The sequence below is a fragment of the Hyperolius riggenbachi genome, chromosome 4 (assembly GCF_040937935.1).
Source record: "Hyperolius riggenbachi isolate aHypRig1 chromosome 4, aHypRig1.pri, whole genome shotgun sequence".
In the NCBI taxonomy this organism is placed as follows: Eukaryota; Metazoa; Chordata; class Amphibia; order Anura; family Hyperoliidae; genus Hyperolius; species Hyperolius riggenbachi.
Genome location: NC_090649.1, coordinates 283,526,813 through 283,598,901, shown reverse-complemented (window position 1 = coordinate 283,598,901; position 72,089 = coordinate 283,526,813). Strand labels below are relative to the sequence as shown.

The 72,089-nt window shown below is 43.6% G+C and overlaps 1 protein-coding gene across 4 annotated transcripts; it reads right to left on the bottom strand.

Moving 5' to 3' along the window:
* Positions 1–18,927: 18,927 nt before the first annotated feature.
* VGLL2 (vestigial like family member 2) lies at positions 18,928–50,582 on the bottom strand. 4 transcript variants are annotated; one of them, XM_068279472.1, is made up of 4 exons: positions 50,188–50,582; positions 47,997–48,309; positions 24,813–25,334; positions 18,928–19,979 (listed from the first exon to the last, which is right to left on the bottom strand). In XM_068279472.1, exons 1-4 carry the CDS (start codon positions 50,266–50,268, stop codon positions 19,936–19,938), a joined length of 960 nt encoding a protein of 319 aa, XP_068135573.1. In that variant the 5' UTR covers positions 50,269–50,582; the 3' UTR covers positions 18,928–19,935. The 4 variants fall into 4 exon arrangements, with proteins under 4 accessions (XP_068135573.1, XP_068135574.1, XP_068135570.1 ...); XM_068279473.1 differs by having other exon boundaries at positions 18,928–19,816; XM_068279469.1 differs by lacking the exon at positions 50,188–50,582 and adding an exon at positions 49,587–49,937.
* Positions 50,583–72,089: the final 21,507 nt, after the last annotated feature.

Sequence of the window (72,089 nt, the reverse complement as noted above, 5' to 3'; positions counted from 1 at the left end):
TACATGTAGTGCTTCTGTCAGTGGCAAGCAAACGGAACGCCCCAATGAGAACTATCTCGTTGGAATGCATAGTGTAAGCGCTTTTAGGGCGATTTGTACAAATCGCCTACGCTTGAAAATGCAAAAAAACGCCTCTAGTGTGAAAGAGCCGGGAATCCACGCTTTTGTGAGCGCTTGTGATTGCTGAGCACTTGCTGAGCGCTTGCTGAGTGCTTTTCCCCATTCACGGTAAAAATCACATAAAATACACAAAACACATAAAATAAAGATTTTACGTGAATGTTACCTTGATTTTAATGAAAGTGAATGGGGAAAAGCACTCAGCAAGCGCTCAGCAATCACAAGCACTGAGAAAATCGCTTATAGGATCAGTCGGTATTTCACCTGTCTGGGAAATTGCTGATGTTGCTAAAACCCAAGAGAAGCTGAAGACGTATCAGACACTTCCACTGCCCGGCGGATCAACTGTATTCACATCACCATGGCAACAGGGATGTGAACCCTCTGCTGCACATTCGCACTGTCCCAGTCTGAAACATATTGTACAGCTCTCACGGAATTACATTTTAAAATATGTGGCATTTATGGCTCTCAGCCAAAACGGTTCCTGACCACTAGTTTAAAGGATCAGTGTCGTGGAAAAAAAATACGTTTACATATACATACCTTATAAGAAGTGCATATCTCCCAGAGTAAAAGTTATTTTTGCTAGAAGTCTCTTATGCAGACATAATCATACAACTCTGAGCTAAAACATTAAACAAGCACTACATTTTTCATGGTTTACTCATAAATCTAGTGATGTATTTTAAACCTACTGCTGCAACTGTTCACACTTCTTTGGTTTTTAGTTAACAGCTTTCAAGACCAGGAGCCTCGGCATACTGAAAATGTTCCACATACTGGCACATATAAATTAAGACATTCCTTCATCAAAATTACCTGGACAAGGCAGGCAAAGGTATCAGGTATCAAAGTAGTAAATCAAACTGCTGTCTCGAAATATCTCTGAGCACACACATCTCACCCAGACAGATACTTGAATGTACTCACAGCATTTATCCATCCTGTGGTGACTATATGACCTGCCAGGGGATATCAAATAGTTACTAAATAAATATTTTTATTATATATATATATATATATATATATATATATATATATATATATATATATATATATATATATGTATATATATATATATATATATATATATATATATATATATATATATATATATATATAATGAAGCAGTAATGAAAATGAACTAATTTTTATAAGATATAGTTACAATGTTACAATGGATAGTTAGCATGATCTGTTATAATTTTTGAAAGAAAATAACGTTACATAATGTGTTTACAGGTGCCCATTAACAGTACAATTTTTAGCTTATCATCATACTTTCAATAGTATCATTCAGATCATATTTAATTGATCCACACCAATAAGGAATCCAGCTTGCTATCGTATCTCCACCAATTATAATCATATCTATAAACCCATTAGTAGCTTCAAATGAATTATCTTGTTTGAGATAGTGCACTGCTATTGAACTCAGTCAGCAGAGCTTGTTGTGCTGTAAATTCTTGGAATGCTTTAATGTCCCTCTGCTATTATTGTCTCACACTGCCTCCTAGTGACAGGTGGCCATAAATACACAATACAGCAGTACTAATTTGTAGCAAGGACATGTATCAAATAAGAAATAAAAAAAATGTGCTAAAATAAATTGACCTGGAGCACTTGCATTAATTGGCTGCTAAAGGGTTAAAAAAATGCCCAGCTGACTGATCACTTCTTTAAGGAAACAATTGATAATGCAATCAGTCAGGATTGATTTGGCCCATTAGCTTCTATGTTTTCATGCAATACGACCTGTATAATCTGAACAAAAATATGATCATTTACTAAAAATGGTACTGTTAATTTTTTTATATGTTTCTGTTGTAGGCACTTTGTTATTGACCTGAGGAAGCGGGCCAGTATCCGTGAAATGTGTTGTCTTTTTTGTGCATCATTAAAAACTTTTACTTATATGGTTTGTCCGTTTATTGGGGTAAGACCGAATTACTCCTATACTTTATCATTTAAGATAATTATACACTGGGCACCTACAACACGTTTTCTTAGTTGTAGTCCAACCCTCCAGGGTAGAATATGGCACACCACGTGTCCAAATACCTAAGGAGAGCGACCAACTAGCACCTGCCAAGCAGATCTGGGATAACGGTTAATTTCCCATAAGCTCTGTCGGTAGTTGCAGGAGTGCAACCCACCCTTTTGAGTATATCTTACTATCCTACTCATACCAATTTTACCTAACGACATTGCACAATTGTTCTCCTGGTCTCTCTCATTGCAGAGCTTTGGCAGTTGGTGTCTCAATCACCAGGAATCATCCCATTGTACTGTTAATGGGCACCTTTAGGAGGCAGCCCACATCCTTAAAAGATAAGTGTATTTACCTTAATAAACAGGAGTTCACTTACTCATCTGTTGTAACGATTGTGGAATTCTCTCCGTCACCAGCGCACAAGACGTGCGCTGACAGTGCGGAAATCCTCCACAAGCGTGTAATTTGAGGGAACCCAGCAAAAGGTGCAATGCACCTGTAGAGGGAAATTCCTGTCGACAGATGGAGCTGTGGAGTGCAGAGGAACAGCTCCTCTGCCCTGCCACACACGCCAGACAGGAATTGCACGAAGGGAAGAAACGCAGGGCAAGATAGCCCTGAAAGAGAGAGACCAAAGCGACAGAGGGTATGTGTGTCCACCAAACTAGTCGCCACCCTGCGATGATGAACACATAACCTTGAAGAACAGGTGAAAAGGCAATCGCCAGAGATGGCGATTGCTAACAGCGACACAAGACTGAATAAGCACAGATGAGGAATGTATGTATGTCCACCAATCTAGACGCCACCTGCGACGGCGGACACACAACAAAGGAAACCGAGTGAGAACGCAATCGCCTGAGAAGCGATTGCGAATGAGATTGAGCAAAGGGACAGATTGTATGTGTGTGCACCAAACTAGTCGCCAACCCGCGACGGTGCATACACAACAGCAGATATGAAGTAGGAACGCAATCGCGAGAGAGGCGATTGCCAGAGGTAACACAAGGCTACAGCAAGGCAGAGCACAAGAGTAGCAAAAGCACAGCAAATATACAATGAGAAGATAAGGAAAATAACATACGCTAACTAAACGCGAACACCGCACTCATTCGCAACAGTGCACGCGTTTATGCGCGGTCTCCACGTGTTAAGCACAACAGAGACAAGCACGCCTAACTAACCACCGACAGACAAACATGAAACAGAGGACGCGAGCGCTTGCTTAACGGTTACCTCACCGAGCCTCCAGCAAGCGTTCGTAGCAGACAAGACAGATACACGAAAACAGGAATACGTGAGAGATAGGATCCACAGCACTAGCGCAAGAGGCTAGTGCGATCCAGGAAGACAGAACAGAAGGATCCACAGCACTAGCGCAAGGCGAGTGCGATCCAGGCAAGACAGAACAGATGAGATAGCTGGTAGCAACCGCTGCTCCAGCTATACTCCAAGAACAAAGATCAGAACGATCTCCTGTCGACCACCGCAGGGACCGGACAATCGCAACAGACAAACAAAACAGATATGCAATCCTAACTGCACTAGGGAACCTGCCTAGTGCAGTCCCAGGAATTACTCTAAGCTACTCTTCAAACAATGAGCAAGGCTGACACTACAGGAGTGTTTCACAGGACTAACCCTTATGACCAGCCCAGATCTTGATATCACATGGTATATATAGAGCAAGCCTACAAAGGATGGGGCTAGGCAATCTGCATGACAAACGTATGCAAATTCCTCAGCAGCAAGCTGCCAAACTGACAAAAGGTCTCTCTTCCAGAGACCTGCAGAATGCAGACCTGAACAGTGGTAAAAAAACTGCCTGCCTGCGCAGGCAGCCGAGCGGATACTCACAGTACCCCCCCCCCCCCTCTCTAGGGTCGGATTCCAGACGAGCCTCTAACCTGATATTTTCAAAAGACTCTAACTGAAGACTCATGAAGGTCAGGACAGCCCGACAAGGCCCAATTCCAGAGTCAGCCCACCAGAAACCGACCTCTTCGGAAGGAGAAGCCACTGAAACATGCCCATCAGCACCACGAGTCTCAGTGTAACACCCATCAGGACTGTGAATGCCAGAGAAGAAGCCATCGACACCCACCGAGCCATGCCCACCACCTTCCAAGGACCGTTCAAAAATACCAAACCTGCCACAATACCCATTTGAAGTGTCCCTTTCCACAAAGCACCCACTGCTGATCTCATCCAAGGTACCAGGAAATATTTCTCCCAGGATCTCCCAGAACACTTTGAAGCTCCGCAGAGATCCCAGGAGGGCAGAACGATCACCAGGCTCACATGGAGAACTATCAAGAACCCCTATGGAACCAACGACAATTCCGGATTCAGAATTACCAGGACAAGCATCAAGAACAGGGCCTTCAGGGACCACCTCTGGGCATGCAGGCAGGCAGGCAACATCAGAACAGGTATCCACCGAGGAAGCATCTGAGCAGGCTGGCAACCGAGACACACTTGGGCTTTCTGGGTCACAGAACACATCGGGGTACACTAGCCCAAGGGGAACCTCAGGACACGTCGAGGAACTGCCAACCTCAGAGTCTGTCACGACAAGACCAAAACTAGAACCGGGCAGAGAATCATCACGAGCAGTGGTCACAAGCACTGGACTTTCAAAAGAAGGCTTGGACTCAAACCTAGAAATCTCTGTGACAATAATATCATCATTGACTACATATGAGTGAAGCTCCACCAGAGCTGCAAAGGTAGTCAGCACAACAGCAATGACTACTGAAGTGGGCAACACCTCAGAAGGACTTGGGGGGCAGGAGACATCTCCTACAAGTTCTGCACCCTTTGGGAGGAACTCGGAGGTCTCCAGGACATCAGACAAGACCTTAGGAACATCATTTTTCAAGTTTTCTGAGAAGGATTCTGAACTATCCATGTTACAGGGCAAAACTGAACCTTTACTTTGTGGACAGGGCAGATGTCCCAGGGAAGATTCCACCATAAACTGAGACTGAATTTCATCATCATGAGCGGAATGTACAGGAATATTTACTGGGACACACACTGACTCCCTAACTTTAATCTCACTGCACCCAGAATTCTGCGTAGCAGTCAAACTAGCTTGCAACACCAAAACTGCAGAAAAACAGGTGAGTATAGTAGCAATACCTAGACGAGTCTCTAGGGACACTGCAGGAGACTCTAAACAAGGCCATATTAACTCATCCAGAGTACAGGGTGCAGAATCAGCATTTTCCTCAGAACAAGAAAGGGACTCACAAATGTCAGTGTGAGTGGAGATCATATTTTTATTCATGGTACAGGGCAGATTCAGAGAAAGCTTCCCTGGGCAAAGCAAAGAAGCTTCAGCATCAGATTCTCAAAACCGAAGCGCTGTCTCACTCTTAGATTCGGCTAACCATGTCAAAACTGAGGAGTCAGAACGCAAACCTTGCGAATCAAAAATCGCTTTAGGTTGTGAAACTGATGCTTCCATAGCGCAAACCTCCGCGATCTGCGGGGCAGACTGTAAGGCGTTCAGGACAGAAACACTGGAGCAACTGTCACCAGGCAACGGGCCCTTACAGGTGTGAACAGGGTGAGACAAAGACGCATTTGCAGTACAAATAGCGACAACATCAGGAAAAATTGTATTAGACATATTAATTTTACTTTTGATGCTGCATAATTTAGGAATTTTCCCCATAGCAGGATCACAGATGGAAGATCTTAAAGATTTGTCTCTAAATGACAAGAGGTCCCACACATCCTTGAGAAAACTGGCACATCCATGCCGATCACAATCTGCAGGAACATCCGAGAAGCAGGCATCAGATCACACAGATTCAAACTGCACGCAGTCAGGAGAGAATCCTCCAGGATTCGCACAGGAATCAACCACAGTGGCACACCCACTCATTTCAGATCGCACAATGTCAATACTCACATGCTTTACCCCAGAAAGGCAGGAACAATCATCCGACAACGATGTCTCTTTATTGGAATCAATTGATTGGTGTGTGTGCAACTCATCCAAAATCGTCTGCCACACATAAATCATCAGATCCACATCACCCTCGTCACATTCATCGGAATCAATCAAAAGGTACATAGAATCGAGACAATCATTCAAGACATCTTCGCTTTTTGCGATGTAAAAATCGCAAAAGGCTTTCCAATCAAAATCAAATTCCTCCATCAAGGCCCCAATGTCCCATGAGGCAAATGGAGGTTCAAATAAGCCAGTATCCAGATAATCTCCATATGGGTGGAGTTCAGGAACAAGAACAGATTTTTTAACTGCTTTAATATAGTGTGCGATCCTACCTATAATAGGATCCCCATAAGCTTTGGATTGGGGCAAAAAATCCGGAGACGGAGCAACATCATTGTAAACATCATTATCATACTGAATGGTTTTGCACATTTCAGACTTGACAGAAATAACCTCTTTATTTGTGGTTGCTATGGGCAACGAATCTTTTGGCTGACAAGCCAAATCAGCAGACTGGCCTGCAAGCACCAACTCATTAACATATGGAAATGACAGAGAAATGTTGCATGACCTGATCTGATCAGCATCATGCACTGCAGGAAAAAAACAGTGTCTTAAACCTCTTAAAGACACCGGACCCATATTTGACCAAATCGTACAAATCGGAAATTCCCTCTACACTGGGAATTTCGGTTTGGCTGGTCATACTGTAACGATTGTGGAATTCTCTCCGTGATCAGCGCACAAGACGTGCGCTGACACTGCGGAAATCCTCCACAAGCGTGTAATTTGAGGGAACCCAGCAAAAGGTGCAATGCACCTGTAGAGGGAAATTCCTGTCGACAGATGGAGCTGTGGAGTGCAGAGGAACAGCTCCTCTGCCCTGCCACACACGCCAGACAGGAATTGCACAAAGGGAAGAAACGCAGGGCAAGATAGCCCTGAAAGAGAGAGATCAAAGCGACAGAGGGTATGTGTGTCCACCAAACTAGTCGCCACCCTGCGATGATGAACACATAACCATGAAGAACAGGTGAGAAGGCAATCGCCAGAGATGGCGATTGCTAACAGCGACACAAGACTGAATAAGCACAGATGAGGAATGTATGCATGTCCACCAATCTAGCTGCCTCCTGCGATGGCGGACACACAACAAAGGAAACCGAGTGAGAACGCAATCGCCTGAGAAGCGATTGCGAATGAGATTGAGCAAAGGGACAGATTGTATGTGTGTGCACCAAACTAGTCGCCAACCCGTGACGGTGCATACACAACAGCAGATATGAAGTAGGAACGCAATCGCGAGAGAGGCGATTGCCAGAGGTGAAACAAGGCTACAGCAAGGCAGAGCACGAGAGTAGCAAAGGCACAGCAAATATACAATGAGAAGATAAGGAAAATAACAAATGCTAACTAAACGCGAACATCGCACTCATTCGCAACAGTTCACACTCTTATGCGCGGTCTCCGCGTGTTAAGCACAACAGAGACAAGCACGCCTAACTAACCACCGACAGACAAACTTGAAACAGAGGACGCGAGCGCTTGCTTAACGGTTACCTCACCGAGCCTCCAACAAGTGTTCGTAGCAGACAAGACAGATACACGAAAACAGGAATAAGTGAGAGATAGGATCCACAGCACTAGCGCAAGAGGCTAGTGCGATCCAGGAAGACAGAACAGAAGGATCCACAGCACTAGCGCAAGGCGAGTGCGATCCAGGCAAGACAGAACAGATGAGATAGCTGGTAGCAACCGCTGCTCCAGCTATACTCCAAAAACAAAGATCAGAACGATCTCCTGTCCACCACCGCAGGGACAGGACAATCGCAACAGACAAACAAAACAGATATGCAATCCTAACTGCATTAGGGAACCTGCCTAGTGCAGTCCCAGGAATTACTCTAAGCTAATCTTCAAACAATGAGCAAGGCTGACACTACAGGAGTGTTTCACAGGACTAACCCTTATGACCAGCCCAGATCTGTGATATCACATGGTATATATAGAGCAAGCCTACAAAGGATGTGGCTAGGCAATCTGCATGACAAACATATGCAAATTCCTCAGCAGCAAGCTGCCAACCTGACAAAAGGTCTCTCTTCCAGAGACCTGCAGAATGCAGACCTGAACAGTGGTCAAAAAACTGCCTGCCTGCGCAGGCAGCCGAGCGGATCCTCACATCTGTTTTCTAAGAAGTGAAAAAAGATTTAATGGGTAGTGGTCTACTGCCCAGTGCCCACTTCCCACATTAGGCACTGCTGCAGGCAGTAGTTTAAGACCACCTTCCTCCATACTCTGGGAGCTGATCTGACATAGACCTCTTGCCACAGTGATGGAATGACATGTGAAGCTCTGCTTTCTCACTTACTTTAGATTGGACTTCCATATAATTTTTGTGACTCTCAAGGGTTAGAAGGATAGGTAATCTTAGTTATGCTCAAAGTTCACTTATCCTCTACTTTTATTTATTTGAAGAATATGTGTATTTACAACCTACAAATACTCCCTAATCAATATTACAGTTATAATGCTTTGTTGGCTTTGCTGCTTTTAACATTTTTGAGGACTTTGTGAATCGCTATTGTTTACCTGTAATCCATAGCACTTATGTATATACTACATACGTACACTATATATCAATTTTAATATCTCTGCATCCCTGGGTGAAAGCTTTACTCACATTTTTCCTGCCACCTCCTCCTGGATGTCAGCCAGGTTCCTGAAGCTTAAAGGGATACTGTAGGGGGGTCAGGGGAAAATGAGTTGAACTTACCCGGGGCTTCTAACGGTCCCCCGCAGACATCCTGTGTTGGCGCAGCCACTCACCGATGCTCCAGCCCCGCCTCCGGTTCACTTCTGGAATTTCAGACTTTAAAGTCTGAAAACCACTGCGCCTGCGTTGCCGTGTCCTCGATCCCGCTGATGTCACCAAGAGCGCACAGCGCAGGCCCAGTATGGTCTGCGCAGTACACTCCTGGTGACATCAGTGGGAGTGAGGACATGGCAACGCAGGCGCAGTGGTTTTCTGACTTTAAGTCAGAAATTCCAGAAGTGAACTAGAGGCGGGGCCGGAGCATTGGAGAGTGGCTGCGCCAACACAGGATGTCTGCGGGGGACCATTAGAAGCCCCGGTAAGTTCAACTCATTTTCCCCCGACCCCCCTACAGTATCCCTTTAACTTGGATAAAACTGAGCTCCTGAATTGCCTGCCCCACACTGCACCCACTGGATATTCACATCACGATCAACAGCATGACCATCCACCCTACCTCCCATTCCTGTTGTCTTGGCATCACCCAGCACTCTGCTCTCTCCTTCAGTCCCCACATCCAAAATGTTACCTGCAATTTCCATCTCTACAAAATCTACACGATCTGCCCCTTCTTGCAACCACACACCAAACAACAAGCTTCTCATCCATACCCTTATCCTCTCCCACCTTGACTACTGCTACTGCAATGCACACATATTAAAGCAAGCTCTCAAAACACACTTCTTTAAAATGGCTTACTCCCCATCTACCACAAGATTAGAGAGAGATTTGTCTCTTGGTCGAATCTGCCCATCATTGCTAGATGTATGGGTACCTTTTAGGCTGTGTTCCCACTTGAGCTCTGAATGGACATTTCTCGTCCGTTCTCTGCTCATCGCAAAATTGACAGTGAACGGCTCCTGTTTTTTTATATATGGGAGCTGTTCACACCTGTCAGGGTGCAACAGATCCATTGGATCTGACGCGGTAAGCAGGCCGCACTTCTGTGCTGTCCGCGATCATCCTGGGCAGATGGATGTGTTCCCCACATTTCCCATTGAGATAATGCATCTGCCCTGGGCTACAATCGGACCACAGCAGACCATCGGAGTGGACTCTACACTGACTGCTCCCACTGGCCGCATGTGGTCAGATGGCAGATGGGAACCAAGCCTGATGCCTGGTACACACCATGCAATTTCCTGTCAGATAGAAGAGTCGAATTGATAATTTCCAACAGGTCCGATCTGATTTCCATTCGTTTTTCTGATCGTTTTTTCTGATCACTTCTGTACAAAATTGATCAGAAACACAATCGGAAATCAGATTGGACTTGTCAAATAATCAAGATGACCCGTCTATCTGATGGGAAATTGCATGGTGTGTATCAGGCAGTACACTTGCTGATTACTTGCTGCTATCAACTAATTACACTGGCTGATCTCTCTAAACACACGTGGCCCTTCTCCTTCATTTTTTTCTATTTTCACACCTTATCAAGTTATTTTAAACAGAAGATAATAAATTATCTCCTAGGAGAAAACTCGTGAGGAAAAATGAATTGAATGAGGGCCATAGGGACTGATTCATGAAGCTGTGCTGCTATAGCAGTGCGAACTCCATGACCGCACCGCGAGCTAAATTTAAGGCTGCATGCTACGCTCGGTCTTGCAGCATACCGTGCCTTCCTTAGTTATGCACACTGCTTACATAGCAACGCATCGTTACTATAAATGCCGACCGCTGCTGTTAAGTATTGCAAGTATTGCAAAGATCTGCAGATCCTCATACACACCTTGTTTAACAGACTTCATCTGCATATCTGGCAATCATCTGCAGATCTGAAAATCCATCCTGGTGGATCTGATCTGCAGATGATCTGCAGATGATCTGCAGATGATTGCCTGTTAAACAAGGTGTGTATGGTGATCTGCAGATCTCATAGACTATGAATGCATTTTGCAGGAATGGATCTTTTGCAGGAACAGATCTTTTGCAGATAATGATCTTTTGAATGTGTACGGGCATCTTTGTGTGCAGCATCTTGCAAAGATTTTATCTGATGGGGAGTGCAGCTCCATAGAATAGACTGTGTAGAGTATGGCTCTCATACTACATGGAAGGGGGTAAAATTGGTCTGTGATCTTGACTTTTCCAAAGACTTTTATCTCAAGTGTGTATAAAGCATAAGTCTCGCCCCACTGCATAGTTAATACACAGAGTGGAGGTGAGAAGAGAACTGCAGCAGCGTGTATGCTCAGAAATCCCCTTCTGCTATATGTGATTTCCACAATGGCAAGGTCCACCTCCTCTGCCATATAAATATTGGCTGCAGTTACTTTGTTCTCCCTCCCTCTGGCTCCCTCCCTGGCCTTCTGCTGTTAGCACATTCTACAGGCAGTCCTGCCACCCTCTCCTTTGTGCACACTCTTCTTATCTCAGCACTTGGACTAATGGCCCATACTCACGGGCTACATTTGTGGCCTGTCGCTAGCACACGGGAGCGTGTGTGTGACAGGCCAGCGACAGCTCATCGCCAGGTCCCTCCGCATACACACGGCGGAGGGAACTGGCAACTGTTGCGGCGGAAGCTGTCGCTGTTGTTCCTCCCCCCCGCCGGAAGCTCAAGGTATTCCCTGCTTGTTGCTGTTGCTAGTCTGCATACCCACGCGGACTAGCGACAGTTGCGACGGAGTTGCGGCCGTGCCAATCGCCTGGCGACAGCAGCAACGAGCAACGGTTCGGGGTGTGCGCCCGTGTTGCGCCTCATACTCACGGGCGACCTGTCGCCGCAACATGTGCGCACAATTGTAGCCTGTGAGTATGGGCCATAAGTCTCCATGAACTGCCAGGTCTCTCCTGCAGACATGCTCGAGTCTGGTGCTATCAGCACCCTGACCAAGAGAGGACTGGCCAGGGGGGAAGGGGGAAGATTTTCCCCCATGCTGCCTCTGATTAATGATTTAGGGCAGTTGCTGGGCCTGCAGCATTCAGGTTTTGTATATGGCAATGTGAAGCACTAGGCTGGCTGAGGAAAGTAAATGCCCAATTAAAGAGCAATTAGCGAGCGGGTAAAGCTGGTAAATGTACACAGCAAGATGCAGAGCAGAGGCTTGCCTGGAGTGTCCAAAAAAAAACCAATCAATGAACACGACAGAAACACCTGGCTGTCGTCTCTCCAAATATGGTATGTTACCCCGGTGCCTTTGCATTTATACTGTCACGCTGTCCCTCAAGTGTACTTGCTGTATTTCTGTATGGGCGCCCCAAATGACTACCAGCAAATAGCAAGTGGGGTGCATGTGTGATGCCATTTGTGCTGAGGCTGCCATGAACATGGGCTTCTAGTTTGTGTTTTCCCCCAGACCAAAGGTTCCAGTCCTCCCCTGACCCTGTCCTCTGCTTCTCTCACCAAAACCCCATCTGTGTCTCGCTGCCTGGTATCCTGTCTCCTTGTGCATTGTCAGTGGATTCCACAGGATTGTATAAACTAGGATATGCTGGTGGCAAGATGCATTCAACTTGCGCTAGTTGCAGCAGAAGCCTGCATTGTTGCAAACTATACTGTATAGTCATAATGCATTACATTACTAAATGTTTTCTAGTTGCTTTGTGCTTGGCAGTGTTGATTATATAGTGTAAGGATTAAGAAAATTAAATTAGGTAGACTTACTTTACAAGTCTGATCATGCTGTATTTTAACCACTTGAGGGCCGCAGTGTTAACCCCCTCTAATGACCAAGGCATTTTTAATTAAATAGGCCACTGCAGCTTTAAGGGCTCGCTGCAGGGCCGCAGCAACTCAGCACACAAGTGATTCCCCCCCCCTTTTCTCCCCACCAACATAGCTCTCTGTTGGTGGGGTCTGATCGCTCCCCCCCATGTTTATTTTTTTTATACATATATTTTTATTATTATTTTTTTAAAATAAAAAACAGTACTTCTTTAAATATTTTCCCTCCCTCCCCCAGTCAGCCAATCACTGCGATCGGCTGTGATAGGCTTCAGCCTATCACCGCCGATTGCTTTTGTGTCCCCCAGGGGGACAGCCCTGACACACGGCTGTCCTCAGTACAGCGCTGCCTTAGATCGCAGCGCTGTACTACCCTATTAGATGGCAGTTTCGCCATCTAACAGTCTCCGAGCAGCGATCGCCTTCCAAGCAGGAGATGCGTGCGCAGCCTGCGCGCGCTCTCCTGCTAGCTCCATAGAAGGCCTTTCATGCCAATCGGCGTGGATTGGTCCTGGGGCTGCCACCGCGTTCACGCCAAACATTTTAATCGGATGCATACATTATGTAGTCTAAAAATGTAAAATGTGTGGCCACGCCCACAATTTAGTCACACCCACAAAACCCCTAAAAGTGCACATCTGACTCCTCCCCCTCATCCATCCAAAATTTTGGATGTCCAGGAGTTTGAGTGTTTTTGTCCCTAAAAAATTAGAAATTAGGTTTTCATCCCTGGTCTAGGCAGTAATGAAAGGTTGAGAGCTCCTTGTCTGGAACTGTTATAAATAACTTTAAACCTACATGAACTCATGGGATGGACCATTCTTCTAGCAACCATTTCCACCATTATTTAGAAACCAGCAAATACCCACCACAAGCCTGGGCTCCCTGACCAATTCTACCTGTTATAAGATGTTAGTTAGCTCTTTTCCATCTATTGATAGACATCAACTTTCAACCGTTACTGTGTAGACTGTGCACTTACCTCTCATACAAACTTCAGATATGATTAATCTTTCCAGGACTTGGGGGTCGACGGAGCAGTGTGGGTGTGTCATCAAGAGGGGGCCAGGTGAGTGGGGAGAACAATGATCACACCCATTACTTAGTGAAATGAATCCACCAGGCTGATTGACATTTCTCCTCTGTTGTTGTCTGTTTTTGTTCTCATTTTTGTCATCCTTTGCCAACCTCTGTGTTTCTAATTTCCTAACAAAGGCCTAGTGCACACCAGAGCGGTTCGGTTGCGTTTTTAGGTACGCTTGCGGCTGAGGAAACGCTTGGGTACTGTATTTTAATGGGCTGGTGCACACCAGAGCGGGTCGGTTTTAGCTGAAACACAAACTCCCGGGCTGCAGCATTTTTTGGATTTCGGAGGCGTTTCTGCCTCCAATGTTAAGTATTGGAAAAACGCAAAACGCTTGATAAAACGCCAGATCAGAGTGGTTTTCCAGGCGTTTTTGTTACAGTAGCTTCAGTAACAGCTTAACTGTAATAATATCTGTAGTCTGCTACTCAAAAACGCTACCAAAAACGCTTCACTTTAAAGGGAAGGTCCAAGCAAAAAAAAAAAAATGAGTTTCACTTACCTGGGGCTTCTACCAGCCCCATGTAGCCATCCTGTGCCCTCGTAGTCACTCACTGCTGCTCCAGTCGCCCGCTGGCAGCTTTCTGACCTCGGAGGTCAGGGCCGCATTGCGTACATTTTTACGCATTCCCGCTAGTGCAGGAACATTAACATATACATTTTTACGCGTTAGTGGTGCAACGCATACATTTTTGTTCCTGCACTAGCTGGAATGCGTAAAAATGTACGCAATGCGGCCCTGACCTCCGAGGTCAGAAAGCTGCCAGCGGGGGACTGGAGCAGCAGTGAGTGACTACGAGGGCACAGGATGGCTACATGGGGCTGGTAGAAGCCCCAGGTAAGTGAAACTCATTTTTTTTTTTTGCTTGGACCTTCCCTTTAAGTAAAAAACGCTACACAAAACCGCAAAATGCTAGCAAAATGCTTCATCATAATAAGAAAAAAAATGCTTCAAAAAACGCTAGCGTTTTGCGGATCTGCTAGCGGTTTTTGGTGTGCACTAGGCCTAAAAGGCCTTTTTCACACTGTATGCCTTTACTTGTGTTTTCTGTAAGGTATGTGTTTGGCAAAATGCATTTACATGTGACTTGCTTTTGAACTTTTTTTGTAATGTTTGTACTACACATGGTGTTGCCAGTGGCATAGCAACAGGGGATGCAGAGGTTTTCGGCCACACCAGGGCCCTTGGACCCAATGGCAGTAGTAGCTCTTGATTAGTCCTGTGCTAGTAATGATCATTTCTATAGAGGCTTTGAATAATAGTAATCATTAACAAACTGTTCCCCTCCTCTGATTGCACCTCTTATACTGTGGAGGCGCTTGGTAGGTTTTGGTGTGTTAAAGAGAATCTGTATTGTTAAAATAGCACAAAAGTAAACATACCAGTGCGTTAGGGGACATCTCCTATTACCCTCTGTCACAATTTCGCCGTTCCCCGCCGCATTAAAAGTAGTCAAAAACTGTTTTAAAAAGTTTGTTTATAAACAAACAAAATGGCCACCAAAACAGGAAGTAGGTTGATGTACAGTATGTCCACACATAGAAAATACATCCATACACAAGCAGGCTGTATACAGCCTTACTTCTGAATCTCAAGAGATCACTTGTGTGTGTTTACCTTCTGTCCCCAGCTTCTCTCATGCACTGAACATTACAGGCTTCCTGCAGACAGCTCTGCCTATGTCCTTAATTCCTTAGTATGTGACAGACCAGCTCCTTTCACAGCCTTCAGAGGAGGATTTTTATCCAGCTCTCTTCTATCACTGATAAGATAGCAGAGAAGCTGCTGGCTTATGTAAATAAAACACACACTGGAGTGTGCATAGAGGAACAGTTCAACACTGAAGAACTTGGCAGCCTTCCAGACACAGGCCGACAAGTCTGACAGGGGAAAGATACATTGATTTATTACAGAGATGGTTATAGTAGAAAGAGCTGCAGCAAGCCAGATCACATTAGAATAGGTTTAGGAACTTGTAGGATGGTAGAAAAAAATGTTGTAATTTTTGTTACAGAGTCACTTTAAGTATAGTGTGCTTGGGGGGGCTCATGTAAAACTTTCACTGGGGCACAAAGCTCCTTATCTACGCCACTGGGTGTTGTGTTCATGCTTGCTGCATCCATTTGCTTGTTTTTGATAAATGGATGCTCTTAGGGATAGTTTCCCACTGGGGTGTTGCATTACAATGTAACGTACACATAATGAGATATGTAGCTGGCAAAAAAAAAAAAATGTGATGGCTAAGCTAGTGTGCATCAACATGGAGGAATGAACATGTATTGCGATTACCATAGGACCCACCCTTTACCCCCCCCCCTTAAGGACCAGCGCTGTGTTGAGTGATCTGTGCTGGGTGGGCTCTGCAGCCCCCAGCACAGATCATGTAGCAGGCAGAGAGATCAGATCACCCCCCTTTTTTCCCCACTAGGGGGATGATGTGCTGGGGGGGTCCGATCTCTCCTGCTTGCATGTGGCTGGCGGGGGGGGGCACCTCAAAGCCCCCCTCCGCAGCGAAATTCCCCCCTCCCTCTCCTACCTGCTCCCCCCCGGAGATCAGGGCTGCACAGGACGCTATCCGTCCTGTGCAGCCAGTGACAGGACGTCCCCTGTCACATGGCGGCGATCCCCGGCCGCTGATTGGCCGGGGATCGCCGATCTGCCTTACGGCGCTGCTGCGCAGCAGCGCCGTAAAATGTAAACAAAGCGGATTATTTCCGCTTGTGTTTACATTTAGCCTGCGAGCCGCCATCGGCGGCCCGCAGGCTATTCACGGAGCCCCCCGCCGTGAATTGACAGGAAGCAGCCGCTCGCGCGAGCGGCTGCTTCCTGATTAATCAGCCTGCAGCTGGCGACGCAATACTGCGTCGCTGGTCCTGCAGCTGCCACTTTGCCGACGCGCGGTATGAGTGCGCGGTCGGCAAGTGGTTAAGAGTGATTGATAAATAAGAGTGGTGACATGCAGGGCCGGCCTTTGATATGAGCAACCGGAGCGGTCGCTCAGGGCGCCAGCTCTCAAGGGCGCATGCGTTGCCCTTTGCCGCCCCGCTGTCTCTCTCCGTCTGTAATTAGAGCAGGACTACAAGTGCAGACAATCAGCGGCCATTTTCTTGTAGCCCTGCTCTAACTACAGATGGAGCGGAGGCGGGGAGAGAAGAGTGATATCGGCGCTGGAGCGTGGAAGTCAGGTGAGTCGGTCTTTGCTCGGCCTGCTACCGCAGAAGGGAGGATTTACTGGGGGCATACTACCTACACTGGGGGCATACTACCTACACTGGGGGCATTCTACCTATACTGGGGGCATACTATCTACACTTGGGGCATACTATCTACACTGGGGGCATACTACCTACACTGGGGGCATACTACCTACACTGGGGGCATACTACCGTCACTGGGGGCATACTACCTACACTGGGGGCATACTATCTACACTGGGGGCATACTACCTACATTGGGGCATACTACCTACATTGGGGACATACTACCTACACTGGGGCATACTAGTACCTACACTTGAGGCATACTACCTAAACTGGTGGCATACTACCTACACTGGGGGCATACTACCTACATTGGGGGCATACTACCTATACTGGGGGCATACTACCTACACTGGGAGCATACTACCTACATTGGGGGCATACTACCTACATTGGGGGCATACTACCTACACTGGGGGCATTCTACCTATACTGGGGGCATACTACCTACAATGGGGGCAGCTATGCTACTACACTGGGGGCATACTACCTACACTGCGGGCATACTACCTACACTGGGGGCAACAATGCTACTACACTGGGGGCAACTATGCTACTACACTGGGGGCAACTATACTACCTACACTGGGGGCAGCTATGCTACCTAAATGGGACAACTACACTACCTACACTGGGGGCAACTATGCTACCTATATGGGGACAACTATGCTACTTACACTGGGGGCAACTATACTAGCTACCTATACTGGGGCAACTATACTACCTATACTATACTACCTATACTGAGGGCTACTATACTAGCTACCTTTACTGTGGCAACTATACTACCTATGCTTGGCTACCTACACTGAGGGCACCTACACATGAGATCCTATACTGAGGGCACCTATACCTGGCTACCTACCTACCTATACTGAGGGCATTTTATGGGGAGGGACGCACCACAGCTATAACGAGCGTTGCAAATTGTTGGTGCTATATATGGGCCTGTGTGTATGCATGCGTATGTGTGTACGCGCGCAAAGAGGATGGGGGGGGGGGCACCAAAATCCGGTTTCGCTCAGGGTGCAGTGAAACCTAAGACCGGCCTAGTGACATGAATGGTGAAATGTATTGAAAATCTGTGTGCAGTATAAGGGGAGGGGGGTGTAAACCTCTCTAATCAGATTCTGGTCAGAGAAAGATTGATCTGTTTGCTGCATTAAGCAGAAGTTTACATCTAGCAATTCTGATTCCATCGACAAAGCAATGGACTTTATTAAGAATTAGACTTCAGTATGGTTGATTGAAAGTTGATCGACTAGTGGCCCACATACTACCCATACTACAAGTGATATCCTATGCTATTCACCTTCACATTCAATGTTGTGTCTCCATGCTCTGAATGCAAAGATCGATTCAGAGTTGATCAAATGACATGTGAACAGTAGCCAATTCCTGTGTGATCGACCGATATCTTGCATCCTGCTCGACATGAAATCAGACACTTTTCTTTGATTGGGAATTCTGGAACACTCTCGATTCTATAAAATGATTGAATTGAATGGTCGATCGTACAGGCAAATCGCTAGATGTATGGCTACCTTAAATGTGTATTCGCACCTTAATTCACTTTAATGCTAGTAAGCCTCAGCTCTTAACAGCACATGCTATTTAAACCCTGACTGGGTCAGATCCATCATAAATGCCAAAAGTTAAAGTGATTTCCATTCTTTTACAGCACATCATAATTGTTCAGAATATTCCAAACACCGTGATGTGACACAAGACAGAACTGTAATAAATATATTGCATGATGTGCAATAAAACCTGAAAATAGATAATACTTCAAACTTTTTCCGAGTGACATGGATATATTTGAGTTCAAAGCTGAAATCTAATTGGCTGTTACCGACAGCAGCTGCAAGTTCATCTAGTTTTCTACTGTCCCATTTCTTTAATCTCAGGCCGTTAAGTTCTGTAATAATAGCGTCTCTGCAGTCCTTGAATTTTTTTTCCAACCCATCCCAGTAGAAAAGCAAAATAATTGTTAGTTTTTCAATGCATCTACGGACATGAAAATATTTTAATACAGAATCCTTACAATTAAATACATCTCTCACAGTTTCCCAAACAAATTAAAGTGACAGAATGACAGCAACATATACACACGCTGAGGAGATCAATTGTCCACTCTGAAATGTGTTTCTGCACAGTATCCCCTTTCACCTGCTGCAGTTGTTCCATCCATGCAGAGGCCATCAGTGCTCAAAAGCGTTTCTTCTTTCATCATAAAAATCTCCTTGTAGAAAAAAAAAGAAGGAAAAAAAATTCAGATGCAATTGTTGGGCTAAACCCTGAGAAGTGCCACCTTGCTTGTCATATTTCTGGAGTTTGAACAGTTGTCCATCTAACAGCTGCATTTCTATAAGCTTTGGGCAGGTGGCCCTGGAAAGATTCTTGCTGCTCACAACAGACTGGATTGTGTGTCCACATATGGGCTTTTAGTCCACCGACCTTTAGTCCTTTTCACTTGTGTGTGTGTGTTTGGCGTGTTACGAATACATTAGGTCTTTGTTCGCAGGCAGCTTGGTTGGAAAGTACATTTGCACTTAGGCATAAAAAATATTCACAACAAAAATAGTCTTTTTCCTCATAAGAAAACAACTGGATTTATATTAATATATAATTATATTTATATATATATATATTTTGCTGACACCATCAAACATTTGTTAAGCGCTTCTTAAATAAAAAATAGGAGTCTTTGAGCAGGAGGAAATAAGCATGTCTCCTCTCGCTTGGCCGGTTGAGTGGAGTCCTGTTCCCATCCTTCTTGCTCTCGGTTGTAGAGCTGGGGTATGTGTTTTTCCTCAACCTTGACGTGAATGGTTTGGTTCAGAGTCTTTGAGAAGATCAGCTCAGTAGAGGTCCTCCACAAAAGGTGTAACGTCGAGCTGAAAACCAAGATTACAAGCTGTTACCACCAAACCAATGCAACTCCATGCCAGCTCAGAAAGCCACCAAATTCTACAAGGTGAAGAGGACCTGCAGGGGAGGGGGCAACGTTTTTTTTTTAAAACCAGTACAGATCCTTGCTTTTATCCTGAGGCTGTAAACCTGGGAATGGAGGAGGCAGAGAAGGAGAGTGAGGAAGGAAGAGGTGGATGAGAATAGGAGAGTAGTAAAAGTATAAGCTAATTTAAGGGGACTTCCAGAAATTCAGAAAGCTACATGCAGACCCTTCACACATTATTATTATTAGTTCTATATCTCCACATCTAATTCTAGCCACCCACATGGCAGTTTTTCAACTTTTGATTCGGTTTGATAATTCCTCAAAGAAGACCACATACAAATAGGGCAATTCAGATAAATCAGTCTAGGCATTTCCAGAAAGGATTGAAATGTTCATAGGACTGAACAGAAGCAAATGTTAGGAAAACTTGCTGTTGCCAGTTGTTCAATAAAGTAATATTTTTATTTATGTGTGCATGTGGCAATGTAAGGCTTCTGATGCAAGCAGCGACAAAGCCTTATGGGAGGGGGCATGTACTAAGCTGCCAGGGTGCAGACCATGCACGGCAATCTGAAGGCAAAAGGAGAGAAGTGCAATGTGACCACTAATTATTCCTTTACTGGCAGAAGAAATGTTTGCCTTCTTAAAACAGAGGGAATTTGCAATTATTCAGGGTGGTGTGAGCTCTGAGGTGTTCCACAGTTCATCACTGCTGAATATGCAAACTTCTGTTTTGCATAACATTTTATTAAGGAATATTTTTGGCCTCTCAGCCCCTTACACACTCCTATAAGTTCTGCTTCACCAGGAGCTTGCTGGGCAATCTGTTTTTCGGCAGAGTGAGGGTAGCTGCAAGCAGTTCTTTGGTATTCCTGGAATTCACCCTTTAAAGGACAGGGTGATATAAAGGCAAGCACCAGCACTGTTTTAAGAAACAGCTATGTTGTGGCAGTTAGAATGCTTAGCTTGAATGATTAGAAATGCTTTGGTAAAGGCAGCTGAAAAGGCAGGTTATGGCAAAATGTATTCACGATTATGCACTGAACAATGTATTCTGTTAAATACTGCCTGTATACCATGTAGTGTCAACTCTGTGGGCTGAACCATAGGTTCCGAGGATATAGTCCATGAATGGACTGAGAGATTATCACAGCAAACATAGCCTATGCTGTCACTTATATCTAGGGTTTGGTTTCATCACACAAATCAACTTGATCAAAGTAAACTTCCTTGATCCTTCATTCAGTTCAGCAGAGACTAACAAAATGTTAACTCTTTAAAGTGGATCCAAGATGAAAAACTAACTATAACATATACTATGTTATCTGAAGTGTAGATAGTTTACACAGCAAATCTAGCCATAAACAGCTTCAACAGTTTATGATTATTTATTCCTGTGATACAATGATAGCGGCCATGTTCTCTTTGTCACATTACACACAGGCAAGCTGATCTATTTCTCCAGCCTTTAGCTTGTGAAAACGTTACTCCCCTCTCCTCCTCCCTCCTCCCCTCTGCCTCTGAAATCTCAGGCTAGTGACCTCCTCCAGAGAAGCTGTGGGTGAGGCTTGTTTAGTTTATAGGGAATTAGAGTATTAAAACAAAACAAAAAAAGTATTTGGCTTGAGGAATGCCCTATAAACTATATAAAAGGAACACAATTATGCAATGAGTAAAAGTTTATCTCAGATCCACTTTAAACATAAAACCATAGCATGGGCCATGGAAATAAAATCTCACTTATGAAAGAAAAGTTAACACTGCAGTTTTTTCAAAATAATACACATTCTACACCAATTGAAGGGCCCTCCCTCAACTGCAGTATTAGCTCTATGTTGGTCCTGTACTCATAATAATAACTTCTATAGATACTTTGAATAGTGGTAATCATTAACAAACTGTTCCCCATCCCCTTTTTGGACCTGTGACACTGTAGTTGCCATTGGCAGGTTTTGGTGCGCCGTATCAATGTAATGTATAGAGTGCTTGGGGGACCCCAATGTATAACTTGCATCGGGGCCTGCAGCTCCTTAGCTACACCACTGTCTACTACTGTTATCCTTTTAGGTAAAACTTGTTTGAATGATAAATAATAAAAAACTTACAATATTCCATTGTAAGGTTGCATCCTATGCTTTAAAAAAGGTTCTACAATTTTCTGCTACTCTAGGACCACGTCCAGTCTAAACGCGCGTACACACGCCTGATTTCTTCAAACTACGGGTCGTCAGACTAGCCCGCGGGGTGGCTGTTCTGACGACAGTTTGCCGGTGTGTACAGTCTGTCGTCAGTCTTATCAGCCTGATGACAGACTGTACACACCGGCAAACTGTCGTCAGAACGACCGCCCCGTGGGCAGGTCTGTCGACTCTTAGTTTGTAAAAATCATACATGTGTACGTAGCTTAACTTGTACATAGCTTAGCACATTGATCAAATGCAAACCACTGAGTGACTGAGATCAGATGTGGGTAATGCAAATTTACAGTGAGATGCTGTCTGTAAGAATCCAAGGTACAGGCAGATGTTTTAGTAGGTTCAATAGGCATGTGCCTGTAGGAAATAATTTTGGAGTCTCCTGACTGTGGGCTGGTTCACATGGCTGACTGCCGGCGTTTTAGGATGTTGTTTACCATCGGGATCGACTGACAGCTGTATTGAGGTGAATGGAATTGCTTATCTCTAGCCATTTGCCGTTGCATGCCGGTGACTATGTGAACGTCTCGGTCGATCAAAATCCCTGGGGCGCTGCATGTAGCATGCAGTGGCAGTTTTGTTTGGCCATTGTTTGCCCCTCAAAGCGATTAGATGATGGAATGACAGGGACAGATGTCAAGCGCTTTTCTGCTCGTTTGCAGAAAAAACGTTTAGCACTGGCTAAACGTTCTGTTTCCAGAAGCCTGTGTGAAATGGCCTTAAAGAGAACCCGAGGTGGGAATTTATTATGCTAGTGGGGCACAGAGGCTGGTTGTGCACACTAACACCAGCCTCTGTTGCCCCATGGTGTGCCTCAAAGACCCCCCTGCGCGCCGCTATACCCCCGCAGTGCTGGCGACAATGCCGCTCCCCCGCCTCCTCCTTATCGGCGCTACCCGCTTGTGTCCCTTCCCTCCCGCTGATTGGAGGGAAGTGACACGGGCGGGTAGCGCCGATACGGAGGAGGCAGGGGAGCGGCGCTGACAGACAGCGCTTAGATAAACATTACAGCGTGTCGCCAGCACTGCGGGGGTATAGCGGCGCGCAGGGGGGGTCTTTGAGTCACACCATGGGGCAACAGAGGCTGGTGTTAGTGTGTACAACCAGCCTCTGTGCCCCACTAGCATAATAAATTCCCACCTTGGGTTCTCTTTAAAGGTACAATTACTTGATGACCATCTATTCGAAGGTGCTGCAAAGCCCAGTCACACGTGTTTACTATTGACACTATGGCTATTACCTTGCTGATAGCTATGCAGTTAGAGTTATTTGCCCCTGTCTATGTATGCCACTTATCTCACTATATACTATATCCTCTTTAGCTTCTTGTGCCATGAACTTTTACTATCTCTGCATCTAAAGAGGGAGTTAGACCTCATTCACACTAGTGCGCTTACGTCCGCTTTTGTCCGCTTTTCAGCAACATGTATCAATCTGTAACATTGGTGTGCTGAAAAAAAAGTGGACAGAAGCATGCGAAGTAGGAATGAGGCCTTATTCAAGTAAATACTCACACCCTCTTTGGGCACCCAATTTCTTGGCACAGCCTAAAAATGTATACACACATCCAGTTTTTATTGTCTAGTCCAGTGGTCCTCAAAGTAAGGCCCGCGGGCCGAATGCGGCCCCCTGAGGCTTTTTTACCGGCCTCCCACACACAAACTGTATTACTTATAGATGCGATCAGCTACATCTTTAAATATTGGTGGTCCGCATATAGAATAGCAATGCACATGGAAGCCAGAAACCCATCAACCCATCCACATGGAAGCCAGAAAGCAGTCATTCGCTGGTTTCCAATCAAATTCCACATCAGGTGACACTGCTGTCCAATTGGACTTCAGGTTGTCACCTGGGTATGCTTCACTGTCTGGCCCGCAAAGACATCATTTTATGCATATTCCGGCCCCCCAGCAGTCTGAAGTATGTTGACTCGGCCCTCGACACAAAACGTTTGGGGACCCCTGGTCTAGTCACTGAACAATCTTACCACCTTTATGTAGTATGAGAGCTTACCTACACAATGTTTTGATAGTAATCAAAATCTGTTGGCCCTCATACTACATGGAAGTGGTAAATTTGGCCAGTGATTGGCCAATCAAAATCGGATGTGTATATGCATCCTTAAACTCAGTTGGGTTTATCAGTTCAGTGCTACCAGGTAAATAATTTGGTTGTGCAATTAGATGAACAGCCAGCTGATTGCTGAATTTTTGACCACAGTGTTTGATTAAGATACTACTGCTTGGCTATCATACAGCAGTGTGCTGTATATACAGCAACATAGTTTAACTGAGATACGACATTTGGCTGTTAGTTAACTGAAGATAAGTAGATATTGGCCCCTATTGCCCAACCAAAGGTGTGTACCAAGTAGGGTTAGAGGTTTGATGTCATTTTAGAAGGGTAGGTTTTAGGGGATAGGGTATGTGTGGGAAGTATTTATGTCAGTAAATAAGTTAATTTGGGATAAGGGAAGGGAGGGGGTTAGTATTAGGAATATGAATATGCAGTTGGTAGGATAAGATGATTGGTTGGATCTGGGGACAGTAAATCAACAGAGTAGAAATAACAAAATGACCAATGAAAATAAAACTGCAAATACTGCAATCTGCAACTGCAATTTACAGATACCACAATTATATGTACACAATCATTTGACCATTTACTGTGCATATAAATCATGAAAGTAAATGTTGTAAGATATAGAATTATTTGTTACTTTTAGACACTGCTTACCTGCATCTACATTTAGGCTAAGGCTTTGTCCCATGTCTCCTGCTGGTCCTGGGTAAGGTCCGGGGGTTGTCCATGCAGACGTTGCTGGCTCTCCCTTGCCCAAATCGCACTGTGCTGCAGCTGGGGCTGTACCTGCAGGAGTGATCCGGTGGGGTCGGACTGATGCTGGGACAAGAAGGGAGCTGTAGCGAGGATCAAAGTGCGTGCTGTACACCTCATGCATCCCAGGCCGGGGGTAGCTTGAACCCTGACTGTTTATGGCTCCACCAATGGAGTATGGATGGTGGTGATGATGATGGTGGTGGGCATGGTGCCAGGGCTCTGGTGGTCCCTGGTGTAGATGACTATGAATAGAAGCTGGGGAATAAGGATCTGCTCCAAAAGGAATTTCACTGTGAGGACCGCTAAGCGGACTGGCTAGGCTGCTGCTCAGAGATGAAGAAGTTGCAATTGTGTTTGGCTGATAACTGCTGTTCCAGAAGGAGGGTGGAAAACTCCTTTGACTCATGGGAAAACTCGTGTCTGCAAAGAGATGAAAAGTAAACAGAAAATTCAGTTATTGATCAAATTATTGCCAACAGAAATCCTTATTTAAGAAATACATGTATTTATATACTTAAACTGGTTAGAAACAGGTACAGGAACACCATGTATTTTATTTAGATAGTTTGCAATATGTTCACTTTTCTCCAATATAGATCAACCTAAATGTAATTTCTGCTCTTTTGTCTGGATTGTAAAATATGTTATAGTGGTCTGAAACTCAGCATTTCCTCTTTGTTCTAAAATATTATTCACAGCCTTAAACATACTACCATAAACATTTAGCAGAACAGCATTCAAACAGTTAAAACACAGCACTTTGCTCTGCAGTGGAAAGCTCCTTCAACTTGTTATCCACATTCCGAAGAGGAGATAACATTTTATTTTGTTTACATTCCTCTGTTGCTACAATTAGTTACAGCCAGCCATGTAGTGGAATTGTACTGAGCTGACAAGCATAGACATATGAAAAATTATCACTAGATAGCTGCTGTATCTATATATGAAAATCAAGGAATAAAATGCAATGGTAGCTTTCAGAGCAGATAAACTGTACTTTGGGAGCTTGTAATTTGTAAACAGGAAATATTACTTGTGCACAAAAGCAAATGTGTTAACTGTATAGGTAAAAAAAGGAAGGAAAACACATTTTTATTAAATGTTATGTCAGAGTTTATATCACTTTAAGGAAGGATGTGTTATTTAGATTGGAGGAAACCTGAACAGAGGTAAATACAGAGGCAACTCTCTCTATTTACTTTATAAAAAAAATCCAATTTACTTTCTGCTATGTGAAGGTTTTGGGCACAATAGTGTCTGAGTTAAATAAATGGAACACTCAGCGATCCAGAGGAGTGTTTGCAACTATTCATTGCAATGGACTGCATTATTGTAACTCGCTGTATGCAGGGGGTTTCTGGATAACACGTGAATACAAAAGCTTTGCACAGACACTATCCAGGCTTTGAAATAACATATTTCTCATAATGCATGCAGTGTGAATGCAGCCTAATGTTTTCTGAGCCTAGGAATCACAAACACTATGCAGATCAGATTTTCGGACTCTGCCTGAACTAGTTGCATGCATGCTTCAAATGTGTGAAACTACCAAAGCCAAAAGATCAGTGGACAGCCAGGCAATTAGAATTTCTTTACAATGAGATCAGTGACGGCAGCTTTCATAATCCCTCATTATAGACCTGTTTTAATTGTAAAAATAAAAGTACTTAATGTGCACATGCATCTGCACAGCTATGGTTCTAAAATGGAAAAAGCTCATCATCATTATGCATTTTTAGTTCATGTTTTGTTTTTCATTTTGGATTAACTTTCGTATTAATTTACCTGGGATTATTTTTCTTTTCATTGTACTCATCAATTATCATGAACTCCCTTTAGCCTGGGCTTGTGACATTTCTGTCTACCCATATTGGCACAGCAAACTCATGCACTGTCAGATGATCAGCTGGTATTTATACACTGAAATACCAAGCTATTTACTACCGCTAAATAATAACATAAAAAATATACATGATAAAAATATAAAGACATATTAGACTGGAAACTGCTGTGAACAAATTCAAGGTTAATTCTATATGGTTTGTTTTTACCTTTAAGATGATAAATATGCGTATGGTTATAAAGGTGATTGCTAAATGATTTACCAGTCAGATAAATTTGCATTAAACACCACTCCAGGTTAATGACAGACAACTCTTTCCATTTGTGTGTAAACCAAGTTCAGCACTTCAAAAACAGATGTACAACACATCATAACTATAATGTTAACACTGGTGCAAAAGCCAAAGTTGTTTGTGCGTGTCAAGCCATCATCAACTTTGACAGACTGCAAAGAGGAACTTTGCCGAAAAGGGTAAAAAAATAAATCAATACATTGCAAAGCGAAAATTTAAAAAATAGAAGAGAGATCAAGAAATGATTGATATTCGCCATGTAATTTGTTCATGTTGTTTGATCCACAATCGGCCTGCACGTAGTCATCTTTACTACTAGCAGACATGAAAAAGAAAATAGATAGATTTTATCTATAACCACGCATCCTTACAATGTATTAGGCTAAAAGTTTTTTTTTTTAATAGATATACAAATGCACAGAGGGAGATACTGGTTGCTTAGCAGTTGGAAACAGCAATTATTTACCACAATGTAACAAGGCTCACAGACAGGAAACTGGGAGGACCAAGGTTCTGACATCACACTGTGAGAGAGAGTCCACCACAATATCAGCCATACAGACACCCACTGATGATCTATTTGAGAAGAGGTAAAGATTTATCAGCTACTGAATAGGATGAAGTGCAATCCTTGGTTACAGTCCCTCTTTAAATATCCCCTTGATAAATGAATGGTCAGGATAGAAGTTGCAGTTACAGTATATAATGAATATTTAAGAGTAATAGGGCTTGATTCACTAAGACAAATAGCATGCCTTATCAGAGTTAACACACCTTATCATAGTTAACATGACTCATAAGAGTTAACACGCCCTATCATAGTTAACATGTCTTATCAGAGTAGCATAGTGAGTGCTACGAACTTATGCCTGCTAATTGGCAATGACGAGAGCTCCATTCGTCCTGCCCTGAGCCCCTGCTATGCTACTCTGATAAGGCATATTAACTCTGATAAGGCATGTTAACTCTGATAAGGTGTGCCAATTATGATAAGTTGTGTTAACTCTGATAAGGCATGCTACTTGTCTTAGTGAATCCATAGTTCTTTATGATGTGTTATACTGTAATCCACGCAATATGGGAGCTTTACATCTTTCTGAATCTGGTGTAAGTCAACACCGCACAGGTGAAAATTTTTATTGCATTCTGCAAAGACTTCTTAAAAACAAAAAAGTAAAGAAAATATGGGGGCTGCCTGGGGCATCACTAATGGTAAACATTTGGAGAACGTGCCCCAAATGTTGGCAGCAATTCCCTGATCCTTTTGAGACACTAAATCATCCAGCTCATCATCTGGTATGTACGGCTGCAAGCTGAGCAGCAGTGGAGCGATCGCCCCTGCATACAGAGTCTATCTATGATAGTCTCAGGTGATGCGGAGTGATATGTGCTGCAGTCACCTCATCTGGGACTTCACATAGTCTGGCCCAGCGGCTTGATACATGTAACGATTTGTGTCAGCAAGGAACAGAATTCTGATTATCAGGTGATCTGCAGTATCACCTATAATGCAGATATATACCTGATTATATGGTGATCTGCAGAATCACCTATAATACTGGTATATCAGAAGCTGATGTGACAACAAATAGCAATGTGTGATTGGTGCAACAGTAGTACTGATAGGTTTGGTAATACCTCACCAGAGGAGCTGGTGGGTACTAACAGTACAGTGCCCCTCACCAGAGTCAAGGGCCCTCTGGTGAGAGTAGAGTGGTCAGACAGATCGGGTTCGGCAACAGACAGACAGATGCAGTACAAAATCGGAAGGCAGAGACAGGAAGGTATAAGCAGGCAGAGTCGGCAACAAGATCAGATGGGCAGAGGTACAGAATCACTGAGCAGAAGAGTAGTCAGAACGAGCCAGAGTCATACACAAATAATAACACAGTAATGTATAATCTTAAAGACTATCAAACAATTCCTATCTTGTGTGAAATCCCCGGTTTCCTCCCGGATCAAAGCACACCGGAACTATCTAAGGGTCTGAGCGCTAACACCAAGTATTCGCAACAGCAGACAAGTTGTGAGTGATTCAGCTAGGCTTATGAAGCAGAGGAGACACCTCTGGCACGCCCCCTCCTATCAGCTAATGAGGAGCGGTGAGCGTCTCCTCCGACGTCAGCCGACCGGCTGGTCAGCTGACGCGCCTCCTCCCCGCATAAAGGTCCTGTCTGTGCATGCGCGCACGCGACAAAGCAACCCTATGTGCAAGACGCCTGAGGCACAGATACATTGCTAAACAGGGAGCTGGAGGCAGCTGCGGTGGTAGCGCTGTTCACTGCGGCTGCCTCTCCAACGTTTGTTACAGTACCGCCCCCTTGAGGCGTAGACTCCGGACACGTCCTGCATGGCCTCTTAGGATGCAACTCATGAAACTAAGTTCCTCAGCATGCATGCGATGACCCGGCACCCAAGATCTCTCCTCAGGCCCATACCCCTTCCAATGAACAAGGTACTGTACTGAGTTACTCACCCGCTGCGAATCCAAAACCCGCTCAATCTCATACTCAGGTTCCCCATAAATCATCTCGGGGGGGGGGGGAGGAATCCAGATGCACAGCCGGCTTCAACAAAGACACATGGAATGACTTAACACCTCTCATACTGGGTGGTAGTGAAATGACATAAGTGACATTATTAATCTTTTTAGACACAGGGTATGGGCCTATAAATCTGGGACCCAATTTTGCTGATGGCTGTTTCAGCGCCAGATGTCGGGTAGAAACCCATACCATGTCTCCGGGTACAAAGTCCCACTCTACAGATCGCTTTCTATCAGCCTGCTTCTTCTGGGTCTGGAAGGCCTTTTGCAGGTTCCTTTTGACCATGGTCCAAATATCCTTAAAAGATCCCTGCCACTCCTCCAAAGCAGGGAAAGGAGAAGACACCACTGGCAATGAAGAGAATTTGGGAGATCTCCCCGTGACCACCTGAAAGAGAGAAAAGCCTGAAAAAGAACGTTTCAGGTTGTTATGCGCCAATTCGGCGAATGGCAAGAACTTTTCTAACTGAGCGTCAGCCACATAGCATCTAAGGAACTGCTCTGGAAACTGATTAACCCTCTCAGTTTGCCCATTGGTCTGTGGGTGGTAGCCAGAGGAAAATGACAGGTTCATTCCAAGATGATTACAAATGGCTCTCCAGAATTTGGACACAAACTGGACTCCCCTATCTGACACCACATTTTCTGGTATACCATGTAAGCGGAAAATGTGTTGAATGAAGAGATTCGCCAGTTCCTGGGCAGAGGGGAGTCCGTCCAGTGGAATAAAGTGAGCCATTTTGCTGAACCTGTTGACTACCACCCATATGACTGTTTTCCCCTCGGACCTGGGAAGTTCGCCCACAAAGTCCATGGACAAATGGGTCCATGGTTCCTCAGGTACTGGCAAAGACTGAAGGGTGCCCACAGGAGCCTGTCTGGATGGCTTATTCCTGGCACAAACTGTACAGTTTCTGACAAACTCCCTACAATCTAGGACCAGTGATGGCCACCACACACACCTAGACAGTAAATCCTTCGTTCTGGCACCCCAGGATGCCCTGCATTTTTATGTGCATGAAACAATTGTAAAATTTGCAGCCACAAATGAAGTGGCACAAATAGAACTCCGTCAGGTTTCCCCTTGGGAACATCTGGTTGATAGGGCCCCAAAGCAAGCGACCGATCCTCCCAGGTCTCGTTGGCTGCCACAACAACCTTTTCAGGCAGTATGTTCTCGGGAATTGGTGGCTGTACTCTGGGCCGGCCCTAGGCAAAATTCGAAAAAAATCGCTGCCCCCCCCCCCCCCCAGCTGGAGGAGCAGCGCAGATCGGGGGACCCAGGAGAAGGAGGGGGGGGGGGTCCGACCCCCCTCCCCACCGCTAGGCCCAATACCCCCTTTCTGCCAGCTACCCCTCCAGCTGGGCGGGCGGCCCCCAGCATCCAAGGACAGGCGGGTGCCGCCACCCCATATCTGCCGCCTGAGGCAAATGTTTCACCCCGCCTCATGAGCGGGCCGACCCTGGCTGTACTGTCTCAGGCTCAAAACATCTAGACAGAGCATCTGCTTTGACATTTTTACTCCCTGGCTTATACGTAATGATAAATCTGAATCTCGAAAAGAATAATGACCAGCGGGCCTGTCAAGGACTAAGCCTCTTGGCCCCTTCAATATATTCCAAGTTTTTGTGGTCAGTATAGACTGTAATCATATGTTCTGCCCCCTCGAGCCAATGACGCCATTCCTCAAACGCGAGTTTAATGGCTAACAGCTCTCGGTTACCGATATCGTAATTTCTCTCTGCGGGAGAGAATTTACATGAGAAGAAAGCACATGGATGCAATCTGCCCTGGAAACCCGAGTGTTGAGACAGTACAGCCCCGACCCCAATCTCTGATGCGTCTACCTCAACTATAAAGGGACAAGTGACATCGACATGTTGTAAAATAGGGGCGGAGCAAAAGAAGTTCTTCAGAGATGAAAAAGCAGAATGTGCTTCGGGTGACCAATTATAAGTGTCAGCTCCCTTTTTGGTGAGGTTAGTGAGAGGTGACACTACAGAAGAAAATCCCTTGATAAATTTTCTGTAATAAATGGCAAAGCCAAGAAATCTTTAGAGTGCCTGCAGCCCCAATGGGCTGTGGCCACTCCAAAACGGCAGCTACTTTTTTGGGGTCCATGGAGAGTCCTGAGGTTGAAATGATATACCCCAAGAAAGGAACTTCCGACACCTCAAAAAGACATTTCTCAATTTTTGCTTATAAAGAATTCTGTCTCAGTTTTTTCAGGACAAACTTCACATGCTCCCTGTGTTTAGCTAGACTGGATGAGAAAATCAGTATGTCGTCCAGATATACCAAGACAAATCGTCCCAGGACCTCTCGGAAAATCTCATTGACCAACTCCTGGAAGACAGCAGGAGCGTTACACAACCCGAAGGGCATAGCAAGGTACTCGTAGTGCCCATCAGGTGTGTTAAATGCGGTCTTCCATTCGTCACCCTCCCTTATGCGTACCAGGTTGTATGCCCCTCTTAGATCAAGTTTAGAAAAGACACATGCATCAGTAACCTGGGAGAATAAATCGTCAATTAACGGGAGTGGGTAACGATTCTTTATGGTAATTTTCAGAATACGTCTGATTTGCAACTGGGTAGTAGCTTTCTCTAGCTTTTGCAAGAAGTCAATAGATGCATTTCCATAAATGCATACACATTCTAGTGCAGGCATGGGCAAACTCAACCCTCCAGCTGTTATGGATCTACAAGTCCCACAATGCATTTGCCTTTATGAGTCATGACTGTGGCTGTCAGACTCCTGCAATGCATTGTGGGACTTGTAGTTCTGTAACAGCTGGAGGGCCGAGTTTGCCCATGCCTGTTCTAGTGAGAACAGGCCCTCAGAGGGAGAAAATTGGCAGAATATGTAGGTAATCAGTATTTTTTTTTTTTAATAGCAACTTCCATATTCACCTCGCTTCAGGTTTTTTGTCTCCAGCTCTAATGTTGGTATTTCATTTTAATTAAATAATCTTTGGTAACATAAGATTAAAATGTTGGTTAACTGCCTGCCCTCCATTTCAGTAGTTAAAGTAGACCTATACTCTTACTGCTTACTTGTCATTGCTGGGATGTAAGCAGGATATTCATAGGCAACTGGGGAAGAAAAAGTTTTATTGCTTCATGGCTGGTGGGCTGTGGAGTTCTGCTGAAGGAATGTGAATCAGAGGTACCAGTAGGGAGTAACAGTGAAGCTGCTCAGATACAATCTTTACAGTTTATCCCAAGGAGGTTGGAGAGAATGGGTAAACATTAAAAGTCACACTCTTGCAACAAACATGCAACCATTGGTGTCAAAGTCAGTCAGAACACCTGATTAGTGTTGTCTGGGAATGGTCAATGACATTTAAGTAATTCAGAGCTGAAGCACATTCCATGGTACATTTATGCAAATGCATGTGACTTAGAAATGGACCAATCAAATGCAGCAGCCATCTATTTTTAATTTGTCTATTTTTAAGCTGCATACTTTTTCTCAAAAATCATAATAACATTTGCATTCGGTTGGAAAAAATTGCATCTCATTTACCATCCATTGGGTTAAGCAGAGAATACTCACATGCTAATCTCTAGTTACAGAGGATAGCAAATCAAAATGCACCAGCCATCCATCATCTAGCAGCTTCTTATTTACATGTCTGACAGCTAATTGATTGGCATATAGCAGCTTTAATTTGATAGCCGCAACTTCCTCTTCCTGGGCATATACCTAGCTGCATAATTGGTCTGGATAAGGGCGCATAGACATATCCAATTTTGATCAGCCAATGATTGGCCAATTTGACCACTTCCATGTAGTACGAGGGCCATACTACTTTTGGATTTTGGATACTATGAACAAATTGTATAGGAGAGCTCTAATACCACATGCAAGTGGTCACATTGGCAAATCATTTGGCAATCAAAAATGGATGTGAGCCTTAGGATTATTTTCCCCAGGTGGCTGAACTATTTGCTTGCTAGCCAGTTCAGCCTCCTGAGTGCCAACCACAAGAGCTATTCGGCTGAAATGACATGCAGTTGAATGGCTACATTTGGTAAAGCCACATGTGTCCCATTTGACACGTGGTGGCATTAACAAGCAGCAACCACTGTGCTTGGAGGATGGCAAATGCTGCGCTCAAATGCAACTCCATATGGGGGCTGCCTGTCCACTGAGCATGCCTAACAAGAATCTGGACAGTGAAAGGGAGCTGCTGAAAAGTGGTTGATTCTTTGTATTTAGCTGCTTGTGGAAAAGAGGCCTTAGTGACTTAGAAAGTATAGACAGAAGTACCGGGAGGGATCTAGAAGAACCTGTGTGTCTTACAAAAAAACACTGAGACTGGACACTGGACTGGAAACCACATACAGTATAGCAGGGCCACTATCAAGGTCGCAGAACCATTACAACTGCATGGGGCCCAGAGACAGATTAGGGCCCAGCCAAGCTGACTCCTGAGTCCCACAGCACCCCCAGGGAAGCACTAGGCATGAGAGAAGCTATATAGGGGAAGCACTAGACCAGCAGGAAAAGCTATATGGTAGAGGGAGAGGGGAAGCACTAGACCACCAGGAATGCTATTAGGCTGGGCTGCAGACCAAAGGGCATTATGTTGGAGATTTATTGGGGTACAATGCCTAATTATCTTTGGTGTTTTTTAGGAAGGGTATGACTCTTCCTACTTATGTTTGATGGTTTAAGGTGGGGAGCTTTGGGCAAATCCCTACCTATTGATGTGAAATGCTGCCTAAATATGTTTGGGGAACGTGCTGCCTAATTATGTTTCTTTTACGAGGAAATATTGCCCTTTTTTTTAAATAGCTTATTCTTCAACAGACTAGTATGTGGGGTGGGGGGCAGAGGGGAGTTAGAGGGGGTCCAGTGGTTTGGCTATTGTGGGGCCCAGAAATTTCTGATGGCTGCCCTGTAGTAAAGTACTTAATGGTAAATAAAGAGTAGCTATATTAACAAAGAGAGGTACTCACAAAACCAGGTTGCAAAGATGGCAATCATGGTGGAGCACCCATGAAAATTGCCTGTCTTAACTCGGGTATCTCTTGGTTGCTTGGTCTCTTTCTCAAAAATAATATTTTGTTGACAGTTTATAAAAACAAATCTCTCTACAACAGACTTACCTGGGTAGGAAGAAGAAGGACTATAACATGTGGAAGGAGGCACACCCAAAAAATATTAAAACAGTTTAAAAGGTAAGAGTAAACTTTCTTCAGTTATGTACTATTACCAGCAAAGTGTGAAAAAACAATTGTATTTACACAATGCATTTCGTGGGTAACTCCTGCTTCTTCAGGTCAACCCAAGTGTCTGGAGGTAGCAAAGTAGCTGGCTGAGATTGCTAGAGCTTACCACTTTGCTGATGAAAGTACATCATTTAGGTAAGCTTGCCCTTTTAAACTGTTTTTAATACCTGTATTATTTTCGGGGGCAACCTCTCCTATATACCATAGACAGAGGTAAACTCAGTTACTCTTTCACTTCAGGTTTCCATTACACTATTTCATGAAGGTATGTGTTATATATGGAAACTAACAATGTTATGGTAAAGTCATTGCTTAATATTTTAAAACTTAAAATGCCAGGATGAATAGAGAAACTCATAACAAGACATTTTGGGTGGGTTCATACTATGACGTTTTCTACTATGTGATATCTTTTATACCTTAACAATGAAATGTCTTTCAAGTCAACAGCAAGCAAGAAAATACTTAAAGAGGAACTTCATCCCAATCAGTAGCAGATACCCCCTTTCCCAGAAGTTCATCAGGGTGGTCTGTATGGCTGATACTGTTGTGAAACCCTTCCCACAGTGTGATGCCATGACTAATGTCCTGGCAGTTTGCTGTCTGTAAACCTCGTTGCATTGTGGGAAAAAATGTTTTTTCCAACTGTCAAGCAAGCAAGCAAGCAATGTCTCCCTCTGTGCATACAGTAGAACTCTCACTAAATGGATATTCCGTACAGATCACCTGGCAGAACTAAATATGTCACCACTAGTGATACATTTTAGAATATAAATCAGAGAGAGGAAAGATTTTTCATAGGACAAACACTGACTAAATAGTATATAAATTAATATTGTAAACATTAAGCGATTTTATTCATTATGTTATTTTAACTTCTGTTCCTCTTTAAAATAACTCTGACAGTAAGTTTTTGGTACTTTTTCAATTGCAGTGTGCTGAAAAGGTATTTTAACCACTTCCCGACCGCCTAACGCACAGAGGCGGCCGGGAAGTGGAGCCCTGAAGCACCGGCTCACCCACAGAGGCGGCGGTCCTTCTAAGGGCATGGGCGGAGCGATCGCGTCATCCATGACGCGATCCTCCGCCGGCGCCTGTCACCGTTCGCCCGCCGCAACATCCCGCCGGCTATACGGAAGCGCCGGCGGGATGTTAACCTCGCGATCGCCGCATACAAAGTGTATAATACACTTTGTAATGTTCACAAAGTGTATTATACAGGCTGCCTCCTGCCCTGGTGGTCCCAGTGTCCGAGGGACCACCAGGGCAGGCTGCAGCCACCCTAGTCTGCACCCAAGCACACTGATTTCTCCCCCCCCTGCCCAAGATCGCCCACAGCACCCATCAGACCCCCCCCCCTGCCCACTCCCCAGACCCCTGTTTGCACCCAATCACCCCCCTAATCACCCATCAATCACTCCTTGTCACTATCTGTCAACGCTATTTTTTTTTTATCCCCCCCCCCTGCTCCCTGCCCCCTCCTGATCACCCCCCACCCCTCAGATTCTCCCCAGACCCCCCCCCCCCAGACCACCCCCCCTGTTTACTGTATGCATCTATCCCCCTGATCACCTGTCAATCACCTGTCAATCACCCGTCAATCACCCGTCAATCACCCCCTGTCACTGCCACCCATCAATCAGCCCCTAACCTGCCCCTTGCGGGCAATCTGATCACCCCCCCCACACCAATAGATCGCCCGCAGATCCGACATCAGATCACCTCCCAAATCCATTGTTTACATCTATTCTCTCCTCTAAACACCCACTAATTACCCATCAATCACCCATCAATCACCCCCTATCACCACCTGTCACTTTTACCTATCAGATCAGACCCTAATCTGCCCCTTGCGGGCACCCAATCACCCGCCCACACGCTCAGATTGCCCTCTGACCCCCCCTTATCAATTCACCAGTGCATTAATTACATCTGTTCTTCCCTGTAATAACCCACTGATCACCTGTCAATCACCTGCCAATCACCTATCACCCATCAATCACCCCCTGTCACTGCCACCCATCAATCAGCCCCTAACCTGCCCCTTGCGGGCAATCTGATCACCCACCCACACCATTAGATCGCCCGCAAACCCGCCGTCAGATTACCTCCCAAATGTATTGTTTACATCTGTTATCTTCTCTAAACACCCACTAATTACCCATCAATCACCCATCAATCACCCCCTATCACCACCTGTCACTGTTACCTATCAGATCAGACCCTAATCTGCCCCTTGCGGGCACCCAATCACCCGCCCACACGCTCAGATTGCCCTCAGACCCCCCCCCCCCTTATCAATTCGCCAGTGCATTAATTACATCTGTCCTTCCCTGTAATAACCCACTGATCACCTGTCAATCACCTGCCAATCACCTATCACCCATCAATCACCCCCTGTCACTGCCACCCAACAATCAGCCTCTAACCTGCCCCTTGCGGGCAATCTGATCACCCACCCACACCAATAGATCGCCCGCAGATCCGACATCAGATCACCACCCAAGCGCAGCGTTTACATCTATTCTCTCCTCTAAACACCCACTAATTACCCATCAATCACCCATCAATCACTCCCTATCACCACCTGTCACTGTTACCTATCAGATCAGACCCTAATCTGCCCCTTGCGGGCACCCAATCACCCGCCTACACGCTCAGATTGCCCTCAGACCCCCCCTTATCAATTCGCCAGTGCAATATTTACATCTGTCCTTCCCTGTATGTGCTGCGCAGGCGCAGAACTACTGCGTCTGCGCAGTAGAGCCCGGAGGACGTCCGATGACGTCAGCGCGCCGGCGTGGGACGCAGAAGTTCCGGGCCTTGGAGCGCAGAAGAGCCCGACCTGGCAGCCGGCCTGGCCAGGTCGGGTCGGCCACCGGAGACCACCGGGAGCCTGCATTGCGGCGGCGAGGGCACCTCCTGCCTGCCACGGGCTGGAGGAAGCCCCAGGTAAGTGGAAATTGATTTTTATTTTTTACCCACCCTCCCTGAACCTTCCCTTTAACCACTTCCCGACCGCCGTATTGACAATTGGCGGCCGGGAAGTGCACCCCGCAAGGACCGCCGTATTGACAAATGGCGGCGGTCCTTGTAGGGGCATGGGCGGAGCGATCGCGTCATCCGTGACGCGATCCTCCGCCTCCGCCTGGTGCCGCTCACCCGCCGCAACATCCCGCTGGCCATACGGAAGCGCCGGGGGGATGTTAACCCGACGATCGCCGCATACAAAGTGTATAATACACTTTGTAATGTTTACAAAGTGTATTATACAGGCTGCCTCCTGCCCTGGTGGTCCCAGTGTCCGAGGGACCACCAGGGCAGGCTGCAGCCACCCTAGTCTGCACCAAGCACACTGATTTTTTACCCCCCCTGCCCCAGATCGCCCACAGCACCCATCAGACCCCCCCCCCCTGCCCACCCCCCAGACCCCTGTTTGCACCCAATCACCCCCCTAATCACCCATCAATCACTCCCTGTCACTATCTGTCAACGCTATTTTTTTTTATCCCCCCCCCTGCTCCCTGCCCCCTCCTGATCACCCCCCACCCCTCAGATTCTCCCCAGACCCCCCCCCAGACCCCCCCCCCCCCTGTTTACTGTATGCATCTATCCCCCTGATCACCTGTCAATCACCTGTCAATCACCTGTCAATCACCTGTCAATCACCCATCAATCACCCCCTGTCACTGCCACCCATCAATCAGCCCCTAACCTGCCCCTTGCGGGCAATCTGATCACCCCCCCACACCAATAGATCCCCCGCAGATCCGACATCAGATCACCTCCCAAATCCATTGTTTACATCTATTCTCTCCTCTAAACACCCACTAATTACCCATCAATTACCCATCAATCACCCCCTATCACCACCTGTCACTTTTACCTATCAGATCAGACCCTAATCTGCCCCTTGCGGGCACCCAATCACCCGCCCACACGCTCAGATTGCCATCTGACCCCCCCTTATCAATTCACCAGTGCATTAATTACATCTGTTCTTCCCTGTAATAACTCACTGATCACCTGTCAATCACCTGCCAATCACCTATCACCCATCAATCACCCCCCTGTCACCCCCTGTCACTGCCACCCATCAATCAGCCCCTAACCTGCCCCTTGCGGGCAATCTGATCACCCACCCACACCATTAGATCGCCCGCAAACCCGCCGTCAGATTACCTCCCAAATGTATCGTTTACATCTGTTATCTTCTCTAAACACCCACTAATTACCCATCAATCACCCATCAATCACCCCCTATCACCACCTGTCACTGTTACCTATCAGATCAGACCCTAATCTGCCCCTTGCGGGCACCCAATCACCCGCCCACACGCTCAGATTGCCCTCAGACCCCCCCCCCCCCCCCTTATCAATTCGCCAGTGCATTAATTACATCTGTCCTTCCCTGTAATAACCCACTGATCACCTGTCAATAACCTGCCAATCACCTATCACCCATCAATCACCCCCTGTCACTGCCACCCAACAATCAGCCCCTAACCTGCCCCTTTGCGGGCAATCTGATCACCCACCCACACAAATAGATCGCCCGCAGATCCGACATCAGATCACCACCCAAGCGCAGCGTTTACATCTATTCTCTCCTCTAAACACCCACTAATTACCCATCAATCACCCCCTATCACCACCTGTCACTGTTACCCATCAGATCAGACCCTAATCTGCCCCTTGCGGGCACCCAATCACCCGCCTACACGCTCAGATTGCCCTCAGACCCCCCTTATCAATTCGCCAGTGCAATATTTACATCTGTTCTTCCCTGTAATAACCCACTGATCACCTGTCAATCACCTGCCAATCACCTATCACCCATCAATCACCCCCTGTCACTGCCACCCATCAATCACCCGCTGTCACTGCCACCCATCAATCAGCCCCTAACCTGCCCCTTGCGGGCAAACTGATCACCCACCCACACCAATAGATCGCCCGCAGATCCGACATCAGATCACCACCCAAGCGCAGTGTTTCCATCTATTCTCTACCCTAAACACCCACTAATTACCCATCAATCACCCCCTGTCACTGCTACCTATCAGATTAGACCCCTATCTGCCCCTAGGGCACTCAATCACCCGCCCACACCCTCAGAATGCCCTCAGACCCCAGCCCTGATCACCTCGCCAGTGCATTGCTTGCATCTATTCCCCCCTCTAATCACACCTTGAGACACCCATCAATCACCTCCTGTCACCCCCTAGCACACCTACCCATCAGATCAGGCCCCAATTTGCCCCGTGTGGGCTCCTGATCACTCGGCCAAACCCTCAGATCCCCCTCAGACCCCCTTCCGATCACCTCCCCAGTGCATTGATTGCATCTATTTTCCCCTCTAACCACCCCCTGAGACACCCATCAATCACCTCCTGTCACCCCCCTAGCACTCCTATCCATCAGATCAGGCCCAATACAACCTGTCATCTAAAAGGCCACCCTGCTTATGACCGGTTCCACAAAATTCGCCCCCTCATAGACCTCCTGTCATCAAAATTTGCAGATGCTTATACCCCTGAACAGTCATTTTGAGACATTTGGTTTCCAGACTACTCACGGTTTTGGGCCTGTAAAATGCCAGGGCGGTATAGGAACCCCACAAGTGACCCCATTTTAGAAAAAAAGACACCCCAAGGTATTTTGTTAGGTGTATGACGAGTTCATAGAAGATTTTATTTTTTGTCAAAAGTTAGCGGAAATTAATTTTTATTGGTTTTTTTTCACAAAGTGTCATTTTTCACTAACTTGTGACAAAAAATAAAATCTTCTATGAACTCGCCATACACCTAACAGAATACCTTGGGGTGTCTTCTTTCTAAAATGGGGTCACTTGTGGGGTTCCTATACTGCCCTGGCATTTTAGGGCCCCTAAACCGCGAGGAGTAGTCTAGAAAACAAATGCTTCAAAATGATCTGTGAATAGGACGTTGGGCCCCTTAGCGCACCTAGGCTGCAAAAAAGTGTCACACATGTGGTACCGCCGTACTCAGGAAAAGTAGTATAATGTGTTTTGGGGTGTATTTTTACACATACCCATGCTGGGTGGGAGAAATTTCTATGTAAATGGACAATTGTGTGTAAAAAAATCAAACAATTGTCATTTACAGAGATATTTCTCCCACTTAGCATGGGTATGTGTAAAAATACACCCCAAAACGCATTATACTACTTCTCCTGAGTACGGCGGTACCACATGTGTGGCACTTTTTTACACCCTAAGTACGCTAAGGAGCCCAAAGTCCAATGAGTACCTTTAGGATTTCACAGGTCATTTTGCGACATTTGGTTTCAAGACTACTCCTCACGGTTTAGGGCCCCTAAAATGCCAGGGCAGTATAGGAACCCCACAAATGACCCCATTCTAGAAAGAAGACACCCAAAGGTATTCCGTACGGAGTATGGTGAGTTCATAGAAGATTTTATTTTTTGTCACAAGTTAGCGGAAAATGACACTTTGTGAAAAAAAACTATTAAAATCAATGTCCGCTAACTTGTGACAAAAAAATAAAAACTTCTATGAACTCACCATACTCCTAACGGAATACCTTGGGGTGTCTTCTTTCTAAAATGGGGTCATTAGTGGGGTTCCTATACTGCCCTGGCATTTTAGGGGCCCTAAACCGCGAGGAGTAGTCTTGAAACAAAAATGACCTGTGAAATCCTAAAGTTACTCATTGGACTTTGGGCCCCTTAGTGCAGTTAGGGTGCAAAAAAGTGCCACACATGTGGTATCGCCGTACTCGGGAGAAGTAGTATAATGTGTTTTGGGGTGTATTTTTACACATACCCATGCTGGGTGGGAGAAATACCTCTGTAAATGACAATCTTTTGATTTTTTTACACACAATTGTGAATTTACAGAGGTATTTCTCCCACCCAGCATGGGTATGTGTAAAAATACACCCCAAAACACATTGTACTACTTCTCCCGAGTATGGCGATACCACATGTGTGACACTTTTTTGCACCCTAACTGCGCTAAAGGGCCCAAAGTCCAATGAGTACCTTTAGGATTTCACAGGTCATTTTGAGAAATTTCGTTTCAAGACTACTCCTCACGGTTTAGGGCCCCTAAAATGCCAGGGCAGTATAGGAACCCCACAAATGACCCCATTTTAGAAAGAAGACACCCCAAGGTATTCTGTTAGTAGTATGGCGAGTTCATAGAAGATTTTATTTTTTGTCACAAGTTAGCGGAAATTGATTTTAATTGTGTTTTTTCACAAAGTGTCTTTTTCCGCTAACTTTTGACAAAAAATAAAATCTTCTATGAACTCACCATACTCCTAACGGAATACCTTGGGGTGTCTTCTTTCTAAAATGGGGTCATTTGTGGGGTTCCTATACTGCCCTGGCATTTTAGGGGCCCTAAACCGTGAGGAGTAGTCTTGAAACGAAATTTCTCAAAATGACCTGTGAAATCCTAAAGGTACTCATTGGACTTTGGGCCCTTTAGCGCAGTTAGGGTGCAAAAAAGTGCCACACATGTGGTATCGCCGTACTCAGGAGAAGTAGTATAATGTGTTTTGTGGTGTATTTTTACACATACCCATGCTGAGTGGGAGAAAGATCTCTGTAAATGGACAATTGTGTGTTATAAAAATTAACAAATTGTCATTTACAGAGATATTTCTCCCACCCAGCATGGGTATGTGTAAAAATACACCCCAAAACACATTATACTACTTCTCCTGAGTACGGCAATACCACATGTGTGGCACTTTTTTGCAGCCCAACTGCGCTAAGGGGCCCAAAGTCCAATGAGCACCTTTAGGCTTTACAGGGGTGCTTACAATTTAGCACCCACCAAAATGTCAGGACAGTAAACACACCCCACAAATGACCCCATTTTGGAAAGTAGACCCTTCAAGGTATTCAGAGAGGGGCATGGTGAGTCCGTGGCAGATTTCATTTTTTTTTGTCGCAAGTTAGAAGAAATGGAAACTTTTTTTTTTTTTTTCTCACAAAGTGTCATTTTCCGCTTACTTGTGACAAAAAATAATATCTTCTAAGAACTCACTACTATGCCTCTCAGTGAATACTTTGGGATGTCTTCTTTCCAAAATGGGGTCATTTGGGGGGTATTTATACTATCCTGGAATTCTAGCCCCTCATGAAACATGACAGGGGGTCAGAAAAGTCAGAGATGCTTGAAAATGGGAAAATTCACTTTTTGCACCATAGTTTGTAAACGCTATAACTTTTACCCAAACCAATAAATATACACTGAATGGGTTTTTTTTTTTTTTATCAAAAACATGTTTGTCCACATTTTTCGCGCTGCATGTATACAGAAATTTTACTTTATTTGAAAAATGTCAGCACAGAAAGTTAAAAAAATCATTTTTTTGCCAAAATTCATGTCTTTTTTGATGAATATAATAAAAAGTAAAAATCGCAGGAGCAATCAAATAGCACCAAAAGAAAGCTTTATTAGTGACAAGAAAAGGAGCCAAAATTCATTTAGGTGGTAGGTTGTATGAGCGAGCAATAAACCGTGAAAGCTGCAGTGGTCTGAATGGAAAAAAAGTGGCCGGTCCTTAAGGGGTAGAAAGCCCTAGGTCCTCAAGTGGTTAAGCAGTACATAGACTTACAGTCAATGCACAGGGGCCCTTCAATTCACCTTTTCTCCAACGTTTTCTCCTAGGAGTTAATTTTTCATCATCATTTACATAGAAAATATTGACTAACACGGCCACATGGCAAACTTTGCTGCTGATTGTGTGAGAAGGCCAATTCTGTGCAAATTAGAGTTTGGCAGTCTTGCATGCTCAACTTTAACTGTATGGACATGTTTATATCTCTGCATTGTAACAGACCATGTTATCCTAGCACACTTTCAACAGTGCATCCTGCATAATAAAACCCCTGTGTCTCTGCATCCTGTCCCTGTGTGTGTCCCCGTGCTTCCAGACTTGACAGTTTGCTGTCTGTGAAACTCATTGCATTGTGGGAAATAACAGCTTTTTCCAACTGCCAAGCAAGCAACATCTCCCTGTGTGCATATACTGCAGACAAGCGGTGGAGGACAGGCGAGCGGGACGCATCTGTGCTCGTGTTGTTGGGGGGGGGGGGGGGGGGGGGAAGAGAGCCCGTAGCCTAGCGCCCATTTTTTAATAGGCGAGCTTTTTTACTACTTTCTGCATAAGGTGCAATAACGCGCAAGTTTCATAGCAATTCTTCAAGCTAAAAATAATAATGTGCATTGTGTTTTTGTAGCGTGGGCATTACTCAATCAAAATATTGTCATTGTAGTCTTGCGATGCGGTCACACTATGCTGCATGTGAATGCGCTGCCTGTACAATTATATAGGCATGCGTGTTCACATCTCTGTATTGTAACAGATCACGTTGTCCTAGCAATTTTTTGTACAGTGCATTTCTGGATATATAATATTATTAAAATTCAAAAATGTTATTGGGAAATTTAATGTAAATTAAAACAAACTTAGCCTCCATTAAATTAATTACTTACAATGAGTTACACTAACAATAACAGATGAACCATAATTTTATATAATAATAAAGTGTTAATATCTTGAAAACAAAAATGTGCTTGCCTGCAAGACAATATTTGTCACTCAATTGATGTTGCACCTTGCATTGTTGTAAAGGAAGGATTCTATTGTTTTAGTAAACCTATTACAAATAAAGAAATTACTTTAACTTTCTAATTTAATGCAGCTACAACCAAATAAACTTTTCACTGACATCTCTACCGCAGGAATGAACAGAATGCATACCAGCTACATCGAGACTACATGGATTAAGTTAGATCCCTTCATTTAAATTTATGCCAGGATGCTACAGATAATAATTTAGTAAAGCCACTTCCAGAGTTGATGTATTGTTTTATTTCACATCCTGACACTGACAGACTAACTGTAAATATGTGACTTTCTTTTACGCAACAGCTGCAAGTCCAGAGGCTTCTTAACAGTAAGAAAACTAGCTTTGACACTAGACATTATATATATTCCAAAAATGAATACATTTTACGGTTATCTGGTTTTCAGCTTTGCTGGCATTAATTTTAAAATGTATTTTGAACTGGGTTTGGATTTGCAGAATGGATATAAAAAAAGTTTAAATCTCAGTAATTTAGCCTCTGTGTTTTGTACTGTAAAACGTGCAGCTATATCTTGAAAAAACAGATACCGTACTGGTTCATTCATAAAACATTTTTATTAAAGTAAAAAGGAAAAATAGAAGTTAAAAAAATGAACTGTAAAATGTGGTGGCTATAGATGCTGCCTATAACCTATACATAAATTCTACACAATAAATTGTATAAAAGTGTAGCAACAATACTATTTACATTCTGTCATGATTCTTCTGATCACCAAGTTGACATGTGTTTTTGCCTAAGGATGTAGCCTGGATATGTTACTTATCGATAAACATTGAGTGGTTTGTGTTCTTCATCTATAGTTTTGTTGGAAGCAGTTGATGACAGAATTGCGTGCAGTGTACAACCCCACCAGCCACAACAGAGCGGAGCAAAGCTTCATAAGGGGTAAAGGCTGTAAGTTGGTGCAGATTTTTTTTTTGTCTGCGGTGTTAAGAGAAGAACAGCAGGTGCCTGAAAAGCACATACGCATATTTATCATGGGATGTCATCGGGCACTTTTCTGTTCAAATCAAAGTAAAACACGTGTCCAGATTAACCCTCTCCATTCTGCCACTGCTTTGGCTGACATCACTGTCCGTACATGGAGACAAAGCTGTGTATCCATCTACTTCATTGTAAATGCAAGCTTCTTAGCTTGACAGTCAGTGTAGAAATTGCATGACCTGACCGGGCTGCTCCCATGTCTGGTCAACCTAGTAGAAAAACCTGGTCACACCATTTTAAAACATGCTATTGTCTATAAGACCTGTTGGTCAATAAACTTAAGGGCCCGTTTCCACTACAGCAAATCTGCATGCATTTCCTGCATGCAGATTCGCATAGACAATACAAGTGGATGGGACTGTTTCCACTTGTCAGGATTTCTGAGTGTTTTTCTGTGCAGAAAAAGTCTGCACGGCAGAGCCCTCAGATTCGCATACAATGTATTTAATAGGAAATTCGCATGCGTTTTCGTATGCAAATTTTACCGTGAATTTGCTGGCGTTTTCACATAAAATCAATGTAAAAGCACACAGGGACTGACATGGTTAAATTCAAATACTGATTAACATATGCGAAAACGCCCACAAATTTGCTGTAAAATTTGCGGTAAAATTCGCATCCGCGTGCGAATTCGGTTTTGCGTTTTCTGTGACTAATTCACACAGCACAAGTGGAAACGGGCCCTAAGAAGAAACTTATTGACATCGCAGACTTTAGGTGCCCAGTAATGATACAATCTTTTTCTACAATCTCCCCAAATCTATGTAGTAATAATAATAATAATAATAATGGCAGTATTTGTATAACGCCTTTCTCCTGTCGGACTCAAAGAGCTTGCGAGGCAGCCACTAGAGCGCACTCAGTAGGCAGTAGCAGTGTTAGGGAGTCTTGCCCAATGAACTCCTTACTGAATTACTAGAAGGGTAAACTGAGAATGAAAGGATATTTTAGGTGGTCATGTCACATAGAAGTGGTAAGATTGAACAAAAAAAAGACTATCATTAGTGGACACCTTAAGATGTTCCACATTTGTATGCTTCTTATGCACATATATTTGTTAGAGGCATATCTGTTGGCAGGCAGTAGATATTTTTCATTCTAGCTTCATTTCACACCAAAGACAAAGCTAGAAGCGTGGAGAGAGAGCGCAGGCAGTAACACTACGCTGTTCTGTTCCGTAGGTCTCTGCAGCCACACACCCCGGTCATGGTCATGCAAATACATGTGCAGCATTCTGACACTGAGGCATTGCTTATCCACTTAGGACAACAGAGCACAGCTCTAATACGAGCTGTAGCCTGCTTTGTCAGTCAATGAAATTCATTGTGTAACTTGTGTCAGCCAATATCTAAGAAGACAGTTCAACTTCCATACCTCTGCTCCGTTAAACTGAATACAAACAGTTCTAATATAGAACATGGACATAATAAGTGAAAGGTTATTTTAACAATATATAGGCAGACTTAAAATTAAACCAGACTATTGTGAAAAACTATTGTTGTTTTGGACTAGAACACACCACTCATGTACGGCATATAAGTTCCATGAAGCTGCAGGAAGATACACCTGAATACAGATCCTGTTTTATTGCTGGGAAAATGTTCTGGTTTTACTATTTATTTGATGGAGTATCTCAATATTAATAATTATGATAACATAGTGGCAATTTGTTGTCATATGTGATTTTGAGTTAATGTATGCATTTTTTTCATCTATTGAAATATACCAAATAACATGGTTCATTGTAGCAGTAATAAAAAATGAATTAACCAGAATGCGGACTGGATTGGTTTCTGATACAAGGGCTCCTATTCAATTCACTTTTTCTCTAGTTTTCTCATCTTCCGTTTAAAATACCCTTTCAGGACTCTGCAATTGAAAAAGTACCATAAAGTGTGTGAAAATGTGATGGCAAAATGATTTTCTTGCTTGTTGATGGCTTAAAAGGCATTTTATTGATAAGGTGTGAAAATCTCACAAAGGAGAAAACTTAGAAGAAGAAAGAAATTGAATAAGGCTCCAGATGTTTTACAAAACATTTTTTTTGATCATCACTGAAAGTTTACTTTGCTTTAACACTTAAAAAGCCTTACATAGAATATAACCTACATAGACTATAAGTTGTGATTTATATACCTAGTAATGCATATGATGATGCAACTGCATGTGGTGTATCTTAAAATCAATTTACATATTCAGTTTATTTCATCTGTACTGATTTCCCAGTAACAATATTACCTAATATGAATTATTTTAATATTATGACAGATGAGTGCAGTGCAGAAATGAAACCTAAGTTAAATATCAGCGTCAATACGCCTAATAATTATGCCACATCTCCAGATATCCCTGACTACACTCAAGCTGGTACACACCACTACCAGCTGCAAGCACTAAAACTTGCTGCAACTCTTATTTGCATGCCTAGCTTGAAAGCAGCGCTGTTCACATACAACATTAGTAATGTGATGTGATGATGGGGTAGAGAATAGGAGGCTGGCACATGGCTGTCCTCTGTCACTCACCTCTCCAGGAGCTGGTAGCCCTGCCAGTCTTAGCACTGCTGCTGGGGGAATAACTGCTGGGCTGGCTGAGTGCTCTGCTGAAGTGTTCGTCCACCACCGCACTGATGTCTCCCTGGAAGTAGGTGAACAGGACACATCTGGAGTTGATGTATTCAGCTTCTGGAGGTCTCTCTTTCTCCGGACTGCACTCCTCTTCCTTAATGTTGGTGGGGGCATGGCTGGAGAAGGAGCTGGCATTGCTGCTGACACTGCTGGCATTACTGCTGCTGCCACTTTCCGGGGCTTCCTGCATCTTCGAGTAAAAAGCTAGTTTCTGTGTAATGCAACAGAACAGCTATTAGCTGCATGAATGTGAATATTTATATATACATAAACACATAACTGATGAGAAGTACATGATACACAAAACAGAAAGCAGCGTGGCACTGAGCATAAACTCTTTGCATCAAGAGCAACAGGTCTATTTTGCAAAGTATGTTTAGCATAGGCACACTTGTTTGTTATTATTATCTGTCTCTGCCTAGCCACACATTTCCAATCCAGTAGCGATGTTTGCCCTAAACCCTAAGCTCTTGTCTACCTTTCCCTGGGTAAATAAATAATCTGCCTCAATTTAAATTAAGGTGGCCATACATGTTTAGATTGCCACCCAATGTGGCAAAAGGATCAATTCTTATCTGATCTGAATCTGTTCAGATATGAATTGAATCCCCCCATGCACTGCACACAGATTTGATGAAATCGATTGAAAATCTACTGAATTGCAACGTTACACTGTCTTATACAGTGCAACACAATTGGACATTGACCTAACGCCGCATCCAATCGATTGAAATTTACTGTCTGGTCTAATTGTAAATTCAATAGATTTCGCCTCAAATCAATCAAAATTACGAATGATGCAGCTCTTTGTGTCCTAGATAAAGTCAAACTTATATGAGCAACTTATCATTAATCGTTAATCGGAAACGATCGATTGTGCACACTAATGAAAACGTACTCTCCCATATGATCTGATTAGGGGGTTCAATTTGTTTTACTGATCAATCCCATTCATCTGATCAGATCGAACAGCACTGTTTTAATTGTTAGTGTGCATGGTCGATCGCTTCCAATCGTTTATATCATTGTTTGCAAAGAATCGATCGTCCGGCAGATTAGATCGTTTGTGGCCACTCTAAAGCTGGACATGCATGCATACTGGCAGAATTTATTATGGTGATTAAATGTGCCAGTAAAAATCGATGTTTGCATGGCCAGACTTCCATAGATTAATAGTTGTTAATATTAATTTGACTTGAGATCTACCTCTCTGTCTATCTATCTATCTATCTACTATCTATCTATCTATCTATCTATCTATCTATCTATCTATCTATCTATCTATCTATCTATCTAGCCGTCCATCCATCTTCTTTATCCTCCTATTATATCATAATTCTGATTCTATTACATCATATTACATCACCATAACTGCAGACCAATGTGAATGCTATAATCGAAAAGTAGTTGGAGAATCGCACCTCAACTGCTTATCTAAATAAAAAGTGAGATTTGGCCAATGTAATGCAACACTGAAGAATTACTTACCAATGCTTCAAACTGCATTAAAAATCTATTACTGTCCCAAGTTGGAAAGAGCAGCGCTAAGCTAGGCACAGCCAGCAACCAGTCCTCTGCTGTCCGGAGGAAACAATGGGGCGATTGCATAAACCGAGTGTGCAATGTGGAAACACGTGAAACGGACTACAACAGGTGCAGGCTGTGGGAAATGCAGCTCCCTAGACGGAGCAGTTCTGCACAATTAGGATGGCCCCTCGCACAATACACTAATGTTTCCAATAAGGCATTCTCACACTTGTGCAAAACTCAACAGGGGAAAAAATTGAAATATCATCTTCAGTTCCACAAGCAGAAAAACCTCATAATGAGAGGGTCGCAGTAGATATAATAGTATTTGCACGATAGTTCTGTTTTCAAATAAAAGCTGTAGTTTACAGTTCCACTAGATCGCAGTAATTACTCTCAGCGAGCTGGGCAAACATCATTATTGGCACCCAAGTGGAGAATCGCAGCGTAATGACACCTCCAGTGTTTGACCAGGAGCAACTTCAAAGTCAACTTGTCATCTAAGCAAATTACAGACATGCCTGAAATACACTCTGTGTCAATAATCACTGGTGGAACTTACCTGGTGATAAGGACTATAAGCTGTCGCAAAGTAAGGCTGAGGAGGACCATAAACTTGGTACATTACATCCAAACAGCTCATGGCTAGAAAGAGGTGTTGCTTTAATGCGTTTGGGGGTAATCGCTGATGTTCTTGTGTAGTTGTTCATTAAGGTCCAGGGTTGCTTGTAAAATCAGCCTCCTGATGTGAAAGTCCCTCAGCTTTTGGAGAAGTTTGGACACCAACATGCGTGAGCTACCTGGTAGGGCTGTTCCTCTGTAAATGCTGCTGTCTGTGATCCACACCACTAGGAAGACGGAATAACTCCGGCATGGGACAAGGACAGTGCAACAGGCTGCCTGGCTGCAGATCTGGCCATTTAAATCTCACACACGCGTCATTGCCTCCCTGCCAGGCTGGATAAGAGAAGGTGGATGAGAGAGAAGGGAGGTCCAAGAGAGGTGGGAAAATAGGAAACCAATCACAGTCTTATGCCATTGTGTTTCAGAGATGCTATTACTGGGCTTGTCACTTGTTGTGGCTGCACTTAGGAGTGTTGTCTAATCAGTCCTTTATGTTAACTTTGCAATTGAATGAGTCTCTCTCTCTCTCTCTCTAATTAAGTAAAAATATAGAACAACACCTTGAGGCTACATTCGCAGCCAAATGTTGTGGAGCTGCATTGTAAAGTCTTATAACACAGTTTACCGCACTGCAATGATAAGCATATGGGACGTTCGCAGTGCAATGTTAGCATCGCATTGTAACGCATAGCATTATAACGCACTGCTGCAGTGCGTTACCTCTAAACGCACATGTTACCAGGTACAGGAAACATTTCATTGCCTGTATGCTTCACTGTACCTACTGTATGCGACGGTAACGTAGCATTAATGTGCGTCACCACCCTTTTTTTGTGTTGTGTTGTAATGCTGCGTTTGGACTTTAACGTCGAATCACAAGGCAACGTCCCACTGTGAACGTAGCCTAAGTGTTATACTTATATTATGCTAGATACACACGATGCAATTTTCTGACAGATTTACTGTCCGGTCGATTATTTCCAAAATTTCCGATCTGATTTGTGATTGATTTTCTGATCGATTTTCCATTCACTTCTATGGAAAATTGATCGGAAAAGCGATTGCTAATCAGATTGGACATGTTGTAAATAATCGATCTGACAGTAAATCTGTCAGAAAATTGCATTGTGTGTACCTAGCATAAAACATAGATAAGGGCTACAACCCACTAGAGCGATTTTTTAAACGTTTAGGAAGCAATTCAAAATGCTAGTGATTTCCCTACACACTCAGCTAATGTTCATGGATGGGTCAAATTTCACTGGAGCGATTGCGATTAGCAAAATCGGTAACGCAGGACATGCAGCATTTTTTGAGCATTAGCGCTTGCGTTAGCGTTAGTGTTTCTGCAATGTAAAGTATATAAACGCTGGCGTAATCGCTTATGAATCGCTATACAGAGTGATTTGCTAGCGTTTTCAAATTACTGCACACTGTAAAAATAATTACAATTAATTGAAAGAACCAATTAGAATAAAAAACGCTAATCGCAAATCGCTACACAATCGCTGGAAAAAAGCTTACAGCTTTTAAAATTGCTACCAAAATTGCCAGAAAACGCTCATGAAATCGCTTTACAAAACGCTCATTAACAACTCTAGTAATTGCGACAGCAATTTGCTCTTTGTAGTGGGTTCCAGGCCTAAAATCTAAAGGTGCTCACTAACGTTACAATATTCTCCTTATTTGCAATCATTCGACCAGATTTTTACAATTGAATTGTACAGAAAACCACACTGTATGTGGAGAAAATTGACGTGAAGCAATTCTATGTTCGAATGGAATATAGAATTTTGACGATCGAATTTTAATTATAGAATTTAATTTTACGATTATACCTGGAGAGAGAAAGTGCCCTAATCGACCCGTTTATTGGAGCAATCAATAACTACCTTCCAATTGCTTTTGATCTCACAAATCTGTCTGAATTATCGCATCTACGGAAAATATTGCACTGCTAATAGGCACTTTAAGGACTGGAACCCACAAGGGAGTTTTTGTGAGCATTTAGGGAGCGCTTGAAAACGCTAGCGTTTTCCCAAAACGCTCAGCTAATGTTAATGGATGGGGCAACTTCCACAGGAGCGTTTGCGATTTGGAAAATCGCAAGCGCAGGACATGTAGCATTTTGTTAGCGTTTGCGCTTTAATGTAAAGTATATCATCGCTGACGTAATCGCTCATCAAAACCTGCATGGAGTGATTTTGCTAGCGTTTTAAAGTTACTGCACACTGTAACAAAATTAAAATTAATTGAAAGGACCAATCAGACTTTAAAACGCTAGTCACTAATCGCTACACAACCGCTGGCATATTGATACACTTTTTAAAAACGCTCCCTAAAACGCTCATGAAATCACTTACAAACTGCTCATACAAAACGCTAGCGCTTGCGATTAGCGATTGCGTTTTGCAGTGGGTTCCAGGCCTTGGTGTGTACACACTTGAAAGATAAATAAAAGATCTTAGACCAATTTTACCACCTTCCATGTAGTATGAGAGCCATACTCTACACCAGGGGTCTCAAACTCGCGGCCTGCGGGCCATTTGCGGCCCTCGATACAATATTTTGTGGCCCTCGCCGGCAAAAGCTTCCTTATAGTTCACTTCAGTGCTCCCAAGTAATCTGCCGCATCCCTGCCGCTAAACGAGGGCTGCAAAGCCCCCAGATCGCCCGGGGGGGCAATCCGCCGGCATTTCCTGGAAGGGGCAGAGCTTTCAGCTTCAGTTCTGCCCCTCCTGACGTCAATCGCTGCACGGATCGCCGCCTCTCCCCGCCCCTCTCTGTGAAGGAAGAGTGAGAGGGGCGGGCAGAGGCGGCGATGCACCGCGATTGTGAAATTCCTTATGCGGCCCAGCCTCATCCTGACTTTGCCTCCTGCGGCCCCCAGGTAATTTGAGTTTAAGACCCCTGCTCTACACAGTCTATTCTATTGAGCTGAACTCCCCATCAGATAAAAATCTTTGCAGGATACTCTACACAAATGATGCTCATACACACCTTGTTTAACAGACATTCGTCTGCTGATCAGATCCACCAGGATGGATCTTCAGATCTGCAGATGATTGTCAGATATGCAGATGAATGTCTGTTAGGGTGTGTATGAGGATCTGCAGATATCATAGACTATGAATGCATTTTGCAGGAACAGATCTTTTGCAGGAACAGATCTTTTGCAGATACTGATCTTTTGAATGTGTACAGCATCTTTGTGTAGAGCATCCTGCAAAAAATTTTATCTGATGGGGAGTTCAGCTCAATAGAATAGACTGTGTAGAGTATGCTCTCATACTACATGGAAGGTGGTAAAATTGGTCTAAAGGGGCCCATACACCTAACGATTTTCCCGCCGATATACAGCAGATTCGATCACTGTGATTGAATCTGCTGTGAAATCGTCGCGCAAACGCTGACAGAACGATCGATTTCCATCCGAAATCAATCGTTCCCGTCTATTCCCATCGATCCGTCCGTGCGGAAGATTTCTCTCAATCGCCGGCGGGTCGGGAGTGCGTCGATAGCGGCGTTCGAATGCCCGACGACCGACGCAATACAGTGGAGATACATTACCTGTTCCGGCCGGTGCAACTTCCCCGGTCTCCGCTGTTTTCTTCTCTGCTCCGGGCTCCAGGGCTGCAGCTTCACTGAACTTCCGGTCCCGGCAGGAAGTTTAAACAGTAGAGCGCCTTCTACTGTTTAAACTTCCCCTGGACAGGAAGTTCAGTGAAGCAAGCCAGCCGGACCGGAGACCAACACGGAGAAGAAGACAGCGGAGACCGGGGGAGTCGCGCCGGCCAGATTAGGTAATGTATAGCTGGCGGGCAGGCGGCGGCAGCAGCAGCTCCACAGATTGTGATGGTTTTATGCTGAAATCGATTCACAATCTGTTTGCACTAAAGGCAGCCATACGATCCCTCTCTGATCAGATTCCATCAGAGAGGGATCTATCTGTTGGTCGAATCTGATGGCCAATCGACCATTGTATGGCTACCTTAAGATCTTTCATTTATCTTTCAAGTGTGTACACACCATTAGGCTGTCTTTACACTTATCTCTACAATTTCCGGTTGTATTTTCCGCCCAGGTTCCAAATCTTCTTTTGTTTGTCCACGTTTTCATGTGATTATTCAGAAAGCATTTTCCGATACATATCAATGAAGTTATTTTACACGACAATGGCCTCAGTTCACTAAGCTGGATATAATAAGGCAAGAGAAGCCTTAGGGTACATACAAACGTTGGATTTTTGCAAACGACCAGTCGTTTGGACGTTTGAACGTCCGGTCATTTGGACGTCAAATCGGGCATGTGTTCAGCTGATAAGACTGTTTTAGACCGCGGATTCGTCAAAACGTTTAAATGTCCAAATGACCAGTCGTTTGCAAAAATCCGATGTGTGTACGAGCCTTTACCACCACACATCGATCTTGCCTTATTAAGGTGTAGAGATAAGTTTTCACAGTGAGAGAGTTATTTTATCACTTCAGTCCTTAAGTTACCTCCTCTGTAGTTATTTTTACATTCAGGTAGTTAACAGCCTGGCCCATATGCAATTAACTTTTTCACCTGAGGTATCTCCTAGGTAATAATTTTCATGTTCTCTTTAAATTAAATTTTTAACATTTTCCAATTGAAAAAGTACCCCAAAACTGGTGAAAAAGGTACTATCAAATTTATTTTGAGCATTTTCCTGCTTGCTCGTGGCTTAAAAGGCATTTTATGGCAAGGTCGGAAAATATCTCCTAGGAGAAAACTCAGGAGAAAAAATGAATTGCATATGGACCCCTGTCTTTAACTTTAGAATTCTGGAGTTATTTTAAGGATTGAAGAGTTAACTTTACGTTTGCCTGAGGTAAAATGTTTCTTGAATACTACGGCCTCAATTCACTAAGATCATGCTGGAGATAATAAGGCAAGAGAAAACTTACCTCCACACAGTGAGAGAGTTATCTTATCTCTTCATTCCTTAAGTGACCTCCTCTGTAGTTAAGTTACCTTCTCTGTAGTTAAGTTACCTCCTCTGAAGTTATTTTCACACTCAGTTAATTAGCACCCTGTCTTTAACTTTAGGATTCTGGAGTTATATTAAGGATTGGAGACATAACTTAAAGACAGAAGAGTTAACTTTAGGTCGGCCTGAAGTAAAATGTTTCCTGAATATGACATGCCTCATCACCATGGTGATAACTCTAGAATTGTTATTAAAGACAGGAGATAAGCTTAGCGAATTGAGGCCGTACATGCCTTATCACCATGGTGTTAACTCTAGAAATGTTTATAAAGACAGGAGATAAGCTTAGTGAATTGAGGCCAATGTATCTAATTAACATCAAAATCAGATGTGATTATACGCGAATTGGCTTGTTGTCCGTTCCACTCCAAAAAAGCATATGTGTACGCATTTTTTTTTCTGCAGAAAAATCATACAACAATGCAAGTCGAAGGCGATGCCAGTGATTTGCATTACGCGGGCGGCGAACGTGGATTTGAAAAACCAGAAAATTGCACACAAATTCTTTTATGTGCGAAAGGGGCCTAGTAAAAAAATCTCACAGAGGCACTACTAAAACTCTAGCTGAGGTTTGCAATTTGCAATGGCATTAATCTGCAATAAGAAACATGATATAACAAAATACAAAAATCTTATACATTTCAGTGAACATACCGGAACATTCAACTTGCAATATGCATACAATTTGCAATGTCATATAATATGCAGGACTATAAGAAAAAGGCATCATGAAATTCCAAATCCTCATTAGATAAATAAAATACGAGCATACACATTTCAGTCAATAGCAGAACATACCTGTACATTGGGGAAGAACGGTGCTAAGTGCTTAAATCTCTAAAGGCTCCTTAGAGAGTCATTGGACTAAAGTCCAGCCCTGCTTCGGTTACAGATTACTCAATTCGCATGGTGGCAGCTCTCTGCACCTTGCCCAGATGTCCATGCGGACCTTTTCCCCTGAACTACCTCCCATGGTTCCGCCTCCTCACCAAGCAGTTTTATATACCTGCATGTGGATGGATGATGGGCGGTCTGTTCCTTCATCTTGTGTTTTGCATACCTGTGGTGGTGGGAGGACAGGGGGTGGTTCCCTGTGAGAAGGGGAAGGGGGGAGTGCAAGAGCACGGCGCAGGTGCTGGCATGGTGTGGTTAGATAAGGTATGCTATATGCCCGTGTATGTGACACTTTGCTTAAACCCTGATGATGCTGGTGGATGCTGGTGAAACTAATTGGTTCTTTCATCACCTGCTTTTTTGAGTCTGTGTCTCTGCTGATATACCATGGCTACTAGTTATCTTGAAGGTGGATTTGTTCAAGCAAGTTCCACATGCCAGATTGGGTGAGATCTCCCTGTGCTACATATACCAAAAAGTTTTGTTGCTCCACTATCCTAATTTTTGACCAAATAGTGATATTAGTCCATGGACAGTTTGCGACTTTGATGGTTTGCTCTGTATCCTATATAATTACACTCCATGCCTACATACAACCAACACCAGGAGTGGCCATTTTTTATTGTGTTCAGAGCCTATGGGTCCTGTATATGCTCCACCCACACCTGAGCATAGTTACAGAGATAACCACCCACTACATCTCTGTGGGAAGGTGTTTGGCACTGGTGCCAAAAATTCTGAATGCCTCTTGATATCTTACAGTCTCTACTTTTGGATTAAAAATTATTTCTTTGCAACTGGCTTCTTATATTCTTATACTAGAGGAAAGGAGGAAAAATCTAAACTGGAGGAGAGGGGGAAGGGTTATCTGGCTACTTATACTGTATTTGTGGGGAGCAGGGAGGGAGGGTTATCTGGCTGTCCATAATAGTGGGAAGGGTCAACGGGCTACTTATACTGGAGGGAGGGGGAAGAGTCATCTAGATACCTAAATTGGAGGAGGGGAGGGGACATCTGGTTAACTATACTGAAGGGGGGCATCAAAGTGTCGAAGTAAGTCCACACTTTGATCTGAAGGGGCAGACGCTGTGCTGAATGTCCTACACAAAAAATTTTTTTATTGAGAAAAGTATTTCAGAAATACAAATATTTCAACGTTTGTAAAGAAAACATTCATAAAACATTGGAATTATAGATACAGTATAGGCTGTGCGGGATTTTATCTGGTACCAGTCTAGTGACAGCCAGTTTACCCAAGTCACATTTAGGCCTCTTGCACACTGCACGCGATTCCGATTCAGATTCCGCTTTTTAATCAGTTTTTACATCCGATTCAGATTCCGATTTGCAGTGTGCAGGGAGCAAACTGCAAATCAGAATCTGAATCGGATGTAAAAACTGATTAAAAAGCGGAATCTGAATCGGAATCGCGTGCAGTGTGCAAGAGGCCTAAGTCTGACAGTAATCCTATGGGGGTTAAAAGGGTTAAAATGATACTCCCCTATTCCAACTCCTAACTCATATTTATTGAGGATTAAAAAAATGGTGAATAGTCTGTATTGCTACACATGTATTCCAAATACAACTGTGCACTGTAATTTCAGGGTATCTAAATTCTATGACAATTAACTGTGCAAAGATCGGTACAATAAGCCTTGACAAATGATCTTCTGTGATTTCATTTACATATTTGCACTAAATTTAGATAATAGTTACTTGAAACAATTATCACATCAAGCACCAGTGTGATGTCTGTACAACAGTCATCAGGCTGTTGTACAGACATCACACTGGTGCTTGATGTGATAACCTGTGCAGGTTTAACTTGTCTTTTGCAGCCTCAGGGCATCTAAAAGATGGGGGTGGTGGGGCAATGGGGTTTACCCCTTCTTCTTTTTCCAAATGTTTACTATCTATTGCCAAGGTTAGTAAGTGTGCAATTTATAACTCCAGAGTCCCTAACCCAGTTTCTCTTTGGCAGCAACCTTGATTTCTTGCACCCTTCAGTTACAGGCTGTGGGGAGGAAAGAGTGACTGCAGAGAGTGCTGTCCTCTCTGACACTTGAAAATTTGGCACTCTATTCAATGTTGTAAACACTTCCAGGTCCTGTCCACAACTGCGTAAGGTGATGGAGGCCTGTGCCTTTTGCCTCACTGATTTATATCAGGTTCAGGAAGTGTAGTCATTACCTGGATTAAGCTATCGGAAAGCAAGGACATTCAGGAAAAATGTAGGCAGCAACATAAGGATGTAAGGAAGCAGGAAGTACAAGGCTCATACCCATCACTTCTGGACTGAGGGGGAATGGGGAGAGCGAGCCTTTGGTTTCAAATATGTTGTTGGTGTTATCTGTGGTTGCAAAGGCTAAAAGAGATGTCTCTAGGTGCACATATCACATATACACTCATGTTAAATGAGAGTTAGGGTCCCCTGTATTTTGAGAAACATGGCTTGGGGTGTAGATACTTTGGTGTGTGTGTCCTCTTAAGAATAAGTCTTGGAAGATGTAGAAATGTTATACCAGATGCACAAAGCAGTAACACATGTTGCACTAATAGGGTAATGCACACTTCCCCCTGCTTATTTCACTGGTACTAACTGCAGGGGGCAAGGTGTGCATTACCTTATTAATGCAACAGGCAATACTTGGGGTATGCAAACATTGCTATGGTAACTTGGGGTACACTCGCAGCATACCATGAATCACTATAGCAACACATGCATTACCTCAGTGATGCATGTTGTGCAAATAGGATAACGCTCACTGCCCCCTGCCGTTAGTGTCAGTAAAATTGCCATGCACTGCCTGTGCACAGCTCTTTTCCAATTGTGTTGTACATCAGGCCCATTGCCTGATAAATGTTAAGAAGTTAACATCTTGATCCCGTTCTTCCCTTTGTTCTGGATGTTGGTACTTGTGAGAAAGTGGTTGGTGCCATCCTGAAGCAATGGTTTGGTTCCAAATCTCTTTTTCACCTCATGGCTTTCCTTTTTTCAGATAATGAAGTGCAGTTGAGAAGAACTATGATATGATATGATAGTAATAGAAAATTACGAGCCATTAAAGCAACTTTAGAAGACTGAGTGACCACTGAGTGACCTGAGTGACGGTCAATCACCGTCAAAGGTACTCCTTCAACATTTTTGAGTCGTTTTCACCTTCAAGGAATTCCATCACCTATTGTCTATGACTATGGAAATTCACTTAATTTCAAAGTTTTGGGAAAAGTTAGGCATCCATTCTATGTTGCCATCCACACTCCAATTAGAAGACAAAGATGATCATTCAAACTCTCAAAAAGTACATTTATTGTTACAAGTATGTTTCACAAGATGACTTTACCTCATTGCTACCTACCACTAAATCTGTTTACAACAACTCAGTCCATTCCGCCTCCAACTAAAGTCCTTTCAATGTAGTCTTTGGTTACCACTTTTCTGCCTCACCTAACCTAAACACACAGAGTTTAATAGCTGATGCTTAGACAGACTCACCCGGCTCAAGGAATAATATAAGAAACTACTGAACGCCTTGTACAGGCACAGGACAGTTTTAAGATGAAAACTGACAGGAGGAGACAAAAGAATTGTTACTGGGGAATATGGGTTATAACCCCATGTAATTTGTACCCAGGGCTCCATTTTGGCTAGCACCAGCCCCTGCGAGTGTGGGGGAGGAGGGGGTGGCACCCTTGGTATGGGTTGGAGGTGGAACCACTTGTTGGGATGAGTTATAATGGGGAAAAGAGGTCCTAAAGAGGAAAAAGGAAAGGACATTTTCACTGGCGGTCACATGGTTTGTAGCTCTATCCCTGCTCTTATGTTGGTTCTTGGACAAAACACTATCTGCACAGAGTTTGTATATTCTCCCTGTGTTAGTGTAGATTTCCTCCTGCATCTCAAAACCTACTAGTAAAGTAGATGGCCTTCCTCCATAATTTGCCTTAGGCTATGTTAGGGACATATGAGTATAGAAAAGAATAGATTTCAAACTCTGCTTAGGGTCAGTTAGTGACATGAATTATTTACTATACTTTTTAATGCACTGTTGAAAATATTTATTTATTGTATTTATAAAGCGCCAAAATATCAGGGCTATATTAGTATCAGGGATATGTTACCACTCTTTAATGTAATATAAGAAAACTGAGATAATGGTTTGCTGGATGAAATTCATGACACAATGCAAAGTGCACCAAAAAAGCAGCATGTCCATTTTTGGAGCTCAATGGTAATGCACAGATGCACATGCTTAAGAATCAGGTAAATTGAGCATTGCCATAGATCACAATGTGTAATTTATGGCTGTGGCAACACTGACTGAGTAATTTGGTGTCAGGATCCCTTCTGTAGCCTGTCCTGTTGGTTGCAGTGGAACTGTCTGCAACCAAGCAGTTCTGAATTTCCTGTGTGCATATTGTTGCATAATATTACTTGCATTCATAATGAGAATCCTTTCCTTCTGCTGTCAGCTTGCAGCCTTCAATCAGACTAACACATGATTGAGTGATTACCATTCAGCTGTGTGGGAATTTGCATGTCTGCTCTCATTAGCTGATGTCCATAGAAAAGCCTGCTTCTCCTCTCCCACCCGGCCCATCATAGCGTTCAGCTATGCCAAAGTTGTCTGCTGGGGTCAATGTTTGAATTCTGAATTACTTTGTCTTGTTTTGCCTTGTATTTCCTTGTGGACGTTTGCTGTACCTGTGGGGGTACAGCGAAGTCCTTCCAGCTCTGCTAGCCTGGACGCAGCCTCTCTACGGTGGTGTTTGGCTAGCGTTACAGCTGGTTCTGTTCACTGGGACATAACTATAAGCCACGGTTGCTATTAGTTACGCTCCTTCCTGTTTGTCTTGTCCGTGCCAGTGTGGATGCTTGCTATCACTGAGGCAGCGATTAGATTGGCAAACAATCCTTCTGTCTGTCTGTTGTCTGTCCTTGTTTTTCAGTGTGGTGGACATCAGATGCTCAGTGCTGCAGTCGCACTGAGATTCGAACCAGAGACCCAGTGCTGCAAAGCGAAAGTGCTGTCCTTCACGCCACTGTACTGCCCAAATTAGTGTTAGGCATTGGTAGGGCGGGTTAATGTTAGGTCTATGTTGGGGAGAGTAAATGTGAAGTATAAGTTTGGGAAGCAGATGGTAGAATACTGGCAACATTCCCTATATTCTAACTATCAGGCCGGGAACACACTTGTCTTTCAGTTTTCTGCGTGCGTTTTCCTGCATACTTTTTCTGCACACCAAGTGTGTCTCTATGCAGAAAAATGCACGTGTTTTTTCATAGCAGCTGATTTAACTGATACAAAAAACTGACAAAATGTGCTGAGTCATGATGCAGAATGTCAGTTTTTTTCTGCGCGCGAACAAAATATTAAGGGCCCGTTTCCACTAGTGCGGTGCGAATCGCTGGGATTCCACCGCTGACAAAATCGCATGCGGATGCGATTCCACATGCGATTTTTGCCGCGATTTCGCATAGGCAGGCTATGAGCGATTTTAACCATGTCACTGCCTGGTTCAATTTGCATTAGTTTTCGTGCGAATTCGCACGCGAAATCGCGGCAAAAAACGCATGTGCGTTTTCCCTATTAAATACATAGCCTGCGAATCGCCTGCATTCCTCACGCAGGCGAATTCTGCGGGCCCTACCGTGCAGAAAAATTCTGCACAGAAAAACGCACCAAAAAACTGACAAGTGGAAACAGTCTCATCCACTTGTATTGGTTATGCGAATGCAGACAACGCATGCGGATTCGCTCTAGTGGAAACGGGCCCTAAGTGTGTACTAGCCCATTGATTAACATGAGTTCTCAGTTTTTCTGTGCAGAAAACGCGTACGAAAACAGTCAAGTGTGTTCCCTGCCTCAGCAAGATTTGGCCCCAAAATTACTGAATGTCTTTTTTTAAATGTAATGCCTTAGTTTTAACAGGCCACTGGTAGGACCATGCTACCCCGTAATGTAGCCATACACTGTGCAATTATTTTAATGGAGAAGACATCCTACAGTATTCAATAAAGACATCCAATTGAGCAGAAATCAGTTAAAAACTATGGTCCAGTTGAAAGGGAAGGGGTGCCCTTTTTATTGAGGTACCAAAGATAAGTGACCCTGGAAGCACTTTCTAGCTAATGAGTGGCGGATAGGCCAAAGGCAGAAAAAATCTGCCACTGTACCTTTAAAGTGAAACTTAAGTGAAAATAAACTGAGGCGATAAACTATTGTATCTATCCTTCTAATCCTAAAAATTACTTTTAGATATCCCCTGGTTTTATGTTGTTTAAAGACCACTGTCATGAAAATCTTAAAGTTTACATTTATTTGAATAAAAAGAATGTTTCTTTCTGAGTAAAATGAGCCATAGATTTTCTCCTAGGTTGCTGTCACTTACAGTAAGTAGTAGAAATCTGACATTACTGACAGGTTTTGGGTTTGTCCATCTCTCCATAGAGGATTCTCAGCATGCCCTTTATTTTTTATAAAGACACTACCTGAAAAGGATTTATACAAAGTTGCTGGCCAGCCTCCCTGCTCACTGTACATTTTTTGGGAGTTGGACGGAGCAACTGCCATTCACTAAGTGCTTTTAAAAATAAAGAAAACCACCAGGAGATGGGCTCTTCCAAAACCTGTCAATTCTATCAGATTTTTACTACCTACTGTAAGTGACAGCAACATAGGAGAAAAGTAATTTATGGCTCATTTTACTCCGGAAGAAACGTATTTCTTTTGTGTATATGTTTACATATATTTTTAATTTTATGATTTTTGAGACAGTGGTCACAGTAATTTATTGTCTGCCCACTGTCTCAGAGTGCTAAAATAAGCAAACTATTGACCTCTTTTATCTATCCACTGCTCTTAAGGTGCATACACAGCACGACTGCTGTTTCATGTCCGTGTTATGCTTTTTTTATTAATCAGGTGCAGGTGGCTGCAGTGGGGGAAACAATGTCTGCATAACATGTTACATTCTAGGGGAGAGATGTTAGGATTAAACCCAGAAGATGGGCTGCAAATGTCTGTTGTGTTTCACTATTCGCCCAATTACCAATATTTTAAAGGTTTTTAATTAAATACCACAGCAAGACCAATTAGATAAAATATTTCTTCACCATACTTTGTTCAACTTGCCACTGTGTTGAGAAGGCATGAACTTTTAACTGAAGCTCGGATTGCTAGGAGACACATCCTGCTTGTTAGTTTCGGGTGACAGTTTGCTGTACTAGAGATCCACTTGTGTCTAAAGACGGGAGAGGGCAGGATGATATTAGCACTGTATTTTTACAGGAGCAAGAAATTCCATCTGTTTCAAATATGTCTTGGCCCACTGCCTTATTCCTTGTCAAGCACATGGCAGCCACAAAGTCTCCTATTTTGGCATTTAAGAAGTAACTTGGTAGATGGGCAAATACCAAATTCAGGTCCTAATTAGATAGTTGACTTGGGACACTGTTTGTTTCTTATCCTAATAGGATAAAGACATCTAAAAATGTAATGTGGAGTGCTGAGTAGTAAAGGTACTTTGTCAACGCCACGTGCAGTATTACAATTTAGGCTCTAGTCTAGGGTATCCTATGACAGTCAGAGGAGAAATATAGACTGACACCATGAAGCAATCAAAGTATAAAGTCTCCAAATGTCATGTGACCTTAAGCGACAGAATATGGAAACTTGGATAGCAACTGAATCCCCTCACTGATACTCTTGTGCTTCAATGTAATAAGAATACGATGATGTTATGCTCCAAACATCTTTGTCCGGCTGGAAACTTTTATTCAACTCTCTCTTCCTCTCTTTTGAAAAGGACCTCTCTTCAAAGTGTGTGTTCTTACTAGGATTTGCTTCACACCTGGGGAAGCTCAAAAAAGGAGTGCTGTAGCTGCTAGACTACTCATACTATTTTTTTAAACAGATTACCTGATTTTAGGCACATTTAATTACATTGCCTGGTGATTGTTGTTGTAGTGGTCAGTCAAATAAATGTATGGCTGGATATGTAACATCTAGTTTGGTTTGCCTGATGGCTCTTTTGTGTAGCACTGCATCAAAAAGTCTAAAGCCAAATGCAAAATGGTTAATTGGGGCATGTCTTGAAGCTGATTAAAATGTTAGTGTGCAGATAGACGTTCCCCATACATTTGGAGTGAATGGGTGGCAAGCATTTCTACTGTTTTGAAGGGTTAGGCATCAGGGAGGGGTTCATGTTCAAGTGAAGGTTAAGCAACAGGAATGGGTTAATATTCAGGATGAGGTTAGGTATCAAGAAGGGTTAATGTTTAGGCAGAGGTTAGGCATCAGGAAGGGCTAAACCTTTCCTCGCCCCCATAGCCACATGCCAGATCCTCAGGAAGGTTGTGGCCGTGCTCCTCAAGTATGGCCATCCTGTGCCCCCACAAGTATTGGCACGCTTGCGCAGTAGCATGGAGTGACTGTAACTTGTATCTGCAGCATGGCTCAACTCACAAAGTGTGTAAAATATCTGTTGTAACTGATATTCTCCTTAGAGTTGCTTTTAATTGGAATAGAACATATTTAATGCATCTACATGCCTAACTACATCCAATTAACTTGGTAAATAGCTGTTAGTTAAAGAAGAAATTGTGGGTGGAAGTATTATTCCCCCCCCCCCCCCACACACCTTAAAGAGACTCTGTAACAAAAATTGCATCCTGTTTTTTATCATCCTACAAGTTCCAAAAGCTATTCTAATGTATTCTGCCTTACTACAGCACTTTCTGCTATCACAGTCTCTGTAATAAATCAATGTATCTTTCCCCTGTCAGACTTGTCAGCCTGTGTCTGGAAGGCTGCCAAGTTCTTCAGTGTTGTGGTTCTGCTATGAACTTTCCCTTCCAGGCCCCTCTATGCACACTGCCTGTGTATTATTTAGATTACAGCAGCTTCTCTCTTCTCTCTTATCTTTTACAAGCTGGATAAATCGTCCTCTGAGCTGGCTGGGCTTTCACATACTGAGGAATTACAGACAGGGCAAAGCTGTTTGCAGGAAGAAAAGAGCAGCCTGAAACTTCAGTGCATGAGAGATGTAGGGGGAAAGAAACACACAATGATCTCTTGAGATTCAAAAGGAAGGGTGTATACAGCCTGCTTGTGTATGGATGTATTTTCTATGTGTGGACATGCTGTACATCAACCTACTTCCTGTTTCGGTGGCCATTTTGTTTGTTTATAAACAAACTTTTTAAAACTGTTTTTAACCACTTTTAATGCGGCGGGGAGCGGCGAAATTGTGACAGAGGGTAATAGGAGATGTCCCCTAATGCACTGGTATGTTTACTTTTGTGCGATTTTAACAATACAGATTCTCTTTAAGGTATCCATGGTATCTATACTCTAATCAATTTTTCTATTTGATTCCCTGCAGCCTCGATTCATCTGCTGAGAATCAGTTCCTCCAAATGTCAAATCGATTGAATTTAAAGTATTGATGAGACAGGATGGAAAATCTAGGTGAATCAGGGCAGGTGAGGAGCAGTAGCCAATCGATGGGCCATAGAGTTGCAATTCATAGAACAGTGCAGCACTGCAGTTTGATCGATTTCCAATAGATTCCCTGCTGGAATGGTGCTTCTAGAGATTGTGATGAAGTGAAATAGTTATACTTTTGAATATCATGCATTCTTTACAAATTGAAATATTATTGTGGTGCAAAGGTGCTGGGGATGTGAGGCAAAATAATGTAGATGGAGGAAGAATAGAACCTGGCGACATAAGTACATTCTGAAGTGGTCAGAAAATGTGGCTAAAATATTAACACCTATGATTAAGGAAACATTTAGGGGTCATTGAAACTGGTGGTTCGAGCTCCAACGTTATTTTATGTATTTCCTTATTTTAAAACATATGGGCCATTATGCAATGGTAACTTGTTTTCTCCTAAGTGATAATATCACACCCTGTCAATAAAATGCCCTTTAAACCACCAGCAAGCGAGAAAATACTCAAAATCTTTTTGATAATATTTTTTTCACCTACTTGTTGGTCCTTTTTTGGTTACAGAGTGCTGAAAAGTAATTTGAAAAAGTTGAAAAATGATCTCCTAGGAGGAAACTCCAGAGAAAAAGTTAATTGCATATGGACCATGAAGTCAATGGGTAAGCATAAAATGTTTATTTTACATTATTATTATACAGAAATTAGTGTTTACATAATGTTTACATCATGCCTGGGAACTCCGATGTCTGCTTTACTTTGTAGAATATAAATGTTATCTCTATGACTAAGGCCCGGTTCACACTTGCGGTTGTTTGCCAAACGGACCGGATGACCTGACCGGATCCGGACCGGATCCGGATCGGAACCGTACGGTTCTGATCCGGATCCGATCCGGATCCGGTCAGGTTGCATCAGGTGTTCATCAGGATGCGATCCGGATCCGTTTGGCAAAAGTAACGTAAAAAACAAAAAAAATGTTGGGGTCTGGGAGGTCAGCAGAAGGGGGACCTGTGGAATCAGGCCCTCTGCTGTTTAGCACTCACCTCCACCTGTGACATGCTGCCAACATCTCCGGATCCGGATCCAGCTGTGCTGCTCCACTCCAAAATGCTTGCCCATGTGTCCCCATCCAATATCGCCGCAACAATCCGCATAGGAAGTGGGGTAGAACATCCGGATTTCTCAGCCAGTGTGTTGTGCGCTCTCCGGTTCCCATTGGTTTGTATTGGCCGGATGGTGCAGTCCGGCTCCGCCCCGGATACGGCTGCCGGAGGAGCCGGATCAAAAAATAGCGCATGTTGGAACGGAGGCCGGAGTCCGGATCCGGCCCGGATCCGGTCCGGCTCCGGTCCGGCAGAACGGACGCATGTGAACGGACGCATAGGCTTTCATTGCTATGCCGTGCGTCCGTTCCGTCCGTTCTGCAAGCGGTGCGGCTCCGGCACGGCGATTCCGGACGGCCACCGCTAATGTGAACCGGGCCTAAGCCTAACCCTAATGCGGAACTGGGGAGATTGGGGAAGGGCCAGTATTGAGAAGGAAAATAATTCAAAGAGCTGATGTGAAGGTGAAACTTGAAAAATTAGCATATCTTACAAAAGTCCATTTATTTCAGTAATTCATTCAACTTAAAAGGCGAAACTAATATATGAAATAGGAACTCTTTGTAGGTGTTTTGTATTAATTAGCTGATTCGAGTCGGACACTTTGAGGGCCCGTTTCCACTATCGCGAATCTGCATGCGTTTCCTGCATGCAGATTCGCACAGCCAATACAAGTGGATGGGCCTGTTTCCACTTGTCAGTTTTGCTGTGCGTTTTTCTGTGCAAGATTTTTCTGCACGGCAGAGCCCTCAGAATTCGCCTGCGTGTGGAATGCAGGCGAATCGCACACAATGTATTTAATAGGGAAATCGCATGCGTGTTCCCCATGTGCATGCGAATTCGCATAGGTATCAATGTTAATTCACACAGGCAGTGACATGGTTAAAATCGCATATACCTTCACCTATGCGAATTCGTGGCAAAAAACGCATGCGGAATCACATCTGCATGCGATTTCATCAGCGGTGGAATCCAGGCGATTCCGCACCGCAATAGTGGAAACGAGCCCTGAGTTCAGAATATTCAGTCATTTCCAATATTCTAATGGTTGGAGATTTTGATTTTGGGGTTTTTATAAGCTGTAAACCATATTCATCAACATTGTAACAAATAAAGGCTTGAAATATCTCGCTTTGCATGTAATTAGTCAATTTCATAAATTAGTTTCACCTTTTAAGTTGAATTACTGAAATTAATGGACTTTTGCATGATATTCTAATTTCAAGTTTCACCTGTACCGTACAAAAAGTAATTTTGGCTTTGCAACTCTAAAACTTATGAAACTCCTCAAAAATCTCTTAGAAAACATTCAAGACATGAATTAAGGTACACAACAAAATGTTTCATCTGATCATCAGTGATCATATGGTGTATCCTGAACGAAATGCAGAAGGTCCACACTGCCAGAACATAAACAGCTGTATAGTTTGGCATGACAACACTATCAATACATCTATCAATTCACTGCCTTTTTATATCATTCATTGTGTAATGCCATCTTGTAATATAACAAATTCAGAATTAGCAGTGACAATACTAAACACAGTTGTTATTGTTGATGTGCAGCTGCTATAGTGCTTTTTAATGGCACACTATGGAAACAAAACGTGATTTATTGCAGGGATTCACTGTACTAAACTCATGTAATAAACTTCACCATATGTTCATGAATGATGAATGCTTCAGACTGATAATTTCTACTTTGTGGAAGAATGGTGAATGGCTGCACCTGTCATTTTCTTTTGGTAGGCATAATAGTAAAAATAAGATTTCTACATTCTCTGCCATTTTTCCATTCTATACCTCATATCCTCCTTTTGTCTCTGGACTCTTTGGTGTGTATGCAATAAACTGTGTTAAGCACAATCATGTGCCTAAAGTCTTACACATCATGAGTAGAGCATAATGCATTGCATGTAATGTATAGAGCTGGCCCGAACGGTTCGCACGCAAACTTATTCGCGCAAACTTCGGTGGTTCGTGTTCACGAACGAACGCAAACTTTATCGCGGTTCGACCCGCCTCCTATACTATATCATTAGGGTCAACTTTGACCCTATACATCACAGTCAGCATGCACAGGGTAGGCAATCAGGCTACACTCCCTCCTAGAGCCCCACCCCCCTTATAAAAAGCAGGCAGCGTCACCCATTTCACTCACTTGTGTGGCTGCAGTAATTAGAGAAGGGAGAGGTGCTAGCCAATTGCAATGTTAGGGGGTGTGGTTATAGTTAGTGCTGTCTAGTTTGTTTCACATCTGCCAGTAGTAAAGATGATTACGTGCAGGCTGATTGTGCATCAGTCAATATGAATAATTTGCATGCCGAATATCAATCATTTCATGATCTCTTTTCTATTTTTTAACCTAACACTTTCAATGTATTGATTTATTTTTCTCCCTTTTCAAGAAAGTTCCTCTTTAACTCTAGAAATAGTTAACGCAGCTTTAATGGTGGTCAGGCTGATATAATATAGGGTATTATGAAATATAATTATTTAGATTTATTATTAATTAGATACTGAATTTATTCTCTCAAAGCTGCAGTTCTATGTTCTGCTCTTGCGCCATCAGCTCTTTCCACAGCTTATGAATGAACAGGTCAGTGGAAAACATTACTACTTTATCTGCTTTTGTCCAGTGTGCTCTGACTCTCGTCTTCCCTGAAGTCTTAAATTGGGTTTAAAGAGGAACTCCAGTGAAAATAATGTAATAAAAAAGTGCTTCATTTTTACAATAATGATGTATAAATGATTTAGTCAGTGTTTACCCATTGTAAAATATTTTAAATCCCTGATTTACATTCTGACATTTATTACATGGTGACATTTTTACTGTTGCCAGGTGACGTAGCTGCTGCATCTTTTTTTGGCAGTTGGAAACAGCTGTGAACAGCTATTTCCCACAATGCAGCAAGGTTCCCAGACAGGAAACTGCCAGGAGTATGTACTCAAGAGTTTCTTGTGGGAGGGGTTTCACCACAATATCAGTCATACAGCGCCCCCTGGTGGTCTGATTGTGAAAAGGAATAGATTTCTCATGTAAAAGGGGGTATCAGCTACTGATTGGTATAAATTTAATTTCTTGTTCGGAGTTTCCCTTTAAACTTATTTAAAGAGAAACTGTAACCAAAGATTGAACTTCATCCCAATCAGTAGCTGATACCCCCTTCCCATGAGAAATATTTTCCATTTCTCAAACGGATCAACAGGGGGCTCTGTATGGCCAATATTATGGTGAAACCCCTCCAACAGTGTTATGTGAGCCCCAGGGTGATGACATCACACTGCAGGAGACTTTTTGCATTGTGGGAAATAACAGCTGTTTCCAACCGCCAAAAATGCATCATCTCTTTCCACAGACCTCACCTGCCAGCATGGCTGAAGCATCATTGGGAAATGGACTTGAACTGTGCTCCTTTTTATTGGATAAAGAGGAAAGAGGAGCCCAGAGAAGATAAAATACGTTAAAAACAAATAAAATGCAAAAAAGGTGAATTTTATTGCACTAGCTATGCGTTTCGTGAGTGCATACCCACTTCCTCAAATCAAATAGCAGTGCAGGCAGGAAGAGGGAGGGAGGTAGGAAGGAACATTTCAGCAAGCCTGCCTCTTCCTGTCTTAAGATTTGACGTTAGCCGAAAGTCAAATTTTTCAAAGAGTGGTTATGGGGACAGGAGGGAACGAGGAGTGGAACGGACTAATCACAGAGGTATGGGTTTCTAGCATGAACATACCTCTGTACTTACCTCCGGTAGCTTTGCTATGGGTCAGGTAGCCTTTAATTCAGATGCACGGTGTTATGGGTCTTTCACTTATACTGAATCATTATTGTGGCAATTGTGATGAATATTCTCTTAAGGATTGTGTCCCTAAAGGGACTAACATATAGAATACTGTACTTTTACAATTCAAACCGGAAATCCCTCTAGATCTACTGGATTCCATAAATGACTGCTGTTTAAAAACAGTATTTCTAGACCATCCTTTGGTCTCATCAGCAGCGACGGAGAGTAGGCATACCGTAATAACATTGAGCGTATTTGCAAATGGTGCTTGGATAACAAACTAGTACTAAATGCAGTGAAAACTGTGGAACTGCTAGTTGACTTCAGAAAGCGCTCTCCTGCACTCACCCCTATCTTCATTGAGGGCTTTGAGGTCCCCAGAGTGTCAAGCGTTCGGTTCCTGGGTACTACTATCACAAATGATCTGCAGTGGAGGGAGAACACCAGCCTAATCCAGAGGAAGGCTCGACAAAGACTGTTCTTCATGAGACAACTGAGGAAGTTTAGTATGTCACGAGATCTGCTGACTTGCTTCTACACTGCCACAATTGAGTCCATCCTCTGCTCCTCCATTGTTATATGGTATGCAGGCGCTTCCACAAGTGAACGGCTCAAACTTCAAAGAGTCATCAACACTGCAGAGAGAATCATTGGATCCCCCTTGCCATCCCTGGACCTCCTACGCACCAATCGATTGAAGGCCAGGGCATACAAGACACTAAACGACCCTTCCCATCCCGGCCGGCACTTCTTCGACTCACTCCTCTCCGGGCGCCTCCTCAGAACCATCCACACCAACACCACCAGGCACAGAAAACTTTTTCTTTCCGCAGGCGGTCCTTCTCTTGAACTCGCTCGATCTCTTGCGCATATGTCCTTAGTGGCACACTCCCACCGCCTACCTGACTGTGTGATCGATCTCTGTCTACCTGTATGTCTCTATGCCTGCTTAAATGCTCTTTTATGTCTGTTAAATACTCTTTCATCTCATGCCATGTGTACCACAAACAATTCCAGGTGCGAAGTTGATTCTGATTCTAATGGTTGAAGTGGAGTTCATGCTAGGAAATAAAGGCCACTAATTACCAAGCAGTAGCTGGTGGCTGAGAGAGTTTACATTTGCTAGCATGGTTTCTGCTTCCCGACTCAGTAGCAATTTGCATGTTAGAGGAATTTTCCACTAATCCCTACACAAGAGGAAGTAGAGGGAGAGGCTTTTGTACTCTGACCATTCTCTATATTAATGGATCCTGATTTTTGGTTCCTCCTATGTCGGAAGAACATAGACAGCGGAGTATTAAAGTGTAATAGTGAAGAAACAGGTTTCCTTTAAAGCAGACCTGAACTCAAAACCTTCCTCTGTGCTGTAAAAAAATAAGCAACAGCATAACAATCTTTACAGAAAAACATTTCTTTGTTACAACTGATACAAATCCTGCAATAAATCAGCAGCTTGTCTATTTCCTGCTTTCATGGAAGCAGATATAGGGTTAACATCCTGTGCTTTCAAATGAGCTTATCTGTGGAGGCAGCCAGTTGACACAGTTGAGAGATCGAATAACAGTTGTGATTAGTTACAGATGAGGGAG

What these genes read in the sequence shown, in the direction of transcription:
- VGLL2 (XM_068279469.1), bottom strand. Translation starts at nt 49,706, where the DNA reads ATGCAATCGCCCCATTGTTTCCTCCGGACAGCAGAGGACTGGTTGCTG. An exon ending in TAATGCAGTTTGAAGCATTG is followed by an intron (nt 48,310 to 49,586) that starts GTAAGTAATTCT and finishes TGCATTACACAG; the next exon opens with AAACTAGCTTTTTACTCGAA. An exon ending in TAGCCTAAATGTAGATGCAG is followed by an intron (nt 19,980 to 24,812) that starts GTAAGCAGTGTC and finishes CTCCATTCCCAG; the next exon opens with GTTTACAGCCTCAGGATAAA.